The sequence below is a fragment of the Podarcis vaucheri genome (genome assembly GCF_965113315.1).
Source record: "Podarcis vaucheri genome assembly, chromosome: 3".
Classification (NCBI taxonomy): Eukaryota; Metazoa; Chordata; class Lepidosauria; order Squamata; family Lacertidae; genus Podarcis; species Podarcis vaucheri.
In genome coordinates this window covers 106,761,688-106,833,776 of record NC_138761.1, presented here as the reverse complement: position 1 = coordinate 106,833,776, position 72,089 = coordinate 106,761,688, and the positions used below count along the sequence as shown (strand labels likewise).

Genomic DNA, 72,089 nt, shown 5'->3' with positions numbered 1-72,089 from the left:
AGAAGAGAAAATGATGGACTAGCACTTCTTGCAAACTGAGACCACCATCAAGGTTGCCCAACCCACCCAGGAGGAGGAGGAGGAGGAGGAGGAGGAGGAGGAAGAAGAAGAAGAAGAAGAAGAAAAAGAAGAACTGCCCTTCTGAGTGGGGTGCCCCAGCTACTCTTGGCAGCTTCCAACAAAAAATAGAAAAAACACAATACAACACCACACACTGAAAACCTCCCTGAACAGGGCTGCCTTCAGATGCCTTTTAAAAACCACTTTGCTAATATTGCTATGAAACATTTTCCATAGCATTTGTATTCTGATCTTCTCTCTGCCCAGATGTTCCCCCATAGCCCCAGATCTAAGAGGGAGAAGAAGCCTCAAAGCATCTTCAGGGAGGAGAAGTAGTAGCAATAATGACAAGGTAAGAAGAACTATCTTTTTCTCAAGCTCAACCTACAAATTATATAAGGGAACCTGTGTCCCTCCACAAATTGCTGGTCTACAACTCCCATCAGTCCCAGCCAGCATGGCCAAAGAGCAGGGATGGGATTCGTAGTCTGGAGGGCCACAGGCTCCCCATCTCTTACATGGAGCTCTCTGGGATTCTTTCCTCTACAGGGTGTTATCTGGAGCAGAGGACAGGCACTGCAAGATTGTATGCATGATTCTTTCCCCTCCAATCCTTTTCCATCTCAAGATCACTCTTCCTCAACCTGCTTTTCCACCTGGCAGATGGGGAAGGCAAGAGACTCTCATACGTCCCCCATATCTTTCCCCTTGTGGGTGAAAAAACTGGTTGGCAAGGAAGGGAGACTGTGAGCTGCAAAACAACTGGAGGCGAAAGTGTTTAGCAACCACTTCCTGACCGCCTGCTAATACACAGCCTCCTCAGGGAGGTTTGCTGTGGGTTAAAAAGAGAGAAAAAGTGAATAGTTTAAACATCCATGCAAATGTAAGACCTATGATGTCAAGGTGTCATCAGGTTAACTGTTTCTAAAAATATTTTTTCCCCACTTAGTGAGATATTTTGAGTAAGAATCACCCAAATATGAATTCAAACTTTGGGGGAAATTGAATTGAGTGAATTATGCCACTTATAAAATGCTGTCCAGAACAATTGAAAGCCAGAAGTGAGTGTTTCGGTTTTCGAACGATTTTCAGAAGCCAAATGTCCAGCACGGCTTCTGCGGCTTCCGATTGGCTGCAGGATACTCCTGCAGCCAATCGGAAGCCACGCCTTGGCATTCTGTTTAAGAACCAAGGTACAACTCTATTATTATAAATGTGATTTCTTACCTGCCCTTTGCCATAAGATTCCAGGGTGGGTTTCAGCAATTTTAAAAAATGCAACATTGAGCACTTGGAGGCAGGGGAGAGATTGCGACCCGAAATCACATGAGAACATAGCACCCAAAACGGCCACTTGTGCTGTTGCAGGATAAAACAGGATGTCCCGGTTTTTCCAGGACAGTTGTGGGGTATGGAACTGTTCTTACAAGAGAGTTGTATGTTACATATAGACACCGCCAAAAGACAACACACAAGGCCTTGTTCGGGTGTGGGTGTGTATCTGTGTGTGAAGATTTAACTTTCTCTCTTTTTGCCTTCTACAGCATGCATTCTGATGATACTTTCTGCGTCAAATGTCCTGTGTCTGGGCAGGCATCTGGGAAATTGCAGGGCATAGAACTTTGGACTTTGGGAGACAGTCGGAAAGACACACAAGAGGAAGAGAAATTATGCACAAACACACTGAAAGGTAAGTATGGGTGAGACAAGATAGTCAGTCTTATTTTCAGCGGATTTTTGTGGGAAGGGCTTGCGGGGTGGGGGGAAAGAAGGACCCTCAGATGTTTGTTTTCTCAAGAGATTTCATACCTGGTCAGATAGAGTCATTTCTGCTTGAAATTTGCAAACAAAAACCAGCTTTCATTGCGTTCTGCTTTAGGAGTGCCCAACAAAAACCAGTGCAGATTATCTTAATTTGGAAGATAAACAGCGTGCAGAGGTGAGAGTGGAGGATGACCCATTCTCAGAGCTTTCTTTTTCCAGCCGGAGCTCAGTTCCAGCACCTCTCAGGTGGGGACCATTGCCATTCTAAGAGAACAAGGGAGAAGTGCATGGTGAGCTATTTCTAGAAAAATAGCACTGCGCATTCCCACTCCCCATATTCCACACATTGATTATCTCTAGAATGAATGCCCTATTCAAAGGGCTAAAGAGGATCTATTATCTACCACCTTACCTGTGCAAAATATGCTCCTGTGAACCAATGACTGACACACAAAAAAATCTTATAGATGTCAACTCTGAAGTAAGTCCCACTGAGCTCAGGGTGGGTTTCTACCAGGTAAGTTGGGAAAGGGCTACAGCTTTCGGCATTTATAATTAGTAAAGTATATCAATTAATTCTCCATTTAAAAAAATTACCCAAAGCAGCCTGCAGCAAAACTTTGCAGACTATGACGTTCATAACTAATCCGGGCTAAGAACTGCTGCTTTATTAATGTATTATTATCATGTGCTGCAAGAGTAGAATATATGTTCTATTTGTTTTCTCTTTTTTAAATGGGAGAAAAGTTCCACTGATGCCTGGGGAAAGGTGATTCATTCACCTATTTTGCTCCAGATACTTTTATGGTGGCTCTCTTAATAGCCTTCTTCTTTGCGTCCATTAATTATTTTTCTACAGGTGTTCTCTGTTATAAACACAAGGTATTTAGGGTGTTGTTGTTTTTTAAAACCAGACAGAATATCTCTCCTCCTCAGCCTTGAAAGTGTTTTGTCAGCAATCATCCACCCCTACAAATAATTTGTGGGCCATTCCAGAATCAGCTATCCATGCCAAATAAAGGAGCAAAATTCTGGACAGTACCACTGTACAGGTGGGCCATTGCATTTCTGAATGCTTCCTCAAGATAAAACTCACAAACTACTCCATCAAGGAAATGATTATACTATACATTTATCCCTGACATGCTAGATCACTACATGCTGGGAGGTTTTTTTTAAAGTAGGGGTCGCATTAACACACACCATGACCTCCCTCTCTCTTTTGCTATCTGAAGTGACACAGCCTAGAATGCTCCCAATTTCATCTGTGAAATGCAAGGATGACGAGCTCATGGACTTTCAGATGTTGCCAGACTGCAGTCTCCCTAATTCATGACCTTTTGAGGAAAGCTTCCCTAGCCATGAAGAATGAAGCAGAGAATGAGAACCCTTTCTTCTCTCTCTTTCACTTTCTTTGCAAAGAGGTATCACTGAAGCAAAGCTCTTGACAAAGTCACAGTGAAAGTGAAGAACTTCCCCAGGGCTAAGCAGATGCGCCACCACTGAACTACAGAAATGATCCTCCCCGTATCTATAGCAGAAATCTTCAATAAAATTCAATCAAAAAGACTTCCATGGTCATTCCTACCATTTATTTAACACCTTCTCTCCTAAACCTGCCAGAGCAGCTCTCGAGGTGAAAGCAATTCCCATCCTGTGAAGCAGCTATATTTTTAGAAAAGCAGCTATGTTTTCAGAAAAAGTCAGAGCTACAATTTCAGTCATGAAAGCTTCGTCAAACCCAACATTAAAATACGAAGCCCAGACAAAGACAGGGTTAAATTTTGTTTAATCAACGTGAACACGCAAGACAAAATCAAAACAAAAAGTCCTCCATTTCTTCTGCCTTACTCATGGCATCCACCAAATCACAGTCCAAAGAGTTCCAGGAGTTGCTCGCTGCTGTTATGATGCTACCAAAGTCCAGAGCACTACAATGATGGAAAGGAAGGACTTGTTTTGAGGAGGAAAGCAGAGCCCAACTACTGCTAACTAAATTCTGTAAGGGTAGGAGAAGGCCAAGTGATTTGGGATGCCTCCAGACTGGTAGCTTCCCAATCATTGGCCAAGCATCGTTCTTCCACTGTACACTATGTGTCAGATTTATTTATTTTATTCTACTGCAAAACAGTAGAAGAAGGATAGCTCAGTTGATAAGATCATGCGGCCGATGATGCCAAGGTTGCAAGTTTTATCCCCATATGAGACACTTGCATATTCCTGCCTTGCAAGGGCTACATGATCCTTGGAGGGACATGGGTGGCACTGTGGTCTAAACCACCATGCCTCTTGGACTTTCCAATCAGAAGGTCGGCAGTTCAAATCCCCGCAACGGGATGAGTTCCCATTGCTCTGTCCCAGCTCCTACCAACCTAGCAGTTCGAAAGCACGCCAGTGCAAGTAGATAAATAGGTACCGCTGCGGCGGGAAGGTAAACTACATTTTTGTGTGCTCGGTGTCCCATTTCACCAGAAGCGGTGTAGTCATGCTGGCCACATGACCCGAAAAGCTATCTGTGGACAAATGCCAGCTCCCTCGGCCTGAAAGCAAGATGAGCGCCGCAACCCTATAGTCGCCTTTGACTGGACTTAACCATTCAGGGGTCCTTTACCTGTTTTTTACCTTTACCTTCCTACTCTACAATTCTATGACTGCAACTTACTCAAAGTAGACCCATTAAAATAAATGAGCAAGTGACTAACATGTCCAATGATTTCAGTGGGTTAACTCAGAATGTGGCTCATTTGGCTACAATCCCCACTCCCCCAAAATTTCAAAGCAGGGGGGAAATGTAGATTAAAACAAAAATCAAATTTTAATTTGCACTAAAGTATTTTTTGTTCACTTCAGCACTTAAATGGCACCAGTAGGAAAGGTAACTGAATATAGGATGTGCTAGATGTGTGGCCGAAGAATTGATGCTTTTGAATTATGGTGCTGGAGGAGACTCTTGAGAGTCCAATGGACTTCAAGAAGATCAAACCTATCCATTCTTAAGGAAATCAGCCCTGAGTGCTCACTGGAAGGACAGATCCTAAAGCTGAGGCTCCAATACTTTGGCCACCTCATGAGAAGAGAAGACTCCCTGGAAAAGACCCTAATGTTGGTAAAGGTGGAGGGCACAAGAAGGGGATGACAGAGGACGAGATGGTTGGATAGTGTTCTTGAAGCTACCAGCATGAGTTTGACCAAACTGCGGGAGGCAGTGGAAGACAGGAGTGCCTGGCGTGCTCTGGTCCATGTGGTCACGAAGAGTCGGACACGACTAAACGACTAAACAACAACAGATGTGTGGCAATAGGCTCTCTCACGGCACATGTCAGAGCCACATTTATTTTTAAAAGATGGAAGAGTAACACGAAGGCAGTGAGGGCAAATAATTAACAGATGATGGCAGTTGTAGTCTAGCAACATCTGGAGGGCCACAGATTACAAATTTTGCATTAAGGTGATCTGCAGCTGCAGAGGCTGCTTTACTCTTCTTTGTTTAAAAAAAGATCAGATTTTCTGTAGTCTGAAATAAAGATCAGAAAAGAACAACAATTTGGTGAATGTATCTTATAGATGCCCTCTAAAAAAAATAAATGAGCAAAGCATGACTATTACACCATAAACACCTAGTATGGAATCATTCTTGGTTAGTACTGTGGTATTATAGAGGTTAGTTTATAGTTTTCTCTTGGTACTTTAAGCAGATTACTTCATCCTGGTGAATTTAGGGCTGGCCTAATCAATTTGATCCGCCAGGAAATGCCAGCTCTTATTTTTTTGTCGTAGGGTCTTTTCTTATTCCGAGTGCCTCGTCATTTTTAGCAGAAACACTTAAACTCTATAATCTGCTTCCATATTCATAAAATGATTTACAGGACAGGATTGAAAGAAATGGTTTCACAAAGTATCTTGTCAATTGAAATATGTTACTTTGGCTGAATGGGAAATGTTTTCTGGTTGACAATGAAGAACTGGTCTGAAAAGGCAACAGTGATAGGGACAATAAAAGCTATGAAGTGGTTTGGATCACCTCACACTCCCTTGGTAGATCATTCTCCTCTGAATATGAGATACTTAAAGAAGTTGCTCATAAAACTGCAATGGCTCTGGGGCATGAATGATCTGGGGTTCATTTCTTTCCTTACTGACCATGATGTAAATCTGAGCATACATAAGTTAGTTTCAGCACAGACCTCAAAGCTGTTCCTATTAAGTGTTGGTGGGGGCAGCAAGGAAGCAGAGCAAGCCAGGATTGAGAGAGAAAATGCTGGTGGAGTAAAATTCACCCAGAATTTTTAGCTGCCAAGCTGCATAAAGCATGCAATTTCAGTGTGCAAGGCCCTAGGTTCAAGCATATTGAAAGTACAGTCGTACCTTGGAAGTTGAATGGAATCCGTTCCGGAAGTCCGTTCAACTTCTAAAACATTTGGAAACCAAACTACAGCTTCTGATTGGCTGCAGGAACCTCCTGCAGCCAATCGGAAGCCCCATCAGACGTTCAGGTTCGAAAGAATGTTTGCAAACCAGAACACTCACATCCGGGCTTGCAGTGTTTGGGAGCCAAAATGTCCGAGTACCAAGGCGTTTGGGAGCCAAGGTATGACTGTATACCAGGAATATATGGTGGAGAACCTCCTTGTGCATTGGGTTACGCTCACCTTTTCCACCTCAACTTTGCAACTCACTTTGAAAACCATAAAAGAAAAGCCCACCTCATGTGTTGCCACCTCTGGTTGCACATATGCTAACAGAGGTCTTCCCTGGTACCTGCAAGCTCCCATCCCATCCACTATGAAATTTGCATACCGCTCTACACCTGAAGATTTCTGGGTGGGTTCATGGCATAAAAATGCAGAAGAAAACCACAAAGTGCATATAATAAAAGCAAGAGCAAAGCAAAACATTACCCCCCTCCCCTCCGCTCCTACAATACATTTTAAAAGACATAGACTGTTGAAGAGTCTGAATGTTTTTGCCTGGTGCCTAAAGATAAGTAATGAAGGTGTTAGGCAAGCCTTCCTGGGGAAAGCACTCTATGAGTGGGGAGCCACTTGCTCTTGTGTTGCCACCAGTAGGACCTCTTGTGGAGGAGGCACATGAAGAAGGGCCTCAAATGATGGTTGCAGGGTCCAGGTTGGCTCATATGGGGGGAACCAGGTCAGGTATTAGGAAGTTAACATGGCTATACCTCTAATAGCCATGCTGACAAGGGTTTTTCATATGGTGTAGGCCTTTTTTTGTTCTTCCGTGAGCAAAATTTAGCTCACTCAGCTTGGACTAGTATTCCTTAGTTCAGCAGTTCTCCAACCTGTGGGTCCCCAGATGTTGTTGGACTACAACTCCCATCATCCCTGAGCTCTGGCCTTGCTAGCTAGGGGTGATGGGAGTTGTAGTCCAACATCTGGGGACCCACAGGTTGAGAAAGGCTGCCTTAGTTTAACATGGCACCTGGCTCCAACTGAAGATAAAGGCTGCTCCTAAAGACCCCGCCTTCTTCAAGATGTTGCCAATTCATATTGAAATACTCCAGCCCAACTGACAGACAGGGCACACCTGGAGCACTTGTGAGCATCATCAAGTTAAGAGAGGCAGAAGGAGAGAGGGAGCAGCCACAGAGCCCAGATGCATTGGGGTTGAGGTTAGCAATTAGTGCCCTGCTAAATTGCAGGATGCTTTAAGGTATGCTCACTTGAGGGCAATGCCCTAGACTTTGCACTGTGTGGTCCTGGCGGAGAGAATTAAACAGTCATTTTCCCTGTGTACCTTGGCTCCAGTCACATAATTATCTTGGCGCAGCAACTGCTGTAGCAACGGCCCGAAACACCCACCCACTTGACTAATCATTGCAGCAAGGAAGAGTCACGGCTGCTTACCTTCCTCGGCTGAATTACAAAAATCGAGACCATCCTCTTAACCTTACGTGTGACGATCTAATGCCAAATCAACAAATCTGCCTGCCAGCCCTCTAACCACCTTCCTGGTAAGCCATAGGGTGGACCGATCTATGGGAAGTAGGAGGCGCATTTGATAAATCTCGGTGCTCCTTTCTAATTCAGGTGAACTTCACCTGGGGCCAAGATCAGATCAATTGAATTCACCGAGGCTTCCACCTTCCACCTGATTTACCAGGAAAGCAGTAGGCGGCAGGTATATCACAGCACAGAAGGTCCTATGTGTAGATTACTTGAGTTGCATCCTTTACAAAAAGCAGAATGCTGCAGTCATTAGCCAGCCTGTGCTAGATAGGAAGAGCGTCTTTCCATGATCAAATGGGCTATCTGCTCATCAGTGTTTCTGCTCCCTCTGGTGTATGTCAGCCCCGCAGTGCTGAGCTAATTTGCCTTCCACATGGGAACATGCCAAGCATAACAACTCCCCTCCCTCTCAGTAAATCACTGATAACAATCTTCCATTTATTCTCAAGGGAAATCCGCAGCTATCTGAAGCAATCAGATCCCACAATCGTAGCTTTCCCCTGAAGAACCCACACATAAAGCAAGCTGGAGTCCCCAGATGGCTTTTAAAATCGGGGAAAGAAAGAAAGAAAGAAAGAAAGAAAGAGCAGGCATTGAAGTGACACCTCGCCACCAGACTTTTCAAGAGAAGACGCCGGCTGCCGACTTCCACAATTCATCGCGAGAGTCTTGGGATTCGGAGGGGAAATGGTGGAATTTCATTGCAAGAAGAAGAAGTGGCACTTCTAACCGGAATGCACACGGGAGATGAGATTTCCGTTCCAGGTTGGGGGCTGGGGTGGATTCCGTGCTCCCTGGCATGCTGGGAAATATGCACTGAAAGCCCGAACTGTCCATTAAGGGTGGTAGACCCAGATTTCCAAATACAGTGGTATCTTGGGTTACAGACACTTCAGGTTACAGACTCTGCTTAACCCAGAAATAGTACCTCGGGTTAAGAACTTTGCTTCAGGATGAGAACAGAAATTGCGCGGCGGCAGCAGCAGGAGGCTCCATTAGCTAAAGTGGTGCTTCAGGTTAAGAACAGTTTCAGGTTAAGAACGGACCTCCAGAACGAATTAAGTACTTAACCCGAGGTACCACTGTACAGGTCTGCCCCACAGATGTAGGAAGCAAGGGGTGGGGCGCGAATGTCATGTTTTTTAAAAGGGGAGTTTCAGCAGGTGCAACTGGTCGTGCAAGGTGAAGGGAAGCTGCAGCTACTGAAATGTCCTGCTCGGCACGATTCTCCAAAAGTGCAGGATCCCTGCGTCCTCCTTAGCCTCCAGCCAACCTCATGCTGTGTGAAGATGCAACCAGAATGAGTAGGCAGGTGGTGAGATTTGCTTTGGCAGAAGTAGGAGTGAACTCTGCCACCTGTCCACCCCTCCCCCTTATAACTGTAGCTCACCACTTTTACAAGCCCTGACACACACACACACACACACATATATATATATATATAACTTTTTTTTTTTTTTTGCAAAAGAAACAAACCAGGAAGAAAGTAGGGCAAGGATAATTCCCAGTCAACTGTCAAAGGAAAGTAGATGCTAAAAGGCCCTGAAGATCTGGAACAGCGCTATACCAGCCATCACCAGATGTTTTGGACTACATTTCCCATCAATCCCAGCCAGCATGGCAAATAGGGATCAAGAGAATTGTAGTCCTCAACTATTAGAGGATGCCATGTTGTTGACTACCCCTGCGCTATACTAAGGCTTCACTAGAGTAATAGTAATAGGGTAATAGTCAGCCAGTCAGAACATGAACCACCCAAGCAAGCCATTGGTGAAAACTGGTCCTGGCCATTTTTAACCATGCCTATGAAGCCAATTTCCGCAGGAGAGTTTTGTGGGTGTGGTTCTTATATCCACCTCCAAGATGCACATAACACAAACAGCTTCCCATCTCTCCAGGGAGTCTGTATAGGGAGTCCTTCTCTGCTCAAATGACCCAGGAGATTGTAAACACACCCAAAAAACTGCTTACACCACTCTAAACCATCAACAATTGTTTTATGTCCAACTGCCTTCATCATACAATGATTTCTCAAAAGACTTAAACCTCATCATTTTGGATAGGTTATACATATGAATGAGGACGGCTTTTTATGTCATTTAGGTCTTTTTAGATCAGATTTGTTGCACTGTGGGTGAATTCTGCAACATGCTCTTGACATGACAAATGTACAGGGGATGCGGGTGGCACTGTGGTCTAAACCACTGAGCCTCTTGGGCTTGCCAATCGGAAGATCGGCAGTTCAAATCTCCGAGACAGAGTGAGCTCCCATTGCTCTGTCCCAGCTTCTGCCAACCTAGCAGTTCGAAAGCACGCCAGTGTAAGTAGATAAATAGGTACTGCTGTGGCAGGAAGGTAAACAGCGTTTCCATGCACTCTGGTTTCCGTCACAGTGTTCTGTTCCGCCAGAAGCAGTTTAGTCATGCTGGCCACATGACCCAGAAAGTTGTCTGTGGACAAATGCTGCCTCCCACGGACCGAAAGCAAGATGATCCCCACGACCCCATAGTCACTTTTGACTGGACTTAACCATCCAGGAGTCCTTTACTATTTTACCTTTTATATTACATTATTCTGCTCTGTGATGCTTCTGAAATACAGTGGTACCTCGGGTTACATACACGTCAGGTTACATACGCTTCAGGTTACAGACTCCACTAACCCAGAAATAGTGCTTCAGGTTAAGAATTTTGTTTCAGGATAAGAACAGAAATCTTGCTCCGGCGGCACGGCAGCAGCAGGAGGCCCCATTAGCTAAAGTGGTGCTTCAGGTTAAGAACAGTTTCAGGTTAAGAACAGACCTCCGGAACGAATTAAGTACTTAACCTGAGGTACCACTGTACTGCTGTCTGGAGGAGCTGTAGTGCAACAAAAGTGGGAAAAGGAAAAACAAAACAAAACAAATCCCAAAACCGGAATATTTGTGGTATGAAAAGCTGCGGGATTTCAGCAGAAGTTACAGGAGATGGACTGATAAGAAATGAAGCAGTATGGCTATCCCAAAGCCTTTGCAGTCACAAACTGTATTGAAAGTGAGATCACTTATGACCACCCTGATAACATCAGGAGCACAAATCACTACGAATGGGCAATAAAAAGGACATCTGGACAGACACTAAAGATTAAAACCAGCATTCTGAACCCAAGAGAGAATGAAATTGGCAGCCGGTGGAGATGGAATAATATTGGAGTAATAGGCTCTGTAAATCTTGCTCCGGCTAATACTCAGGTGACCAGATCCCCCATGTTTCAGCCAAGAGCTGCTCCTTCTTTCTGCATCTGTTCTTTCTTTTTACCATTAAAAACCAATATCAGATTTATTTCATCTACAATTGGGAATGTGAGTTTGCTGGAAACCACGGGAGGGAAGAGTGCTCTTGCGCATGAATCCTGCTAGCAAGTTTCCTAAACATCATGTTGCTCGCTGTGAGAACAGGATACTTGAACTAGATAGCTTGATCCAGCTCTTCTTATGTTCATACATTCTTAGTTTTTTCTATTTTTAGCAGGAATAGCCCTCAGCGTAGTTGCGTCCCTTTGGTCGGAAACACCAGAAATTGTACTAACAAGCTGCACCCTTTCAAAACATGTTTTGGAAGCCTTTGTTTTGATGAAGAAGGTTCCGAAATAACCATTATGACATAAATTTTAACAGCCTGCCATCACTTTTTAAAGGATAGATAATTAGATATTTGGCAGAACCCTTATGACACCAGGAGGGACTTCCACATCAGGCATTTACAGTAGTAACTTGGTTTTTGAACAGCTTAGTTCTCGAATGTTTTGGCTCCTGAACATCAGAAACCCAGAAGTGACTGCTCTGGTTTGCGAACTAATTTTGGCAGCCGAACGTCTGACAGGGCTTCCACGGCTTCTGGTTGGCTGCAGGAGCTTCCTGAAGCCAATCAGAAGCCGCGCTTTGGTTTTCAAACATTTGGAAGTCGAACGGACTTTCGGAACGGATTCTGTTCAACTTCCAAGGCACTGTGGAATAGCCATGATTTGATCACTCACTTTTTATGGAGGGTCTGTATGGCATCCTCATCAACAAACCCTTGGCCTGCATTTTTTCCATGGTTCTTCCATCATTTTTTAGGCCCCTAAAAAAAAAAAAGAACATGACAGGAACATGATATCTGCAGGTATGGATCGTCTTAGCTCTAGTCTGTCATCTTCATTAAGAGATGTGGTTTTGACATGTGCCAAGATGTGCTCTATTTACCGTACTTTTCTGTGTATACGGCTATGTTTTTTTACTCTAATTTTTTTTAAAAATATGGGCTTGTCTTATACACGGATAGTATCTCCCCCCATTTTCTTAAATCGGAGTCCCCCAAAATAGGGGCATCTTATACATGGGGGAGTCTTATGGACAGAAAAATACGGTATCTATTTATGCTGAGGGTCTTCAACCACTTGGGCACACCTGAAAAGCAGAGAGACTGTTATGGGCACCACACATGTCCACAGCTCTTCAATCCCCCACTGTAAGAAGGGAATTTTTCAGCTTTCAAATTCCCAAATGGAGGGGTGCTTAAAAGTTCTAACATAACTTGGGAATGCAAAACATGTTTTGGCTAAATCAATGTGATTCACTTTTGCTTGGTAAGTAAAAATGTGTGTAGAATTGCATAAAATTTTTGTTTTTTTATTATGTATTTAGTTTTTAGTTTTATTATGTATTTTTATGTTTTTATATTTTGATTTTTTCTTGTGAACCACCCTGTGAGTATAGGACGGTATACAAATTTTCACAACAAGAATACGAATAAATCATTAAAAAAGATTGCCAAGTACTTGCAGTTTATGTGTTAACATTATTTATTTTTCATTTAGCATTATCTGACATTGTCGGAAGGTAAAACTGACATTCTTTGGCTTTCCAAAAGCAGTTCATCAAACATAGACTTGCCAAGCTAAATGTTGTCCATTCACAAAAATAATAGCAGATTTGAATTTCTCACACCCAAAAACATAACTCTATGATTCTGTGATTCTAAATACGGGGACAACTAATGAATATAGTAGACTGGGGGGCATGAGCAAAGCCAGGATTTATTTTAGTGGGGGGCAGGACACCCACCGACGAGCATCCTTTGTACGGCTCTATCACTCAGTCGGGTTGCCAGCTGATTATTTCTATTTTTAGTTGAGTATTTTTATTTATTTACTTGATTGGGGGGGGGAGGCAACTGCCCCCCTCCAGCTTCGCCCATGCTGTGGGAGGCAAAGAAGAGCCTCCCACATATGAGATGCAATATGCAGATCATTTGCACCGTCTCAAGTCCCAAGACTCCTTTCAAGACGCACAATTTCCGATGTAATCATTTAGCTGTACCTCGAAACACAACCAGTGGCAGCCAATTCTTCACATGCACGGCATGCAAAGGGCCTTTGGCTGCCAAGTTACACACACATCCCCGCAGAAGAAGTCGAGCAGAGTGATAACGTTTCCATGGCAGCCAAACTTCGAAGCTTTTTCCGCCCGGCTCTCAGGAGGTGCTTGAGACAGCAGAAACGGATTGCTTGTTGACTCACAATTGATTTGTTCACTCCCAGCCTTGCATGCCACTGACAAATCACCATTGTTTGCTAATTCATTAATAAGCGCTTGAGAGCATGCCCGCATTTCAACCCGGGCTGCGTTGGCACAGATTCATTACTTCAGATTGAGCACAAACGCCTTCCCTCTTCACCACGGCATGCGCAATTTCTCAAGATGGAATTCTGCTGTGGGAAATCCCTGTGTACCCAAGATATGTTCAAATCAGCTAGAAAGTAGTTTAACTGCCCAAGGATGCAGTGCGTTGTAATTTTCTGAGGGGGCTGATAGTCCTTTTTAGAGACTAGCAGCCTCTTTTTTATTTGTTTGTTTGTTTATTATTACAGTTCTTTCCCACCTTTCCTTCAAGGTGGCATACAGGATTATCCCCCCATCTCCATTTCATTCTCACAATGACCCAGTGAGTTAGATTTGCCTCAGGAAGGCCCAAAGGCATGCAGTGGCCTTCATGACTGAGTGGGGATTTGAACCAGCCAATGCTCAGTGATGATGGGAGTCCAACATATTGTTATATGCAATAGAGAAATTAATAAATGGTAGGCTTTTGGATTGAAGGGACGCGGGTGGTGCTGTGGGTTAAACCACAGAGCCTAGGACTTTCTGATCAGAAGGTTGGTGGTTCAAATCCCCGTGACGGGGTGAGCTCCCATTGATCGGTCCCTGCTCCTGCCAACCTAGCAGTTTGAAAACACGTCAAAGTGCAAGTAGATAAATAGGTACTGCTCTGGTGAGAAGGTAAACGGCGTTTCCATGCACTGCTTTGGTTCGCCAGAAGTGGCTCAGTCATTCTGGCCACATGACCTGGAAGCTGCACGCCAGCTCCCTTAGCCAATAAAGCGAGATGAGCACCGCAACCCCAGAGTCGGTCACAACTGGACCTAATGGTCAGGGGTCCCTTTACCCTTTACCTTTACCTGTATGTTTTTGATTAATTGGGATATGGATGAAAGTACAAGCTGAAGAAATGTGCCAGACAAGGAATCCCTGGTTTATGCAAACCAGCCTGACTGGCCTAGCGAAGAAGACATCTGTTAATATTACAAAAGGGGTTGATGGGCCATCTGAGGGGAATCCTTTGGCCTGGGGAGACAGATGTTGCCAAGGTGATGGGGTGTGTGTTTGAAGTGACAGGGAAAGAGAGTTTTTGAGCAAGGTGTTCTGGGAAGAAGAATGGAGAGAAAAGACTGGGATCCATCTTGGGCTGGTTGGCTGAAGGCTGGCTGGGAGAGATGTCTTGGACTCCAGGGCTGCACTGCTGTGAGGAACAAGCCCCTCTAGAAATGACCATGGTGTAAGATCTGAATTCCCTCCATGCAGACCCAAGGGTCAAGGCTTTCTGGGAAATGATCTACAATGAGTTAAAAAAGGTATTTAAGTATACCTTCCTTAAGAAACCAGAGGCCTTCCTTTTGGGCATTGTCGGCCAAGGGGTGTTAAAGAAGGATAGAACTTTCTTTATGTATGCAACAACAGCAGCAAGAATACTCATCGCAAAGCACTGGAAGACACAGGATCTGCCCACCTTGGAAGAATGGCAGGCGCAACTGATAGATTACATGGAATTGGCTGAAATGACTGGCAGAATTCGAGACCTGGGAGAAGAGACGGTGGAAGAGGATTGGAAGAAATTTAAGGACTACTTACAGAAACATTATAAGTTGTATGAATGCTAAGAGAATGCACGATTGAAAATAACATGGCATCAGTAATTTAGTTGTAAGATATTTGAGAATAAGTGGTGTTCAAGAAATTGATGAATTTTGAATTAATATTATGTTTAAGCTGAGCAGTTTATTTCATGATAAAATTATTCAAAATTGTGACATAACATTTGAGATTTACAAGATAAGAATTGAAATAAGGTAACAAATTACTGTCTATAATTAGATGACTGAGAACGCAGGGAAGGGCGATGTGAGGAAGTCCAAAGATTATGAAATGAATATGATTTATGAATAACTGTGGTTTACTTGTACTTTTTCTTATTCTTTGCTTATTTCTTAATCTTGCTTTGATTCTTTCTGTTTGCTGTATGGTGATGGTATTTTATATGTTTGGTGGTTTGTTTGTTGTTTAAAATTTGCAATAAATATCTTATAAAAAAAAACACGAAAGTGTAAATAGGTGAATAAACTCTATTTCTTAAAGCTACGACAGTCTCCACCATGTCTCCAAAGGAACATAGATCCTGGGTGAGTGCTTGAAACCTCCCTGGAGTCTTGCTATCATTCGGCAGGGAGTGGCACCCAAGTTTTGTAGCAATATGGATGGTGCCCATCTGTCAGAGAACAGGCTGAGGAGTACAACTCTGGTGATGAGCCTATCCCTCCCCCTGCTCATGGCCAGGAACCTGGAACTCCATAGGAGCGGTGTAGTAGTATTGATTTGGAATAGTGGTTCGCTGAGGGACATAGCTCGGAAGACAATAGTTGGGCAGAACTGGGAGGTGAACAGCAAGAAGAACAACAACAACAACAACAACTGGAAGAGAGTGAACTAGCCTCTCAGTCCCAAGGCTAGGAGATTAGATAAGGTGGCTTCGCAAAAGGCTCAGTGGTAGAGAGATCAGGTGGCCAGGAGACGAGAGGACGGAAGTGACCAGAGGGAAGTGGGCAGAACCTTAATTGGGAGCACCTGTGCTCTGAGAATGGTGGCTTGTTCTTTTGCCGCGTTCATTAAACATTTCTGTTTCTGGTAAGAGACTGCTTTCTCTTTGTACTGCTTATCTATAGCCAAGGGGGGAGGAAGCCGAGCCCCCAAAGCCTGACACCATCCTGTTTGGGGGGGGGTCTTTCCCAGTCCTACCTAGAAATGTCACATAATAAACATTGCACCTTCTGCATGAACTGAGCTACAGCAAGGTGGGAAGACACATTCCACCCGACTGGCTGGGCCACATGAAGAGATTCGGCGTCTGCCTGGCCCTGAGGCAGGACAATTGAAGAGGCACCTGCCACACCAGAACCCACGTGCAGGTGGAGCCTCTCACGTCATTTCTGGCAGGGATGGCTCCTTGAGCATCCAGAATCCTCTGTCGCATTACAGAGAATTGGGTGTGGTGCTCAAAACGGGTAAGAAACCAGCCCATGTGTTTCTCGTTGCTTTTCATGCAGGAATGCCTCAACTTGGGCAGCTGAAATTCCTGAGCTAATTCTGCCATTCCCAGATTTCCCACCAGGGTGGAAAGGCCCATGGGGGGGAGGGGGACAGATGGGAAGATACATGCCCAAGCTAATGATGCAATAAATAAGGGAAGGTTTAATCTGTTTTCAGCAACTATTTCTATGTAACACAAATGGGTCCAATGTCTATAGCAGAAGCAGAAGTCAAAGGAGGGAGCTGCAGCTGGGCTGTGGTTTGGAAGTTTCTCCACTTCTGTATCAAATAAATGTTGGAAATGCAAACAGTCCATAAGGTCATTTTCCTCCATATGTGGTGGACTTGTAAAAAAAAAGCAACAGGCTTTTGGGAAATGATACGCGATGTATTGAAGATGTTTAAAATAGGTAAAGGTAAAGGTACCCCTGCCCGTACGGGCCAGTCTTGCCAGACTCTAGGGCTGTGCGCTCATCTCACTCTATAGGCCGGGAGCCAGCGCTGTCCGCAGACACTTCTGGATCACGTGGCCAGCGTGACAAGCTGCATCTGGCGAGCCAGCACAGCACACGGAACGCCGTTTACCTTCCCACCAGAGCGGTACCTATTTATCTACTTGCACTTAAGGGTGCTTTTGAACTGCTAGGTGGGCAGGCGCTGGGAACGAACGACGGGAGCGCACCCCGCCGCAGGGATTCGAACCACCGACCTTCTGATCGGCAAGTCCTAGGCGCTGAGGTTTTCCCCACGGTGCCACCCGCGTCCCCTATGTTTAAAATAGTCATCTCCAAAAAAAGTCTGAAGCATTTCTTTTGGGATTAATAGGGGCAAGGGTCCCAAAAAAGTTGGTTAAATTGTTTGTGTATGCTACCACTGCAGCCAGAATATTGTATGCGCAGAAATGGAAATAAGAAGTTCCAACAAAAGAGGAGTGGACTTTAAAATTATATGGAGAAGGCAAATTTGGAGGCAAAAATAAGAGACCAAAAATATGAAATGTTTGTGGAAGGTTGGAGACCCTTTTTAGATTATCTGAGAAATTATTATAGCCAAATATATGGAAATGGAAATATAAGCAAAGGAATGAGAATGATAAAGGAATGCACTATAGGATATATGTGATAAAAATAAGTATTTAAGGCAGTAGATAAATGGATTTGAACAGAAACATCATGGAACTAAGGGTGGGAAGCCAAATTGTTAAGGGAAGATAATATGGGAACTGAATGGAATTTGTTCATTTGTATGAAAATCAGTTTTAAAACTATGATAAAAAAGGAAGTTTCCCTGCTCCTTTGGACCCAGAAAAGCCTTCTGAATTAGCATGGAAGAATGAGAAGGGTAAAAGATGTCCAGGTTGAGTATAATCACATATTCATCATGTTCCCCAAAGCGGAGGAGAAGGGAGGCACTGCTCAGTTTCCCCCTTATGCCCTTGATATACAAATATGTGCATGGCTTAGGCTCCTCATTCACAGCACTCTACGACTAGACAGAAATCCCCACTAAGTGATGCGTCTGCTGCTGTTACAGACACCGAATGCTGCTGTTAGCACCTCTGTGGTTGCATCAGACTTATTTTGGCTTTTACCGCAAGTAAGCAAGCACAGGCTCTTCTCTCTCCCTAGATATGAAGCACAGCAAAAGACTGCATGAGGTGCCTTTGAATATTCACCATAAAGCAACTAGGAAAGTGCTTTCAAACATGAAAGGTCAAAATCTTGCTCCAATGCAGAGACAGATAGACAGAGACCAGAGAGAGAGATTAACTCCTAGGTCAGAGGTTTTCAACCTTTTTGAGTCCACAGCTTCCTTGACCAACTACATTCTTTCTGCAGACCCCTGTGGGGCTCAGTTATGTCACCCCTTGCCTGAGGAGCTGGCAGTCTCTCACCCTTTTTTGAACACCCTCCCTTTGGGGGCCCCAAGAGAGTGGGGCCCTATGCTATAGCTTGTTTAGCTTATATGTAAATCCGGCACTGAGAGGAGGGCAGACCCACCCTCTGAGAGTCTGTGCTGTAATCTTCAACCAGCTCCTGATGGACTGAAGCTTGCAAGCTACATGCACCGTCTTCTTAATAAATGAATGAATGATGGTGCCATCACCCAACTGGAGAGTCAAGTTCTCCACAAGCCTCCTGGAGGTCCAGGCAGGGAAACTTGTGTCCTCCAGGTCAGCCCTGGAGGTCTGGCAACCCTAGCTATGTGCCATCCCTCTCCATGGAAAACACCACTATGGGAATCAATAGGTCAAGCAGGATATCAGCATCACTTCATTTTGGATGCCACCTTGCAATGAAAAAAAATATGCTCAAAGTGGTCTTACAAGGAGAATACATTGCAAAAATCATCATCAACAACAATTTCTTATTTATACCCCGCCCATCTGGCTGAGTTTCCCCAGCCACTCTGGGTGGCTTCCAATCGAGTGTTAAATACAGCATTAAATATTAAAAGCTTCCCTAAACAGGGCTGCCTTCAGATGTCTTTTAAAGATAAGATAGCTACTTATTTCCTTCACATTTGAAGGGTGGGCGTTCCACAGGGCGGGCGCCACTACCGAGAAGGCCCTCTGCCTGGTTCCCTGTAGCTTTGCTTCTCGCAATGAGGGAACCGCCAGAAGGCCCTCGGCGCTGGACCTCAGCGTCCAGGCAGAACGATGGGGGTGGAGACGCTCTTTCAGGTATACTGGGCCAAGGCTGTTTAGGGCTTTAAAGGTCAACACCAACACTTTGAATTGTGCTCGGAAACGTACTGGGAGCCAATGCAGATCTCTCATTATGTGGTCCTGGCAGCCACTCCCAGTCACCAGTCTAGCTGCTGCATTCTGGATTAATTGCAGTTTCCGGGTCACCTTCAAAGGTAGCCCCACGTAGACCACATTGCAGTAGTCCAAGCGGGAGATAACTAGAGCATGGACCACTTTGACGAGACAGTCTGCAGGCAGGTAGGGTCTTATCCTGTGTACCAGGTGGAGCTGGTAGACAGCCACTCTGGACACAGAATTAACCTGCACCTCCATGGACAGCCCGCCCCCACTGCAGCCCCCTTCCTCCGCCCCTGCAAAGAACAAAGGTTTGCTGTATTCTGGCCCACGTATTAAGCCTGGAAAGAGTGAGTCAGGTTGCTTAAAAATGCAGACCAGTTGCAAGCTTCAAGCTGTTGCTGTGCCTCCCAGCTCATTCCTTCCTTCTATTCCATCGTTCATCCTTCTTCCCCTTCTCCTCTAAGAGCAGTTCATTCACTTGTGGCACAGAATATCCTCTAAGAGGAAGAGGAGGAAGAAGAAGAGTTTGGATTTGATATCCCACCTTTCACTCCCTTTAAGGAGTCTCAAAGCGGCTAACATTCTCCTTTCCCTTCCTCCCCCACAACAAACACTCTGTGAGGTGAGTGGGGCTGAGAGACTTCAGAGAAGTGTGACTAGCCCAAGGTCACCCAGCAGCTGCATGTGGAGGAGCAGGGAATCGAACCCGGTTCACCAGATTACGAGACTACCGCTCTTAACCACTACACCACACTGGCACAATGGGGGTGGGGAGGTGTGCATCAGTGACCCCTCCCACTTCCTGTGATCTCTGAGCTGCAACCTGGCAAGGCAAAACTTTTGGATTAGTGCCGGGGATTCTCTGTTAATGCGGATGTCTCTCCCTCCGCCTTGGAATCCTGGTCACTTTCTGCCTATGAGAACATTCAGTGAAAAGACTATTATGAAAATGAAATACAAACCAACTGCCTAAGGGTACTTGAGCACATTTCTGAATTACTGATTAATAATATTTTCTTTTATCTCCCCCCCCTGCTTCAGATCAACTCCAGACTTGGCTTTCTTGAATAATCAGAGATTTCCCTACCTGATGCCTAAAAATAATTACTCCCCTAAGGCATCAGTCCTCTGACAGTGTCTCTTGAGTTTCTCTGTTAAAGCCAGTGGATTACTTGAGAATAAATGCAATGAGAGCTGAACTTGAAAGTGTTTCTTTCTGCTAGGGCCTCTGGAAAATAGAGAGGATCCCTTCGCTGCAGCTCTCTTTTTCAACGTGGATCCTTTAGAACAACGTATTTCAGTTGAACTGTGGGTGAGCAGGGGCCCTCCAGCCAGTGGCGTAGTGGGGGGGGCACAGGGGTGCTTGCCTTGGCTCAGAATTGTTAGAGGCGCAAAATTTCAACACCCAGTGCTGGCTTAATGCAGCTGTGCGCTTCCATTGCTGAAAAGGACTTCTCCATGCAAACCAGGAAGTGACCTCTCCAGACAATGGAACAGCTCTTCTTTTCTTATCTCTACAGCTGCAATCTCCTGGCTGACATGGATGCCGGTTAGGCAGTTGAATGCGCATGCGTACTCCGTCCGTTTCCCTCCTTCCCATCCCTTCTCCACATGGCCCCGGATGCTGGCAACACACGCTACGCCACTGCCTCCATCTAAAGTAGGGTTGGGGAAACCTGTGTCTCTGCAGACATTGTTGAAAGCTGCTCACATGGGAGTGTGGCCTTTGGGCTAAAAGAATAGGTTCTCCATCTCTGCACTAAACTGAACTGGGGAAGCTGGGAATATTGACACAACACCTGCAACCTCTACTGTTAATATGTTGTTGTCTTCTTCTCCTTGCTTCTATTTAAAGTTGTGCCCAAGTAGTATAAGAGTGCCTCAAAATGTATGGTGCTAACTGCCCTGAGATCTATGGGTATACTACTACTACTAACAGTAATAATGGTGGTTTGGATGGGACCACGGTTTTTCTCATTACAGTGGCAGTAGGCTAGCCTCAGATGATCCCTGGTGTCAACATCACCATGTGATCATGGAAATGACATCACATCAAGGGGAATGCAGTGACAGAGGAAAGGGAAGATCTTTGAGAGCAAGCGAGGCATGTGATGAATTGTCTGTACTTGGGAAATTGTCTTAAAATAGCTAATATTTTCCCCCACAAAAACCTCAGTGTGTCATGCAAGCACAGAACCTATTTATCTTCTTCTGCTTCATCTCAGAGGCAGCTGGCGCTGGACCATGGATCACTTGCTTTCTAAACACGGATTGGCTGAAAGCCACTGGGAATTCATTTAATTACTATTAGGTTTTTTTTATAAAAAAAATCTCCCCCAAGCCCCTCTACGCATTAAGTTAGGGAGTCTATTTCCCCCTTGAAGGCTTAGGGCAGTGGATGAAAAGCAAACATCATCAAACAATTAGGAGCATAGGAATTTGCCTTCTGCTGAGTTGCAACATAGTTCTGTCTGCTTTGGAATTGTCTACACTGACGTGCAATAGATCTCAATGATATCAGATAATAGCATATCCTCCAACATTTCTCTGATGAAAATAGGGACATCCTATTCAATTATTATTATTATTATTATTATTATTATTATTATTATTATTATTATTCCCTGCCCATCTGGCTGGGTTACCCTGGCCACATATAAAAACATAATAAAACATCAAACATTAATACTAACGATTTGATTCAATATAAAAAGTCACAATAACTTTGAAATAAACAACTTATACCAAACAAAGCAACATTCAACCATCCTTCAGAATCTAATAGAAAACAGTAAAATTAAACATCAGCAAATAATAATTAAACAGTTGGTGTTTGACTGTTAACCAGGGAAGAGCCATAGCTTATTAGAACAGCTAAAAATGTGACAAAACATTTGTTCAATAAAAACAATCCAAAATGGAAAAATGAATTTACACCAAAACAGAGAGCAGGCCCCAATGACTTCATTGCAGAAGATGGAACAGATGTTGTACCAATCAAGGATGGTTTTTGAATTTGATGCTGAGTACCAGTTCACTGGGTCCAGCGAATGGTTTGTGAGCATGCAGCACTACAGCACTGGTGTTGTGGCTTGCTAGACCAGCAAGGGTCTGATCCGTAAACGCTTCTGAGTTTTCAAAAAGAAAAGCCGTGTGCAAGTGTACATTGCCTCTGTGATTGCTTCTTCTCCATAGCTAAGTGGATCCTATGATAACATCTTAGAATGCAATTCTTCTTTGGCGATCACTCGTAGCCAAGTAAGATTGTCTTCCATGAATACGGTCTTAACAGTGTGTCCGTAGGTGACTGTGGAGGCCAATTCTGGATCCACACGTCCTTCCACAGTGGGGACATAGGTTTCTGGGCAGGAGTTGATTGCTGTGAGGGTTTGCCAAGCGTGCCTCCTCGTAGCACATTTCTCCATTTCCTGAGTTCGAGCATCTTCAAAGCCCATGACACTTTTGGTAAAGGCTGTTTTCCAACTGGAGTGCTCGCAGGCCAGTATTTCCCAGTTGTCAGTGTTTACCCTACATTTTTAAAGATTTGCCTTGAGAGAGTCTTTAAACCTCTTTTGTTGACCACCAGCATTACACTTTCCATTTTTAAGTTTGGAATAGAATAGTTGCTTTGGAAGAAGATAATCAGGCATCTGAACAACATGACCCGTCCAACGAAGTTGCTGTTGAAGAATCATTGCTTCGACACTGGTGATCTTTGCTTCTTCCAGTACAGTAGTGCCCCACAAGACGAATGCCTCGCAAGATGAAAAACCCGCTAGATGAAAGGGTTTTCCGTTTTTCGATGCGCTTCGCAAGACGAATTTCCCTATGGGCTTGCTTCACAAGACAAAAACGTCTTGCTAGTCTTGCGTTTTTTTTCGCTCCCCGCCCTTTTTCTAAGCTGCTAAGCTGCTAATAGCCTTTTAGCCGCTAAGCCACTAAGCCTTTAATAGCCGCTAAACCGCTAATAGCCACTAAACCGCTAATAGCGCTAATCCGCTAAGCAAAAATAGGGTTGCTTCGCAAGACGAAAAAACCGCTACATGAATAGACTCGCGGAATGGATTATTTTCATCTTGCAAGGCACCACTGTACACTGGAGTTAGTTTGCCTGTCTTCCCAAGTGATTTGTAAACATTTTCAGAGACACCGTAAACCCTTCTGAGTTTTCAGAAAGGAAAGCCGCATGCAAGTGTACATTGCCTCTGTGATGTGGTCGCTTCCTCCATAGCTATGTGGATCCTATGATAACATCTTAGAATGCAATTCTTCTTTGGCGATCACTTGTAGCCAAGTAAGATTGTCTTCCATGAACAAGGTCTTAACAGTGTGTCTGTAGGTGACTGTGGAGGCCAATCCTGGATCCACACGTCCTTCCACAGTGGGGACATAGGTTTCCGGGTGGGAGTTGGTAACAGTGAACCTATGCTAAGTGGATCCTATGATGCTGCTATAACATCTAAAAACCATGGGATTTTTAGAATGCAATACACAATACTGGCCAATTCTCACCAACACCTTCATTAACTATCATGGCTTGATGGTGCCCCCAAATACATTCAAAGTGTGAAGGGGTCAGATGTGCCTGATCGCTGAACATGGAGCCGTAAGACTAGGCTCCATAGGGCAACCTAAGTCTGTTAGTTCTGCTCTGTGCAATGTGTGAGCAGCAGCAGACTTTGGGCTTTAAAATTTCAGCAGCATCCTGTGCAGCGTCAAAGCTTGGCGCCCCCACCTCTCGCTTTCCGTTGCTCATCATTGTTGCGGTGGCCCCTGGGGTGCTCTCTCGGTTTGGCACCCGGTGTGGGCAAACCAGTCATGCTCCCCGAAATCCGCCTCTGGTGTGAGGCTGTGGCGGAGCCAACCATACATGTAAATTCTGCCTTTCCATGAGCTCATTCATTGCCCTGAACCATCCTCTGCCACACTGGATACATAATCTTCAATTACTCGAGATGGGAGACTGATAACTGCGCAAAGAGGGAAATAAAGGCATCCAGACTCCACACCCTTGCAAGGCAGACATGCTTCCCTGATCTACAGATTTTAACTTGGGGGCTCTAGAGCCTCAAGGCTTTCTCCGCGAGGGAGGTGGGGAGCCAGCAAAATGGTGCCAGGTGACTGTCGTTTATATGAGATTTAAACTTTACATCTCAACCTCTGAACTTCAAATCTCAAAAGTGTACACTTTGGTTTTCTGGCCCCAAGTCTAGCTCTTGAAAGAGTTGGATGGATCATTGATTCGCAAGTCCAAAAAGGGAATGAGGGGGAAAGAAAGCCTTGCTAATAAACATCCTGACAAGTGAAACAAAGCCCTCTTTTCATGGAGGAATCCAGCTGAGACATGCTACTATTTCCTCTTGAAAGGAGTATCAAAGAAAATATACACGGTAGATTAAAGGCAAGTACCTGCCTGCTTATGACAAACAGAGACTGAATGCTAATAAGCAGTTTCAGGAAAGGCAAAATTGAAGAACGTTTAGGGAGCGCACACACAAACACCTTTTTTCTCCAGGCCTCATGTGCAATTCTGTCTCTCTGCACCCAGATGCTGAGCACCTACTCCTGCCTTTCACAGGCATCCAGAAAAGATCTTTGGAAATCTCGCTCGAGTCCAAGCCTCACTTGGCAAATAGTTTAGCATGCTTGGTGGGGGGGTGGGGGAGAACCTCTCTAGTGACATGATAATGCTTTAGCATTGATAGCTTTGGATTTCATCTGGCAACCTTGTTATGTCTGCTTGCTTTGGTTGTGATATCTGGTGGGTTAGGGAAAGCTGTACAAAGGTGACATGTCGTTTAATTGAATTTTACATGTGTTGGCTTTCTTTCCAAAGTCGTTATTGGAAATCTGGCTTTTCTCTCCATCTCTGAGGTATGACATTTCTCCCCACACACTCCATTCTTCGGAGGGTTGCCATATGTCCTCTTTTTCATGATGGGAGTCGTCACAGAGATCCATAGTTAAAAGTAGAAGTCGGCAAATGTGTTCTCTTTTTACCTCTTCAAAATATGGCAACCCTACCAGGGGGACAAACAACAAAACAGAAAAAGCAGGACATTTTTTTGGTTAATGTTTTGTTTTCCTCACATAAGAGCAAAACTCAACAAATGAAAACCTTACCAACAGGGTGCTTTGATGTCTTCCCGAAATTAAAGATTCCCAAAAATCGTTTGCTAAGGATAGATTTGTTGCACATATAGGTCTGAGATGAAATTTTAAAAATTTACAATAATATAAAACTATTTAACTTCAAAACATACATCATAGACTCTGGGGAGATAATACCATGTTTGCAGTTCTTCTCCTTATTCCAATCTCCAGATGACCTTGGGCTAGTGCTGGGTTTCCCAGACTTGGGTCTCCAGCTGTTTTGGGACTACAACTCCCATCATCCTTAGCTAGCAGGACTAGTGGGCAGGGATGATGGGCATTGTAGTCCAAAAACAGCTGGTGAGCCAAGTCTGGGAAACACTGGCTCTCTCTCAGCTTTGTAACTAACCTCACTTGGCTGTTGTGAAGATAAAAGGGGAGGAGATGCAAGCATGCTGATTACAGTAATTTGGAAAAAGTACTGGCTGAAAAAGTGCTATCAAACTCCCTTTCATAGAAGGCTTTTCGTGGATCATCTTCTAACCTGAAGCAAAGGAGTTTCAGATTTCCTGATGGCTCTGGTCTTTCTCCAAAAGCATGATTCTAGCACAAGTTCAACTTTCTCCTCATGTGGGTTGAAGTTCCTGTTGCTTAAAATATGATTTGTCTAATCCCCAATCCATCACAATGATCGTCAGTGATAAACGATAAACATGCGTGTGAGCCTTACCTTGTTGACCTTCGTAAATCTCCTCTGAGAAAAGCCGTTCCTTTGTTAAGAAGTCAACAGATGCTAAGCCTTTTCAGCTGGATGTTGCCTAACCTCCCTTGCAACTTTCGCTAGTGCCTTGGTGCAAAAGATTGCTCCTTTCACTACCCAAACTTGGACATTTCTCTTCCAGTTGGTGGAGGGATAAGACCACTGGTCACCCCTGCAAACAGCGGACCATCTGCTTGCTAACACTGTGAAGGAAGGAACCCTGGTAGATGTAGAAAACTTTCACTGCCTTTTCAGTTATCCCGTAAATCAGTGGGTTGTATTCTTCACTCTTTATGGGTATGTTTAGCCTGGAAAAGAGGAGACTGAGAGGTGATGAGATAGCCATCTTCAAATATCTCAAGCGCTGTCACATGGAAGAGGGAACAGGCTTGTTTTCTCCTGCTCTAGAGGGCAGGACTTGAACCAATGGCTTCAAGTTACAAGAAAGAAAATGCCGACTAAACATCAGGAAGAACTTTCTGACAGTAAGAGATGTTTGGCAGTAGAAGAGTCTCCCTTGGGAGGTTCTCCTTCCTTGGAGGTTTTAAGCAGATGTTGGGTGGCCATCTGTCATGGATGCATTAGCTGAGATTCCTGGATTGCAAGGGGTTGGACTAGACTTGTAATACATAGCGGAGGCAGAAAGTGGGGTGCCCTCCCTAGGTTGTTGGACTACACTCCCCTTACCTTGGTGGTCAATGGGCAGGGATGATGGAAGTCGTAGCTCAACATCTGAATGGCACCACACTGGCTACCCTCCCAGGTGAGAAACGCAGCCCTTCTTAAAGCAGTGGATTCCTAACAAACACCATCCAGTTCCCAGCTGTTTACTTCTGCATGCCACCAAATATATCCTCTTAAAATAATAAGGTTGTCTCTAATTGGGTAGGGTGGCCTCATAAAGTCTGCTGGGTTTGTGAAGAAGAAGAAGAAGAAGAAGAAGAAGAAGAAGAAGAAGAAGAAGAAGAAGAAGAAGAAGAGTAGTTTGGATTTGATATCCCGCTTTATCACTACCCGAAGGAGTCTCAAAGCGGCTAACAATCTCCTTTCCCTTCCTCCCACACAACAAATACTCTGTGAGGTGAGTGGGACTGAGAGACTTCAGAGAAGTGTGACTGGCCCAAGGTCACCCAGCAGCTGCATGTGGAGGAGCGGGGAAGCGAACCCAGTTCCCCAGATTACGAGTCCACCGTTTTCAACCACTACACCACACTGGAATTTGCTTACATGAAGTTGTGAAGTCTTTAAGATGCCGCAAGACTCTTTGTTGCACAAATTTCCTACGTTTGTTTGCTATGTCTCTGATATTTGTCAGTTAATATTTTTAAGCACAAGACTCATAAATCTCAGGGTTGTGGGTGCAAGCCCCATGTTGGGCAAAAGATTTCTGCATTGCAGGGGGTTAGACCATATGCCCTTGTGGTCCCTTATAACTCTTCTACTTTATTTATTAAATTTGTATATGGCTCTTCATCCGAAGATCACAGTGCGGTCAGAGTTCCAATGTCATTAAAAGGCAAGGGAGTTCTGATGATCTACTCCAAAATAAATAAAATAAATCGCCATTTAATTTGAAAGGGCCAGCAATCCTCTCCGCACAGGTCGTGTGGAGCTGGGATGACTTGGGGTTCTTGTGTGACTCATCTCTATGAAAGTACAGTCATAGTCAAGACCTCACTGAGGATCAGACACAATACTGGCTGGGAACAGAGTCTGGGCTGGTGATCACTTCCCACAGCAAAACAGGCCACGGCAGAAAAAAAGTTGCACAATTTTTCAAGAGACTAATCCAGAAAGCTGCATCTTAGGGTAATGAGCTTCAGCATTACAGCTTGGGTGCAATTTTCCCATAGACGTGTTTTTACAGCTGTGGTTAATGTGTGACTAATCCTTACTGTGGAGTAAACCACATTACCACTCCTTAAAAAACTGGGAAACTTCGTTAGTATGTTGCGGGGGCGGGGGCAGGGGGGGATGGGAATAAACCGAAAGGGCAACTGCTGAAAATGTAAGATGATTCTCAATTATTTTTTACTGGTTTGAGCTGTGCATGTTTTATGATGAACTATTAGGTCTGGCTACAGTTACTTTATGACTATATATATATATATATCTCATGGAAGTAAAAGCAAGGAGAAGCCTTTGACTTACATATAAGCAAATGCCGACAAATATTAATGGCAGTAATAAAGTCAGCTTGCTTCTTGAGCTGACATTCCTTCAAATAATTACTAAATATTCAAGCTCTCTGGCCCTGCAAGCAGACCACCCAAAATTACTTTCCAAAATTATATTCCAAAATTACTACAGTGGAACCTCGGGTTAAGAACTTAAAATTCGTTCTGGAGGTCCATTCTTAACCTAAAACTGTTCTTAACCGGAGGTACCACTTTAGCTAAATGGGGCCTCCCACTGCCGCCATGTGATTTCTGTTCTCATCCTGAAGCAAAGTTCTTAACCTGAGGTACTATTTCTGGGTTAGCGGAGTCTGTAACCTGAAGCGTCTGTAACCCGAGGTACCACTGTGCTTTCTTTAGTGAAGTAAGGGGGCAGGGAGAGGGTTGGGGAACCCAACCTAGAACACATTCAATATCATCACTTTAGCATATAGGCATATAAAGCAAAAAAATCATTGAATTTGGATGGGACCACCAGGGTCATCTAGTCCAAGCCCCTGCAATGCAGGAATCTTTTTACCCTATGTGGACTTCAAAACCATGACCCTGAGATTAAGGGTCCTGTGCTCTACCCACTGAAGAAAAGTTTCAGTTCACATAAAAATCCAGCACCAGAAGGACTACCAAAATTAAAAAGAAACATACCACAGGACATTTCATCAATCTGGTGTCCTCCAGAAATTTTTGGCTATGACTCTCATCAACCCCAACCAGTATGCTGGAAGGGACTGGTGAGAATTGTCGCCCAAAACTTCTGAAAGGCACCAGGTTGGGAAAGGCTGTAACCAAAATGTTAACGGGGAACAAAGAAAGAAGCACCGAAACATCAACTACCAACAGTTATATATAAGGCCTGGAAACACATTTGCATATGCATATGCAAATGTATATTTGAGCTCCCGTTGCTCGGTCCCTGATCCTGCCAACCTAGCAGTTCGAAAGCATGTCAAAGTGCAAGTAGATAAATAGGTACCACTCCAGCGGGAAGGTAAAAGGCATTTCCGTGCACTGCTCTGGTTCGCCAGAAGCGGCTTAGTCATGCAGGCCACATGACCCGGAAGCTGTACGCTGGCTCCCTCGGCCAATAAAGCGAGATGAGCGCCACAACCCCAGAGTCATCCGCGACTGGACCTAATGGTCAAGGGTCCTTTTACCTTTACCTTTATACATTTGCATAAGTGTGGGCCCAGAATGCATGAGGGTGGAGGAGAACCAGACAGCTATGCTCTGACTGGTACCACCACATATTCATGACCTAAGATGTTTCACCACTCAGTTTGAGAATAAACAGACCATAACCAGGGGCAATTTACACAGCAAAGCGACACACAAGGTGTAGACAATGGTTTTAAGCAGATACACAACTCCAGCTTGGACATTTGTGCAGCCCTGCAGTGTAGACTCAATCAGGAACATTTGTTCCACAGTACAGAGTTGCCTGGGAAAGTTAAGTCAGGGATGCATAACCTGCCGGATTCCATCGTCCCTGACTCAAGACTTCTCAATCTAATCATATGTATGCTTCCTTTATTCCATTGAACTTATCCCTTCCAAGATATCTTGTAGACCCAGCAAACATTAAAATGAGGGTAGCCTTTACACAGGCAAGATTAAATGTCTCTCCACTAGCAGATTGGATGGGATGGCACAAAGGAATTTCTAAAAAGGACAGAGTCCGTGGTTGCAACTCTGTCAATAGAAGATACAATTCATGTGCTCCTTGAATGCCCTTTTTATAATCATCTTAGAAACGACTATATTTACACATTGTTAAGATCACAGAAGGAAAGGTAATCCTTCACAAAGACTTGTTTTTTGATGTCTGGTGTAGAGAAGTATATATCCTTCAGAATATCTAAATTTCTTGCTAAGGCTCTACAAATCTGGATGTATGGGAAATGATTTACCCTTTAAGGGTTAAGGAGCAGAAATGTACAGTGGTATCTTGGGTTACAGATGCTTCAGGTTACAGACTCCGCTAACCCAGATATAGTATCTCGGGTTAAGAACTTTGCTTCAGGATGAGAACAGAAATTGCGTGGCGGCAGCAGGAGGCCCCATTAGCTAAAGTGGTACCTCAGGTTAAGAACAGTTTCAGGTTAAGAACGGACCTCCAGAACGAATTAAGTTCTTAACCCGAGGTACCACTGTAAATCTCTATTATTACTTAGCATTTTCATGCGTATAACAGCTGTCTGCTAAAGCACAATAAACTGACTTGACTTGCTGTCTTGGACTGGTGGGTGCTGGAAGTCCAACAATGTCCGGAGGTCCCCAAGTCACCTACACCTGCAATGGGACAAGTGCATTTTGGGCAGGTGTTCTTCAAGAGAGCGGTTATGTTGATAAAGTAATTGCAGGACTCTTTTTCTAGCTAGTGGCTCAATAAAGCCTTCTACAGCACACCCAACTAACACCATCACACAGAGAGATATTTAAGAGCTCACACTGCTGATCTTTGTTACCCTAAATTTTGCCATAATTTTTTTTGCCATAAATTGAAAGTCACAATTAACCAATACTATGGACTCATAGTTTATTATCAAAGAGAAACGGGCAATGAGTGGTATAAATGCAGTTACTCTTCAACTACTAGAGATCACTCTGGACCAGAAGGGAACCACCAGACAATCTTAATTAAGGAATGCAACCCAGCTAGCCTTGTTGCAGCAAAGAATTTTGTTTACTACCCAAGAACACACGTACCAATGAAGAAGTGGTGCTTAGCAAGTAGTGCAAAGTTTTCCATGTGCAGAGGGAAAGTTGTTTTTCTGCAAGAAATGCTTCCAAGTTCAACCCCATGTGTTGCAAGCTCACTTAAAGCTTTAAGTCAGCAACTATCTACCACACAGTAGAAGGAAAAAACGTTTCATTGCAACTGTAGTGCTGTTAGGCTTGAAACACTGGAGGAGCATGGTTTTTTTCTCGTTACCTGCCCTGAACATACTTCCAGGTGGTAAATATATGCTCCTTTTGGTTGCTGTGCACTATTATACTGTTTTTATTTCATTTTTAACTAATTATTTATTTTAATGCTTTTATTTTTATTTTACTGTTGTAAGCCAACCCAAGGTCTGGGAGGCCTAAGGACAGCAAAGTGAATAATTTAAAATCTTGCTTATCTAAGATGCAACATGAAGCAATTTTACCCTCATTCCACATATACACATTTCCACTCCCCAAATCAAAGATGCAGAAAGCAGCCAAAATGGCCAATACAGCGAGTGGTACATTTTGTGTTTCCCCAACAGCACCACCACATACTCTGCTTTTGTAAATCCCTTTCATTTTTATTAGAAAGAAAATGTAGCGGAATACTTTGTAATTCAAGGCAGCAATTATCGTAAAACTGTAAAGTTGGAAGGGATCCTGAGGATCATCTAGTCCAAACCCCCCTGCAATGCCGCTGTCCAATATGGGGATTGGACCTGCAACCTTGGCATTATCAGAACAAGAGGAGTTTGGATTTGATCTCCCCTTTATCACTACCCTAAGGAGTCTCAAAGTGGCTAACAATCTCCTTTCCTTTCCTCCCCCACAACAAACACTCTGTGAGGTGAGTGGGGCTGAGAAACTTTGAAGGCTTTGAAGTCTCTGAACAGAGAAGTATGACTAGCCCAAGGTCACCCAGCAGCTGCATGTGGAGGAGCAGGGAAGCAAACCCAGTTCACCAGATTACGAGTCTACCGCTCTTAACCACTACACCACACTGGCTTACCAGCACCACACTCTAACCAGCTGAGCTACCCAGCAGATTCTAGGCATACTTACTGGTCTTATTGAACAGGTCAGCAGGTCTGTCTGTGCAGCAAATATAGCCAGGTCCAGGCTCCATGTGTTTCAGACCAGTTCTTCCATCTTCATAGCAGAGCAGTTGTCTGGATATAGACTGGTCGGGCAGTGTTTTGTGTGTCTCTCGGTCCCATTTTCCTGCCTTCATTGCCACTGACATTCTGCATGTTCAGTAGCAGCCAAAGCATAGCATGGACAACCTCTGGGCCTCCAGAAATTGCTGGACTATGATTTGCACCAACCCTGACTATTGGCTGCGCTGGCTGGGTTTGAGGGGAGTTGGTGTCCAAACACAACATCTGTAGGGCCAGACATTCCCAGCTCCAAATACTTTGCCAACACACTCTGAGGTTCAGGTGCCCAGGAGAATTAATAAGCCTTTGGTGAAGGGCAATAGAGACATCTTAAAGATAACAGTAAATGAAGTGGGCAAAACAAGACTGAATTCAGTACACAGAGCTGCAACTCTGTGTTCCCAGTGCATTTTTCTGAGGAAACAGCCTTGCAACTCAAAAGAAGAAGCTGAAAATAAAAATTTGGGTATGGACAGGTGGATCAGGTAATGACACGAAACAGCTTATTTTGGCAGACTGCCTTTTTATTGCATGTGTTCTGTTTGAGAAGTACAAAAAGAACCAACTGAAGGACTTGCATTTCAAAATTAGCAGTTTGCAAGTTACAGAATTCCAGTTTTTGCTCGACCGTTAAAAACGCACACGCCAATTTTATCACTCAAGTCTTGCCCAAACGAAGTGTGTATTCTAGATCCGAGAAAGGCAGTGATATCTTTTTTGTACATAAAAAAGGGACACACAGTCACTTAAAACCTCATTGTAAAAAGGTAGTTATGGGTAGCTGAGTTGTATTGAATGCAAGTCAGGAGTTGACAGCCTGGTTTCACATGCTGGGGGGAAAAAAGTATTTAGCCTATCAAAGATAAAGAGCTTTGTGGCAGTGATATACGGAAGGCACCAATTGTTTGGTTGAAAACTCACGATTATGCTTTATTTGAAAGGTTCTTACTTTACTGTATGTATTTACAGTGCCCTAGTGTCAACTCATTCTTCTGCCTACACTTTTTGCTAGAAACAGAAGCATCTTGCAAGCTAACAAGTGTAAATGGTGAAATAAAGAAGAGCCTAAACAGTGATGTATGTGGTTTTCCCCCCACCGCTAAAAAAAACCCCCAAAGCCTTTACCAAAAAAACACACAAAAAACTGTTCAGCAGAGAGATAATTCACATCCATGTCATCCTGTACATTACAGAAATCATATACCTAAACTTATTCTACACCATCTAGCTGTTTTTCAAGAGAGCTCCGCCTCCCTCCACACACAGTGTAACTTAACACACATTTAAATACTGCTTTGGAAGTGCTGACATTCACCGGTTTTGGTCCTATCGACACACATTCCCAACAGGACCCCCAACTTCACACTTTGGGCATGCAAGGGAGTTGAAGGCACCCTATCCATCTTTGACCTCCTCTTCTACACAGAACAGCTTCTGAAGACATTTGCTCTCCAAACTCTCTTAACGCTCTGACACAAGTTGGACCGAGATAAAAGCCAGCCACGCACATTAATAGATGCTAACTCCCTCAGGCTCTGCATGTTGAGCCTGCGCTCCCAGAACCTCGACTACAAAACGCCAGTCTAATATGATTCTAGTCCCTGGGACTTGGCAGCAACAGAAGCTCTCATCACCCCTTAACAGGCTCCGTCCTGTACGCTGAATGCCACACCCTGCATTTTAGGTACCGGGTGGCAGAGGGAGTTTGGAAATCCAGTGGAGAAGTAGCCACTATCCCAAAAATGCAATGCAGAAGAGGTAGATAACAAACGGTGGCTCCAGGACTACTATGTGGACCTGGAACACAGGGAATAAGGACAACACTACAGCCAGTAGGACCAGAAGTAACTGGAAAAGTGTGCACACCTCAATGCTTCCACCTCTATGTTCCCTCATATTACAAAGCACAGTGTATAAAATTTCTCCCACTAGAATTCCAGAGGAGTCATACGCCTAACTTTTAAGAACTCCATCTCTTTGGACAGACCTTTTAATTTGAGGGGGGTCTTCGTTCACACACCATTCAGCTGCAATAGAGTGACCGAGTGTTACCGTTGAAAAGGGGGTGGGAACATTGAAAGCCACATAATAACCAGTTTTATTATTATTATTTTTAAAAAAGAAAAGAACATTCTCTAATGCACACAGGGATGGCTACTAAGTGTTGGGGCGCCGAAATGTCTTTAGCATACAGACACGCACATTATACCTTACTAATTTCTTGGTGCATGTTCCTAGGACGTCAAGACTATATACAATCGGTTCCTTATCTTTTCCCCAGGAGTCCTTAGACTAAGGCTAAGGTTCCACTTTAAAGGTAATCTTTGTGCAAGAAAGCAGGTATGGTTTTAATTAATCCAGATTGACTTTGGAAAAATAGAGGCGTTCCCAATGGCAAGGAGGCAGAGGCTTAAGCTCAGTCCTATGGCTTTTAGTTCCCCCCACCCCTTTTTAAAACGCAGTGAGAACTCATGATGTCCAGGAGACATCCAAATGTCTTTTAAACTTTTTTTGTTCATGCGTAGAATTCTTCTTGTTTCTGTGGTTTCTGATAGCCTCCATTTGACTGTTTTGGCTCATCCAGTGAGTAGCTTCCTTCATCTTTTTTCTTCATTCTGTACAGCATGAACCCAACTAGGAATCCAGCAAACAGCAGACCTACTAGTCCGCCAGCGATGACCCCTGTGGAAAAAGCAAGTGCTGAGTTAGATGTATTCAGATTAGGAATAAACGAAGTGATAAAGTATTTTTTCCACACAAAAAACCCAGAAGCATTCCTGCTCGGAATCATGTCCTCAGAAATCAAGAAAACGTATAGACCACTCTTTACGTATGCCACCACAGCGGCAAGAATTCTCATAGCGAAGAATTGGAAAAGCAACATAATCCCCACCAAATCTGACTGGTTAGCTAAAACGATTGAATATTTACACTGTTCAAAAAGTTAATAAAGAATGGTTAATTCCTAAAGAATATCTTAAAAACTATATGGACAATGCAAATCTCCTAGCAGATTCAGACTAAATCTTGTAAATAGAGGGAAGATATGGTAAAATATGTATAAACAAGAGGAAACTGTGATATGCGTGTTGAGTTAAGATTGATAACAAAGCATTAAGAGGAAAGTGGAAAGTCAAATGTGTGTGGTGTGGTGTCCAATGTAAAGGTATGAGGGTAGGTATTGTATGAAATGTATGTACTGTGTATTGTGTAATATCTGTTGAGTTTTATGTCATTGATGTGTGATAACAATAAAGATTGTGTTTTTAAAAAAGATAAAGTATTTCCCCCCCCCCAGCAAACGTGGCCACCTCACTAAAAGGTAAAGGTAAAGGTACCCCTGCCCGTACGGGCCAGTCTTGCCAGACTCTAGGGTTGTGCGCCCATCTCACTCAAGAGGCCGTGGGCCAGCGCTGTCCGAAGACACTTCCGGGTCACGTGGCCAGCGTGACATCGCTGCTCTGGCGAACCAGAGCCGCACACGGAAACGCCGTTTACCTTCCCGCTGGTAAGCGGTCCCTATTTATCTACTTGCACCCGGAGGTGCTTTCGAACTGCTAGGTTGGCAGGCGCTGGGACCGAACGACGGGAGCGCACCCCGCCGGAGGGATTCGAACCGCCGACCTTTCGATCGGCAAGCCCTAGGCGCTGAGGCTTTTACCCACAGCGCCACCTGCGTCCCGGCCACCTCACTGCTCACCCCTAATTCTAGATCATTCATGAACAAGTTAAAAGAAACACAGGCCCCAATACCAATCCTTGAGGAACTCTACTTTCTACATCTCTCCATTTGGAGAACTATCCATGGCTACAAGCCATGATGGCTATGGTCTGCAACTGGAGGTGCAAACACTTCCAAATACTAGTTGCTGGAGACCACAGGAGGGGAGCATGTCCATGTATTCAGACCCTGCTTGAGTTTCCCACAGCCATCTGGTTGGCCCCACTGATGCTTCTTATGTTTCTCCAAGGGTGACCAACGCTTTGTAAAAAGAACAGCCAGCCAGAGGCATGCTACAAAGAGAGTTGTTTCTGTGGAATCTACAGTCTGGATCAGGGCTAGACAACATGATGCCCTCCAGATATGGTTTTGTCTATAAATTCCCATCACCTGCCATGCTGGTTGGGAACTGAGAACCCAACAAGGTCTGAGAGCCTACAGATTTCTGGTCCAGATGAAACAATCCAAGTGTCCAGCTTTGGGGGCTAATCTTTTTCCTCCAAGCTGCTAAGAATGGGGCATACGACAGTATTCTCCTTGAGCACAGCCTTCATGTTTAAGGTCCCGATCATGTGCCTTCTACACAAAGGCCCTGCTCACCCTCCACATGCTGGGGAAGCAAGAGTGGGAATGCACTAGTTGTGCTTAGGCTTTGCTATCTGTTGTCACAAAGCCGTATGGTAACTTCAACCCGTAAGATGCTTGCTGTAGTACTGGGTTGCCCTGGGCATAATTAGCCATACAGTGATGCCAATGTGAGCAGCTACTCTGCAGCAGCTGTTGAGGTTGTGACAAGTGTAGAGCTCCTCAAGTTCATACTGCGGCTTTGCTGTGCAGAAAACAGTATGGCAGCTCAGCAACAGTTGTCAACTGAGATAGTGCTAGAGGTTGCACAGTAAGTAGTTTAAACTAAGCAGGGGAAGAGAGAGAGGGAGAGAGAGATCATCTAGTTTCACGTACCTCCTAGAACTTCTTTCCTGTCCATTATTCCTTGGGCGGTTCCTGCAGATTTTGCATTCTTTGTTTCTGTATCTACTGATTTATCACCGGGCTGAGATCCCACTCCTAGTATTGAATTTTCTCCATGCAGATCAATTGAAAAGTCATCCTGCATAGAAGAACAATCACACCATTTTAAATTTCCCTTCCACAGACTCAGTGCATATATGTTGTTCACACAGCTACAAGAGTTTATGAGGCAGCGTTGCTACTCAAAGTTCTATCATGTGCTCAAAGTCTGCATTTAAACAGTCTGCAAGCTATAGCACAGGTCAATGGCAAAGCTGAAGGTCAATTAATTGCATTTCAGCGTAAGAGTTTAATTTATGTAGCAGCATGGTAAACAGCGTCTCGTTCTTACCTTACTTCCAGAACCATCCTCAATTAGGATGCCTCCATCATCGGGCAGAGAAGGGATTTCATTCTGGTCACCAGAGGATATTGTAGTGGGACTTGCAGTATCCAGACTTCTCTCACTAGTCGGCACAAAGTCCAAAGCAGGTGTTGCATCATCAGTGCTTGATGCTTGATGGACATCTTGGTAGACTTCTGCCTCAATGAAGTGTGTGCTAGAAATTTGCGACGTTGTGGTTCTGACTGTGGAAATGTGGTGAGTCGCTGGGATTCTAGTCGTTATGACTGGAGACCTTGTCGTTCCTTGTTCAGTAAATGAGTCCAGCTCATATTCTGTAGCTACTGCTGTGTTGTCGGTCACCATATCCATCAGTGGGACTAAAGGTATGCTTGTTTGGGATACAGTTCCTCCTGGATAGTCTTCTGTAGCGCTGTCTGTTTCCTGTACCTCAGGCTGCTTATATTCCGAGTCAGTTGAGGATTCGGGCAACGACGACATATTTGTTCTTCCTTGTAGTGGAACTTTTACGAAGGTTGCAGGATGGCCTGACAAAGAAACCGAAGCATCAGTATTCGTTTTAGTCAGTACACAGGAGGCCTCTAAAAACACATTACATTCTGTAAGAGGAAGCTCACCCAAGTGGTTCAGGAAGTCTGAGGAATCCCTATTTCTTCAATAGCCAATTCCCACCCCGTGGCCAGCTAATTATGATAGTGGTACCTCGGGTTAAGTACTTAATTCGTTCCAGATGTCCGTTCTTAACCTGAAACTGTTCTTAACCTGAAGCACCACTTTAGCTAATGGGGCCTCCCACTGCTGCCGCGCCACTGCTGTGCGATTTCTGTTCTCGTCCTGAAGCAAAGTTCTTAACCCGAGGTAATATTTCTGGGTTAGCGGAGTCTGTAACCTGAAGCATATGTAACCTGAAGCATTTGTAACCCGAGGTACCACTGTATAAGCTTAAAGAGTTAGAGCTGTTCAGAACCCAAGAGTTCAGGAAGCGCTTTGTTCACAGCTAAGCAAACACAGAAACAAGCTTACCTGCTCCAGAACCAGAAAAAGAGTCGTAATCATCACCAGATGAGTCCATGTCTTCAGGTGGGAAACTGATGTCTGCTGGTTGCTACAGAACAGAAAACAAAGTACATTTAGAATATTCTCCGTTGATTGTTTCCTGCACACATTACAAATCCTAGCAAAATGCCCATCGCTATGCTAGGTGGGATGCCATATAGAGGAATACTTTTTATTCTGCAAGGACTAAGGGTAGGGCGAGAGGATGTATGTATGTTTGTATCTGCAATACCCTTACAAACAAAGACAAACACCTACTGTACACATATAAACCCTGATAGATCCTTCTTGGCAAAGCCGGACCATTCAGTATTGAAAACAAAGGGCAGTTAGTTGCACTGTAAAGAACACTGCTTTATTCCACCTCCCTACTCCTTTCTGAATACAGTGGTGCCCCGCAAGACGAAATTAATTCGTTCCGCAAGTTTTGTCGTCTAGCGAATTTTTCGTCTTGCGAATCACGAAATCCCATAGGAATGCATTGAAAATCAATTAATGCGTTCCTATGGTCAAAAAAAGTCCAAACAAAGCCAAATTTGGTACAACAACAGTTTATTAACTGCTCTTTAAAGTCACACATACTGTAAAGAGCAGTTCAAAAATTGAAGGGAAAATAAATTAACTTTATAAACAAAACATGTCTTTGTTTTTAGACAAAGGAAACAAAGTCGCGAGACGTTTTCGTCTTGCGAAGCAAGCCCATAGGTGAAATTCGTCTTGCGAGGCAAATCGAAAATGGAAAAACCTTTCGTCTAGTGAGTTTTTTGTCTTGCGAGGCATTCGTCTTGCGAGGTACCACTGTATACCCATACTGTAAGCTACAAAAATGAAGCTTGCTTCACAGCCATAGTGAATAATAATTACATGCTGAACAGAGATTAGAAGAGCCACAGAGGAACTTATTATTATGATGATTCATTTTTGCATAGCAATAAGACATAAAGATTCAGAATTATGCAAGGCACACATGGAAGTTTTGTTTCCAATTTACACTCCTTTCTGCAATGTGTCTTTTAGACACTTACACAAGCAATACTGGAATCATTTCATTCCACTATTTGTTTAGCAAAGTACTGGCACTAGAGAAGAGATGCAATTAGTATAATTAAACAGATACACATGGTCATATAAGAAAGTAAGTAAGAGCAGGGGAAGGGACGCGGGTGGCGCTGTGGGTAAAAGCCTCAGCGCCTAGGGCTTGCCAATCGAAAGGTCGGCGGTTCGAATCCCCGCGGCGGGGTGCGCTCCCGTTGTTAGGTCCCAGCGCCTGCCAACCTAGCAGTTCGAAAGCACCCCCGGGTGCAAGTAGATAAATAGGTACCGCTTACCAGCGGGAAGGTAAACGGCGTTCCGTGTGCTGCGCTGGCTCGCCAGATGCAGCTTTGTCACGCTGGCCACGTGACCCGGAAGTGTCTCCGGACAGCGCTGGCCCCCGGCCTATAGATGTGAGATGGGCGCACAAACCCCAGAGTCTGTCAAGACTGGCCCGTACGGGCAGGGGTACCTTTACCTTTACCTTTAAGAGCAGGGGAAAAGTAAGAATTGGAAAATTTTAAGACCAACTTTCATTAGAAAAAAAATTGGTTTGCTAAGTAAAATGTTCTGATGCCCTAGAGAGTGATCTAATTTAGCAGGTTTACTTTCTTTGAAACAGAGAAGCTTGGCCAATATCATACTTGCAACTGACATCTTTTCATGTTTATGAAATGCGGGAGGGGGGTTGGATGTGGAAAAATAAAAGAACTGGAAACTTTTCTGCTCCGCATCACTGCCTGTGGGCCATGAAAAAGGCACACAGAAACTCTACTCTGATACTAGAGCTTGTGGTGAACGTGTTCAGAATACCCCTGAAGCCATTAAATTCTTTGGCTGCATTATATCAAATGTAGAAATTTGATTCTACATTCTTTTCAAGCCATTCGGCCAACTGAGAGCTCTCAACACAAACTTCCTTATCCAAAAAGAAGCCTACAATCTTTGATAAATGATGGTCTGTTTATTGGTGATGAGATCGAACAAGGGTTTTACTTGGGAGCATCAGATGAAATCCTTCCCCAAGTCCCTTTTCACAAAACACTGGACACTACAGAAGCACAACATGCCCTCGTTTGGGCAGACAGGTAAGGTAGGTAATGACAGCTTTTCGCATGTATTTTGGGCTCATCCTCTATCTAGAGTGCTTCAAGGCTGTTTTCTGCAAACCTTTAAGTTATATTCCCCTTTGTATGTGTGCCTATCTGCACTCTTTGCTACATCAAGATAAACACTCACAGAGAAAGAGACTTTCCCTGCAGGGCTATCTTATCTATATGGTTTGATTCCATTTCTCCATTGTGTTCCAGCTATGTCAGCATGCCTCTTAAGCATCCGTTCTACTGCTAAAGGAACAGCAGTTTTCCTGCCTTCAAGAGGATATCAAACTAGATTTAGAGCAGAGCTGGGGAACCTTTTCACTCTTGAGGGATGCATATCCTTCAGGCTATCCTGCCAGGGACTGCTGGAGCAAAAAGTGGGCAGAATTTGCAGCCCTGTGCTACTCTGTGCCATCGCTACTTCCCTCCTTCCCTCCGGCGCACAGTGAGAAAGAGGGTTCCCAGAGGGAAGTCAAAGTGGGCTTGCAGCATCTGGAGGGTCACATGAAATTAGGCTGGTTGGCAGTAGTGGAAAAAGGTTGCCCACTGGAGGGAAGAATCAGTTGGGATAAATGGTCACCAGCACCAAGACAGATGATCCTATCTGCATGAAGTTGCTTCCATACAAACACAGTTAACAGTCTTGGCGGTTCTGGATGTCACGCTTGGCTCTCCTCAAATAGGATTTTTGCATCACATCCCACATAGTTGTTCCACATCACAGACCCTGCGTGTCAATGCACAGCCTCTGAAATAGCATTTTGTCTCTTTCACATACCTCCACTGCCACATCACAATGCTGACATCTGAGGCAAGGATTAGGAGGCAACCGATTTTGTGCATTTTTATGTCCTTAATCCTACAGGATTTACAAGGCAACCTTTCACATTTGGGCTAGCAGCACCAAATGCTTAAGGCATACACAAACCATTCTGCTGGCATGGAAGAAAGCTAGTTACGGATCATTGCTTTGGAGGTCTAAAACTGCCCAGAAGATCAAGAGAAAGTTCCTCCAAGGATGAGAAACCAAACACAGCCCTGGGATGTTTGGCAGCTTTCATTCCCAACGAGAGGTATTGGAAGCTGTCTTAGAACTTATCTCATGGATAAGTTCCCTCATCTCATAGATATCAAGTGAAAGGTTTCAAATACTAGACACTTTTCAGTGAGACTAAAGCATGCAATGTGGATTCTGTTCTGAACACTTTCTTGTAGAAGCTTGTCCTATGCAGGTGTTCAGTTTGTTAAAATAAAAAAGCATCTCTATACTGGAGGTAGATAGCTACAGGGGAGGCTTCTGGTAGCCCTACACTCTTCTCATGAACTTGTGAGAAGCGCTTGTTACTTTTCACCTCCAGGCAATTTGACTGCACATGCATACCTTTAAAAGTAAAATATATATATAGTGTTACAGGTTCTACGATTTTGGCTCTCAAGATATCGAACAGTGTTAGAAACTGGGATAGAAAACTAGGAGGTCCAATGGCCAAGTTGTGGGCACCAAAACAGAATATCTAATCACCTCTTATTTTGGTGGGGGGACAACACTTTTTATTATTTTGATAAGCATGAACTAATATGCAATTCACATAAGAGATACATTGTTAATATCACATTTTTATCAGAAACTTTTAATACATTTTAATTCCCAAGTACGAATTCCAAAGGATCAGCGCATCCCAACCCACGCATTATTGTAGGAGTTGAGGATCCAGCCTCTTTGAATTGAAATCTCCAGAAAGTTATTTGAATGCTGTGGTCTAAACCACCGAGCCTCTTGGGCTTGCTGATCGGAAGGTCAGCGGTTCAAATCCCTGCAGCGGGGTGAGCTCCTGTTGCTCGGTCCCTGCTGCTGCCAACCTAGCAGTTCGAAAGCACGTCAAAGTGCAAGTAGATAAATAGGTACCACTCCAGCGGGAAGGTAAACAGCGTTTCCGTGTGCTGCTCTGGTTCTCCAGAAGCGGCTTAGTCATGCTGGCCACATGACCTGGAAGCTGTCTGCGGACAAACGCCAGCTCCCTCAGCCACTAAAGCGAGATGAGCTCCACAACCCCAGAGTCATCCGCGACTGGACTTAACGGTCAGGAGTCCCTTTACCTTTACCCTCTGGTTGGGTTTCTTTGATAACAAGAGATTGACACAACTATTTCCTATTAAGAGTCTCTGAATGCTGTCCTTGGTATAGCAAATGTTTTTGTTGGGTTTTCCCTATACTTCCAGCAGCATTTATGAAGACACTCTGAATACATGTATTTCAAGGATGTCTCAGCTGGAAGGCTGTGGATGGGAAGGATGTATATTCTCCAGGTGGAGACAAAGTAATAGTCTCTTCTCCCCCCCCCCCATTTCAAATGAGACATGTGTGGGAAGGATTTTAAGACACATATGCTTTTTATTGATGCTTTCCTAAAACAGCTGGATTATCAGCTTGAGTTATGCCCATAGTATTTACATTGAAACAGGGAGAAAACTCCAATATTTTACAAGCTACATACTAAATATCTTGGGTAGGTCATTATGCCATGGACTATCGTCATTATGCCATGGATTATGCCTTCAGATAGACCACAAGAAGCCTATTTCAAGCATCACTATGAAGTGGCGAGCTGGCTGAAGGAAAAAACTGGTGTCCAAAAAAGTACAGCAAGATGAGTGCTGGCCCTAGGAAGGTGTGTGTCACTAAGGCTCTGCTTCAGGCACCAAAATATATTGGATTGGTGCCAACTCCATCACCGGAGTTCCAAGAATATGTATCCAAGAATATATATATTGAGTTCAAGCCAGACCCCTTGTGGCATTCAGACTAATGCAACCAAAATTCTCTTCTCAATTTAGTCTTTTTTTAAAACAGAAAACCCAGCAAATTATCTTGTAGGAATTAAGATTGAGATCAGCTATCTCTGAGCTTCAATAAAGGACAGCTGTATGTGTGGTGATGTTGGTCACCATCCGCTAATTTTAGCTGCTCCAAGTTTTCAAAAGATTCTGAAGTTCAAGAACAAGGAAGGCGATAAGAAAGCTTTGTAAGCTTCACCACTTTAACTCACCACTTTGCAAACTGTGCAGCTGCTCATTTTACTCAGTGTGCAAGTTCTTAATGAGCTATAGTGCCATGCACTTTGCTCAGCTACAGCCTGTTGGGCTTCAAGCAGAGCAGGTCCAACTGCTTAGACAAATCGATGGCTCTTAATGTGGGTTGCTTATTAAGCAGCAGCTGGCCTTCAAGGGGGGAAAACAACAAGCTCTATTGTCATTTGGGGTTCTAACAAGATTCTCTCTAAATTCTAACCCTCCCTTAGCTGCCCGCTGATAATTCCACTCTGCAAAAAAACAAGTTCTAGAAAGTTATTTGACTGAAGCAACAGCTGCCTTTGGGTGAAAGCAGCTGACACAGCGTTGATTGGACTGTACCACTTCAAACTGCCTGAGGAAGACTGCATAGTTGGAAGCCATCCCATGGGGTAGGTGGAATTCTGTACTTGCACATCAGGAGGTAGAAACTAGATGAAAACTCTTCACAGTATCTAATTTTCCAGCCTCAGCTGCTTTAATACAGAGGAGCCTTCAACCATGAGATCTGGCAGCTGTAGTCTGATGTGGCATTATCCAGAAACCAATCTTATCATCCCATCAACTTTTACTGTAAGCTAGACCAAAGACATATTGTATTGTGTACAAACCATTCAGATCTTGTATGGAGACTAAACATGCTTGAGTGGCTTCTGTCAACTCAATCTTGAGTTGGTAGATGAAGGAATACCAGAAACTCCATTAGCTGGGCTTGGAAGAGTGTGGAGAACACCACACCTTTTTCATTTCACTGTATCTAAAAGTGTTCAAATTTGCTTGAACTTTTTTTTTTAAGGTAAAGGGACCCCTGACCATTAGGTCCAGTTGTGGACGACTCTGGGGTTGTGGTGCTCATCTTGCTTTATTGGCCGAGGGAGACGACGTACAGCTTCCGTGTCATGTGGCGAACCAGAGCAGCGCACATTCTGGTGAACCAGAGCAGCGCACGGAAACGCCGTTTACCTTCCCGCCGGAGCAGTACCTATTTATCTACTTGCACTTTGACATGCTTTCGAACTGCTAGGTTGGCAGGAGCAGGGACGGAACAATGGGAGCTCACCCCGTCGCGGGGATTCGAACCACCGACCACCTGACTGGCAAGCCCTAGGCTCTGTGGTTTAACCCACAGCGCCACCCAGGTCTTTTTTATTATTATTTTTTTACTGCAGCCCAATTTATGTTTCAGATTGCTACAGTGGTACATTGGTTCTCAAACACCTTGGTACTCAAACAACTTGCAACCCAAACACTGCAAACCTGGAAGGAAGTGTTCCAGTCTGCGAACTCTTTTCGGAAGCCGAACATGCTCCGTTTTGAGTGTTACACTTCCGTTTTGAGTGCCACACTTCTGTTTGTTTTTGCTATTTATTTTGCAGCTCTTTTTTGTTTTGTTTTTGTGACTGCTTAGAACCCAGTTCAGCTCCTGATTGATTGTGTGACTGCAGTACATTGTTTATTGCTTTCATTTTATGGCTCAGTGGTCTCATTAGAAAGTAAAAAAATCCATGTTAAATTGCTGTTTTAGGAATTGTTTTTAAAAGTCTGGAACGGATTAATCCATCTTGCATTACTTTCTATGGGAAAGCGAGCCTTGGTTTTGGAACAGACTTCTGGAACGGATTAAGTTTGAGAACCAAGGTACCACCTGTACTGTGCTGTCCTTGCTTGCTTTGCTGTGACGCTGCTAGACTTGCCTCCCACGTGAATAACATTTTAGCAGGTGTCTTACCCAGACAGTAGGCTGTCATTGAGAGGGAGACACCAGGCAGTTTCCATGCTGACTCACTGCTATCTCTCTCAGACATAGCAAGGTAAGCCTGGACACTTGATATCAGGAGATCTATTGGCAGATATGGCCTCTTGTGAGCAAAGCCCATCAAGGCGATGGATGAGGATGTTCAGACAACACCCACACCCTCCTAGTCAAGCTTTGGCCATGACTTTAAATCTCTAGATTATTTCCCACCTGAAGGATTTACCTCACCACTTACTGCAAAAAAACAGGAACCATGACCCAGGAGTAAGCAAAGCTGATGCAATGAGGTTTTCCATTCATGGAATCATAAAATTATAGAGTTGGAAGGGACCACGAGCGTCATCGAGTCTTACAACACAGGAATCTTTTGCCGAACATGGGGCTTGAACCCACAGCCCTGAGATTAAGAGCGTCGTGTTCTACCTACAGAGCTATCTCCATTCCTTTCATTCAAAGGTGAGAGGGAAGCACTTTCAAAAGCAATTTACTGTGATAATTCACCATTTCTCCCAACAGTACATTAAAGCCATAGCTTTTATGTACACCATTACGATACTATATAGGTCAAGATGGCACAGCGCATATATGACAAAAAGTATGTCGGAAGAGGCAGGTTAGCCAAAACTTTGTCCACAAGTACAGTGGTGCCCCGCAAGACAAATGCCTCGCAAGATGGAAAACTCACTAGACAAAAGAGTTTTCCGTTTTGGAGGTGCTTCGCAAAACGAATTTCCTATGGGCTTGCTTCGCAAGACGACAATGTCTTGCAAGTTCCTGCTGGTTTTTTTTTCCTCCCCCCCCTTTTCTAAGCCACTAAGCCGCTTATCAGCTGATCCGATCAGCAGATAAGCCGCTAAAAGCCACTAATAGTGCTAATCCGCCAATGGGCTTGCTTCGCAAGACGAAGAGAATCACAGAACGGATTCTTTTCGTCTTGCGAGGCACCACTGTAACAAGAGAGCAGCCACCCTTTTCCTTGGGACATTTCCACATACTATAATTCTGGTGGTTGCACAGTCCACATGGCTGGTGGCAAGATGGACTGTTGAGATCACAAGTGCCAAGAGTGTGCCAGGTCATCCAAAGTTAAAAGCCAAGTGGGAGCACTCCAACTATTTGCAAACATGGGGTTGTTCACCAAGACATTGGTGTAGTTCATACTTGGAAGCTCACCATTTCTCAGGCACTGCACTCTTCCCTTTGAAAAATTAAAAAATGTTTTCACTTATTTGAGCGCCCAGTTTGGTCCAACCAGGACCTATCCATATGCTTATGCTAGTTGCACGTCAACAATATTTTATCCTGGGAACCTGAGAATAGTTACCAGTGTTTGAAATTAGCCAGGCACCAGATCTGGACAGTTTTTACACACTAATACCCCACTCTGTAGAATTCTATCAGTGATATTTTATCTGAACTAGCCAAATATTTAATTGAGAGTCAATCACAGTCAGTCCATCATTTGAAAAACAAGACTTTAGAGCCATCTTGCCCCAAAATGGCAACTAGACATTCTGTTTTGGTGACTACCCTCGGTTTAAGGAGCCATTTGGCACCTAGGTTATATACAGTGGTACCTCGGGTTACATACGCTTCAGGTTACATACACTTCAGGTTACAGACTCTGCTAACCCAGAAATAGTACCTCGGGTTAAGAACTTTGTTTCAGGATGAGAACAGAAATCATGCTCCGGCGGCACGGCGGCAGCAGGAAGCCTCATTAGTTAAAGTGGTGCTTCAGGTTAAGAACAGTTTCAGTTTAAGAACAGACCTCCGGAACGAATTAAGTACTTAACCCGAGGTACCACTGTATCTTAAGTTTCCAACACTGAGAGTTACAGTTCAGATCAGGTTATAGATAGGTGTCATGGTGGACACATTATGACAGCTTTGTTAAGAAGTTTCAAGCTACTAGCTCCCAAGAATCTCAACTAGCCCACATGGCCACAGATACCAGCTTCAGTTGTATCTGATTCCAAGGACTTGGGGAGAGTGAAGACATGCATTCCTCACAAAGCTTCCCTGTCTGGTCACCTGGACACAATTCTTACTCACCACAGGTGACCAGGAGTGTGACTATTTTACAACTCTCTGTTCTAAGTCTGCCAGCCAACCCTACAGTGCCAGTGCTCTACAGTGGGCATACAGTATTTCCCCCTTTTACTGACATCTGTTCCTACTTACAGTTAAGGAAGCACCATATACTAGTCCTTGGCTTCAGCAGGATGGAGCTGTACATTTAAAAAGACAGTTTTAAAAGGTGCCATTTCCTTATGCAGACCTCCATCTGGGGTGTTCGAAATGCTCAAAGAAAGGACTTGGCATATTATAACTCGTTCCTCTGAAAGCTGTGGCATTTAAGGACCTCCCTGCCCCCCCCCCAACCCTCGCTAATGATCTTCTAAAATGAAGCAAAAGTCATTAATAGTTTTGCCTGTTTAAAAAGTTCTGCTCTTTGAGAAACATATACCAAGACATTGACAGACCTCCCAGTTTCTCCTGAACACAAGCCAAGAATGAATGGAATAATAGGTAGCATAGCCTATTCCACATAATGTGCAAAGTGATGGTAGAAATTGAATTTGACCCAATATAGTCATCAATAAAATATATTAGGGTTTTCTTTGTAACTTCACAGCAAGTACTGCTCTCTCCCACTGAGCTTGTATGACCAGAAGGGGAAAAGACAGTTAAGCATTTCAAACAAGAGTTGAGTCATGATTTACAAAGGCTACAAAATGGCACAAGAGAAGGTAGCATATCACTTCAGACTGCAGGTGGGACGGTCGTGGTTTTCAAATGCTCCCTTGCATAAAAGATTCCATGCAAGTAGAAAACTGGCACAGCAAGAAGTGGGCTGGGAGAGTCCTCCTCTTCTTGCTATGCTTGGTTTTGGGCAGGGTTGTGTTTACCGTGTTTAACCATGTTTTAATTGCTGCAACCCACTCCGGGACCTTAGGCTGAAGGATGGGTGATAATTGTAATATTAGAATAATAATGGGGTACCATAATACACACAGGATTCCTGCCTGCAATCTGAAGCCCTTGTCTTCTACCACCTGCTTCTTGTGTAGGCCAGGCTTCAAAAGTATTACACGCCCAAGAAATGAAGTCTTGCCGTTGTTTGGAGTTTTTCCATCACCTGAATCAGAGACATCTATTTACTCTTTATCATTGCCTATTCGACCCAGAGGTAGGGGCAGATCTACTGATGGATCTCTGCATGATTTCCAGTAGGTCAGCAAGGGGTTTTAACAGCAGCAACAAAAGTACTTTTCCCTAAAGTAGGCTTCCGATATGAAGGAAGCTAAGGAGGAGGGGACTTCCATGTGAAATAGCTGGGAGCTCAACTCAGTGCTTTAAATGCATGTTGTGAGTGTGACCTAACAGTCATCTCTTCTTCCCAGAGAATCCAGGGAACTGCACTTTGTTGAGGCTGTTGACTTCGCAGAGCTATACAGTGGTACCTCGGGTTACATACGCTTCAGGTTAAATACGCTTCAGGTTACAGACTCCGCTATCCCAGGAATATTACCTCGGGTTAAGAACTTTGCTTCAGGATGAGAACAGAAATCGTGCTCCGGCAGTGTGGCGGCAGCGGGAGGCCCCATTAGCTAAAGTAGTGCTTCAGGTTAAGAACGGTTTCAGGTTAAGAACAGACCTCTGGAACGAATTAAGTACTTAACCTGAGGTACCACTGTGATTCAGCATCCTTGCACTACAGTCCCCTGGATTCTCAATGACTGCTGAAGCGGTACAATAATGTTCTAAATGCATGATTTGGACGTTGACCTCAGTTAAGTTCTGGTACTGAAAGCAAAACTCTGGACTCAAGAGTGTGTTCAGAGGCACCCCGATCTTTAAAGCCTAACTTTGCACTTGGCTCTCGTGGTTCTATTATAAGTGCATCTGACAAGCCTGAGGTCTGCCCATGCACGATTTAGCCTAGCATTTCCCCAGTTGTTGTTGGACCACAATTCCCATTATCCGTAGCTAGGCAGGACCAGTGGTCAGGGATGGTGAGAGTTGTGGTCCAACAACAGCTGGGGACCCAGCTTTGAGAAACACTGAGCCTACTTGTCCCCTTATTCCTTCAACCATCCAGATCCTTTTGCCTCCTGGACCCGTGTCAGGCCCAAATATTTAATTCTGCTACCTCCCTCCCCTTTTTGTGCTTGGCACGCAAGTCCCATTATGCCAAGACTCTTTGGCTCACAGGAAGTGCATTAGTAATCGCCACAAAATTACCCCTCAGTGACCTGAGGATCAAGGCCGATAGTTAACACAAACTCAATTAGAGTAAAAGGATGACAGAGACATCACTAGGGGCATAATCTTACAAAAAGTAGTATGTGAACACTCAGCCATCTCCACTTATTACATAAGTAATCCCTTTCACCACCTCAGAGGTGATTAGGCTAGCATTAATTCAACTTTTAGAAAGCAAGGGCTGAAGCAAAAAGACACCGAAACTGGCTAAGGGTTTGCAGCAAATTTTATGACAGAGCTGAAAGGGTGATCACAAGCTGCACTTATCCCCTGTGGTTGGAAAAGCACATTAAGCCCATCAAGCTAACCTATTATTTTTTTACTTAAGACTCCTCCCAGCAGAGGTGACGGCTGATTCCTTTCTACTTAACAAAGCATATACAGACGTCTTTCCCATCAGACCTCACAGATGAAGACACAAACACACCCACATGCTCTTATCTTTCAGCTCTGTGAGGCCTGCTGAGCTGTGAAGGTTATCTCTGATCTGAGCACAACAAAGCCAGCTGCATGGCACTGAGCAGTCTAGGGACCTGTTTACGTAGGCAAAGGACCTTCTGCTGCTGTATTCCACAAGCAACCTCCAAGGCTTACAACTAAGGCTCCGGAACTAACAATTTCACAAGGAGCCACCTTCTGCAAGCTTGATGTGGCACCATCATGCTTATGGTAGAAACAGATCTGACCGGCAAAACAATGGATAAGCTGAGCACATCTATATGTGGCCTGGATACTAAAAACCCTCCTCCTCTTGCACAATTCTACCTGTGCATTAAGATTATATTCTGAAGAACCTCCAAGTCCCCTGCCATCAGAAGTAATGCGGGTGGCAACCAGAACAACCTTTTCCAGTTGTGGTACCTTGTCTATGGAATTCCCTTACTAGGAGCTTTGTCCTGCACCATTCCAGGTTTTGGGGCACGAAGAGAACATTTGGCCAGGCATTAGACAACTCTCACACTGGAATTCCCAATTCTTCTGCTGCCTTTTTGCTTGAATTTGATTTCTGATTTTATTTCGTTTGTGTACTTGAATTTTCAACAAGCTTCTGACAAAGTCTTCATCAGAGACTCCTTAGTGAGCTTAGCAGTTATGGGAAGATAGGGCAGGTGATCTTATGGACCAGGTTAAGAAACAGGAAAAAGCTGACAGTTCTCAAAATGGAGGGATGGAGAAATTGGAGCCCCCCAAGGATCTGGATTTGGGATCCCTTTTAATTACCCCTGGGCCTCAATTAAGCCCTCCGGGCCTCTGTCTGACCCTTGAGTCTCTTTCCAGGCCAGATTCCTCACTTGCCTTGCTTCACACACATAAGCACTTTGTTTTTTTGGCTTGAATGTGTCCATAACTTTTATACATTATTTTTGATTGCCTAGATAGAGGATAGCAAGGGAGCATGTGAGTTTATGTAGAATCTGGCCAACTGCACAGAAGTAAAGCAGTTGCAAAAGGAACTCTCCAAACTGGATGAATTGGGAAATAAAAACAGCAAACACTGTTCAGTGTAAGCAAGTGTGAAGCAATGTACATTGGGAGGCAAAAATAAAAATCCTAACTTCACATATATGCTAATGGCATCTGAACTGGTTATAAGAGAACCAGAGAGAAGAGGTTTGGGTCATATTTGGTAGCACAGGGAGGAACATAAGAGTCTTGCCAAAGACCCATCAAGTCCAGCATCCTATTCTCACAGTGGCCAAACAGGTACCTGAATAGGAAGACCCCAACCTAGGTCCTATGTCTATACGCAGCACCATTTTTCCTCACTTGTTATTCCCAGGAACTGGTATTCAGAGGCATGCTGCCTCTGACACTGGAGGCAGAAAGAACATAACCTCATCCTCCATGAACATGTTTAACCCCCTTTTACAGTCAAAGGGACGCAGATGGCGCTGTGGGTTAAACCACTAAGCCTACGACTTGCCGATCAGAAGGCCGGCGGTTCAAATCCCCGTGACGGGGTGAGCTCCCGTTGCTCGCTCCCTGCTCCTGTCAACCTAGCAGTTCAAAAGCACGTCAAAGTGCAAGTAGATAAATTGGTACCGCTCTGGCAGGAAGGTAAATGGCATTTCTGTGCGCTGCTCTGGTTCGCCAGAAGCAGCTTAGTCATGCTGGCCACATGCCTCGGAAGCTGTACTCCCTCGGCCAATAAAGTGAGATGAGTGCCGCAACCCCAGATTCGGTCACGACTGGACCTAATGGTCTCTTTACCTTTACCTTACAGTCATACAATTATGGCAGTAAATTCCAGTTTTAACCATGCACAGTGCATAGGACTGGGGTACAAAGCCTTGCAATACAAGGGTCCTAGGGAAGCTCATCAAAATAAGAAGCTACTCCTTAGGCCCACCCTCAGTAAGATACCATCTTGCTTTTATCCAGTCTACAAACATGTCTGGAGCTTCTGGCTGGTTTAGATTTCAGTGTCTAGCATGCAACTTAGCTTTCAAACTGCAATGTTACTCAAATGCTAGAGGAGTGATTCAGATGATATACAAGACATTGCCTTGTATCACTGATAGTGCCTTCAGCATGCTGCATGCATAGGTTTCATGCTTGGCATCAATGCTTGTTCTGAGAGCTCGGGTAATTTTCCCCCCTTGTGGTATTCTAATCAGTTAGTCCCAGCAAGAAGCAGGTAGTATACAAAATGTTGCCAAGGTAAACTTTTATTACTTTTTGGACACTTGCAGACTGGCTGTCTGAAACAGATTCTCATCTACTCACTCACACGCCCCTCCTGAATTTAATTAAACAGGGTGCTGATTGAGTATGTAGGCCAATTTTCTCTCGAATTAGTTTTAACCTTGAGTCAAAAGACATTTTGATAGACTTAAGGTATATAAAAAATGAGTTCCATTGTGAAGGACTATTGTGTATTTAGTCATGCCTCAGCATGCCATTTTAAGCCACAGTTCATTGAGTAAAGCCCTCAATTTAGTGCAGAGAAGAGTACAACATTCATTGTGCCTCTAAGCTTCTCAATTGAAGGGTGGGGTTGAGAATTGGGAATTTCAGATGCAACCAAAACATAAGAGGCCAAACTTGGCATTGAGGCAGCTACAATTGCAGGAACTGACAAAATACTAAAGGAGACAAACTTGAAATAACATTCAATACTCTCTGCTGTTGGTCAATAGGGACTTGAATCTAAATCTCTCCTCACAGTTCCAGTTTGGGGGGAGGGTATCTGCAGCTGTTAAAAAATCATGACAGATGATAAGAACTCTTATATCATCACTAGTTTGGCCCAGTGTTTGGTATGAAATTGCAAACTAGGTTCTTTTCTCTGTGATATTACTGAAATTTCTGCCATCACATGGGGAATCTATTCAGATAGCGGTTTTTAAAGGGGGGGGGAATAACCACAGACCAAGTAAATCTAAAATACTACAAAAGTCGGGAACGAATGTGCATGTGAAGTTTCACTCCCCATCATTTCCATTCCCTTAACAGGGCAACCCTATGCATGCTTGTTTATTCGTAAGAAAATACCATGGAGTTCAATGGAATTTACTTCTGGAGCATGCATGGAGTTTTGAGCAGGAATATGTGTCAGCCTACAAATCACTTGAGGCAATCTACAAAAGGCAAGTTTTCAGTGCTGTTTCCACCACCACGCTTTTGTTATAATGCAACCTCCATGTATTACAGATATCTATGGTCAATATCTGTATTTTCAGGCAAACAATAGGTCATGCACTCTCACCTGTGGAAACCAGTTAGGAGACTCTTCTATCCTGTTAGCCACCATATATCCCATTACCCTTATGGAGCCAACAGTCTTTGAAGCTGTGTTGCAAAACTTAATAGCTCACCTCCCTCTAGAACACTATTGCTGCCCTTTTCAGCAAAGCTTACTCCTGCCTTTCAACAGTATATATTGTTGCATTCACACTTCACAAGGTGCGATATTAGCAGAATACCCAGACATTAAATAATAACAAAAACCATGTTAAGCTTGAGGTGGCAAGAGCTGTAGGGTAAGAAAGGAATTTTTTTTGGAGGGGGGATTGGTCTGCAAATCTGTGCATAACTTACCTGGGAGCAAGTTCCATGGAATTCAGGGACACTTACTTCCAAGAGGACATGTACAGGATGGCACTGTCATCCATCTTTGAGCAATGAGTCCTCCCCACTTTGCTGGAAATCCCAACCACCTTTGTACAAAAGTGTTTCCTCCAGGGAAGAAAACCAATGAAAAACGCTGGCTGCAAGGCTCTTCATAGAAAAACTATAAGGACCCTTCAAGTCCAACTTGGTAAATGTGCAAGGTCCTCTTGAGAGCTCCCTTATCATTTCACAACAGTTAAGATGGCATGGGAGAGCTGCACTTTTTGATATCTAATCCAGTAGCTTCCCCATTCTCATACCGTACATGTCCAGAACTTGTGATGGCATCAAGAGTTTTATACTGTGCAGGAGAACTTTCCAATAACAAGGAGTTGATGTGTGTCACCTTAGACAGGAGTCTCTTGCAGCTACAACGCTCATAGATTAGTCTGCTTTGTCAGATGAATTTGTAGACTGCAGGGCCTCTTATCAATCATTTTCCATCAAATGTGTTGAAAGCCTCTATGCCAAGTTAGCCAAAAGGTTCCTAGAAGCCAGAAGGTGCTTCACCATCGAGTCTAAACAGGCCTTAGATCAGAAAAGAACAAGCACTGCCTGCTAGACAATGTTTAGATCATCCAATAGCACCTTAGGCGTAATATCATGCCAAACTAGATCAGCTGAACTCCCACAATGCCTGGCAGTTCCAACTGTGGGAGTGTTGCAGCCTGGAGCTGATTTTCGGTTATTGGTAGAAACTGGTATTATCAGTTTGCTCAGTACAGTAGCCTAAACTTTGGACTAAAATGGTGCTTTCATAACCAATGTTTCGTTTGCAAGGCTTGAACCCTGACAAATTCTCAGATACCCCATATCAAATTTTAAAGACAACTACTAATTTATTTTTTGCTCCTGTAAGCACTTCATATTACTAAGGAAGAATGATAAAGGATGCTCCGTGAAGCTTTATTGATTGCATTTGAGTGCCCTCCCCCAATTTTATGTCTCAGTCTATATGCTTTGGCTGTGCAATATTCTAAAGAGTCACACTACCTCATCACACAAAGGCAAATACCAATGGAAGTGTCTAGACTAGGGTAATCAGAAGTATATGCTTTACTTCTCGACTGTTCACACAATATCCCCAAGTATTTTCCCTCCTTATAAGAAAATAAGAACTGCATTGGCATTGTGCTCAGTCACAACAAGCAAAAAAGAGGTGGTTTCAGAAGTCTCCGCTCTTGTGCTTTCTATAGTTTTCACTAATCAGACTCCATCCATTAGAAGCTATCAAACATTGTTTCCCGAAAAAAGGTGTGGGGGGGGAGAGAAACCATGCCCCTAATCCTTTTTCTTTTTGCTTTCCTGTTTTGACGAAGAACAGATGGAGATCACACTTTTTAATGGGAGACTATGTAGGTGCAAGTCCACGTAGGAGTTCACTCCATCAAAACAGGATGGGGCAAACCCTTATAATGAGAGCCAGTGTGGTGTAGTGGTTAAGAGCGGTAGTCTCGTAATCTGGTGAACCGGGTTCGATTCCCCGCTCCTCCACATGCAGCTGCTGGGCGACCTTGGGCTAGTCACACTTCTCTGAAGTCTCTCAGCCCCACTCACCCCACAGAGTGTTTGTTGTGGGGGAGGAAGGGAAAGGAGAATGTTAGCCGCTTTGAGACTCCTTAGGGTAGTGATAAAGCGGGATATCAAATCCAAACTCTTCTTCTTCTTCTTCTTCTAAGCAAAATGCATTGGTGTTAGCTGCACACAGTATTTTGGACAGACTCTTCATCTATATGGGACTATAAAGGCAGCTAAAAGATTCATAAGCATTCAGGCAGAGTCGCTTTCTTCTCCTCCCTATGTATTAAAAATGGACAGGGAGCAGGATTAGCTAAGCCATGATTCATATAGCCACCACGTTTGAACCAGGAAGTTAGTTAGCTTCGACTGTAATTGACAGCGGCCTTTCTCTTCCCATGTTACCAAACCATCAGACTGTTTTAATAAAAGGCTTCGGGGCAAGTCAGCATCCCCAGGGTGGCTTGTAAGATGGAAAAACAAAATGCAAACAAATGCATAAACATGGAACAACATCCAGGCTGAAATAAATCCCAGGAGATAAGAAGTTTAGATACACTGCTGGATTTCCAAAATTTTGAGCATTTGAGAAAATAAAGTTTGGGTGATCAAAGTTTTGCAACCGGTTCACCCTAGGTGCAAATCTGAGCTAAACTTCATTCCTAGCCAACAGCATGCAAAATTTGCTTTCAACTATGAGGTATGTTTGGAGAACATGGAGCACAGGGACTCCAACTACTTAAGTCAGGCTCCTTGTGATACTACTAAAAACATTTTGTACCTTAAGACAGGCCTGCATTGAAGGTCATCTACACAGCACAGGAAACTCCCATTCCTGGAGCTCAAGAAGCTGTGGCAATTCTGCTTACCATACTGAGTTTTAGTCTTGCACAGTCTCAAGGTAACAGAAAGGCTAATCCAATCCACAAATTACACAACTTTACAGGGGAACACAAAAGCTAGCACCATCTCTTCCTTTGTTAGATTGGTACGTTTCTACCACACTGTCATATGAAGAGATGTAATTATTTTAGGATGCCATTTTGTTGGCTTGAAGACACCAAGTACATGCTGGTGTTTGTGTTTCAAGCTCCAAGTAACCCTTTACCTATTGTTCTGAGGCACTTGGGTTACGCTATGCAAGACCACACACACTTCAGAAAATTTGGGCCTGCTTGCCAGGCAGACAGTGAGATTATTAAGAGAATCATTAAATTAAAAGTGTGCATTCATCAATTGAACTGTTCCTTTCACCAACTCTTGACAGCTTCTGTTTAGGTTATAGTGTCCTTGTGTGTTCTACACAGGACAACAGGATAGTCTCTATACAAAAGAATCCATGAACACAAATCTGACATCAGAAATAATGTATCATAGACTAGGAAAGAATTTCTGCTACTGATCTTAAGGGGGACCATAGCTGAACAAAGCAACTTATTTCAAAGGGAGATACCAGCACAAAATTGCAAAGTTGAATTGTATTTATTTGAGTCTGTATAAAGGCAACTGTTTCACCTCCCACCACAGACAATCCCAAGCTGACTGATTTGCTAGTTAGCCACTGCTGTCGCAAAAGGACACTGACCTTATTTTCCAGGAACACATTCTAGTTCTGATTGAATTATCATTATCTGTACTTCATGCCTTCCAGCTCCCTCTGGTCCTACTGCTTACAACTTAAATCTCCCCTCATCCCTTACGGTTGTATGCCTGCAACTGAAGACGACACTTCACACATGCACATCTGATGAAGCAGACTCTAGTTCACAAAGCTTTTATGCCGTAATACAATCAGCTAGTCTTTAAGATGCCAGGGTTTCGCAAACTGGGGTCTCCAGCTGTTTTGGGACTACAGTTCCCATCATCCCTGACCACTGGTCCTGCTAGCTCAGGATGGTAGGAGTTGTAGTCCAAAAATTATGTAAGTTTGAGAAACCCTGCGCTACACAACAGCATGAGTATGCTACCATTTAATCAGCCAGGCATGCTGCTAACCACACAAATACAATATAATACACTGACAGGTGCAAATATGAAGGCTCAGAATTATGTCAAGTGTGCAGAACTCCCTAAACTACTATTTTCCCAATTAAGTTAAGCAGCTTCGATCTCTTCTCTAATTAACTGTTGACCGAGTTAGGCTCAGTCTGTAACCCTTGGGAAATTAACCTTTAAACGAGCATGAAAGTTGCAGAAGTGCAAACCCACTGCCATTTCTACAACCACTAAAAAGGTTTTATGCTGTTATAAGTTTGCAATTGCACTGTGGCAAAATAAGGAGGAAGGTTGGAAGAATTTGGAGTTGTAAGGTTGGAAGAATTATGGAAGAGTTCATTTCTTGAGAGTGTAGAGAATTGGGGTAATTTTGAGGGGGCATGAAGACAGGGGAATAGCTAATATGGTCATTTATCGAACCCACATTCCACACAGGAACCTTTAAAAAGAAAAAAGAAACAGAAGTTGCTGGGGTGTCTTAAGTTCTCCCCCTGCTGCTTCTGAAATACTGTGGACTGGAGTACTGTTTAACAGAGATACCTTTAATATCCTACTGAAGCTGGTGGACAAGCCTTGGAGTATGTTCTCCAATGCACTATTACATTCATGCAGATTTTCAGAAGTCCTGTTTATTATGCAGTGATCTCCCTTAAATCAAAGGTAACTCATACTGGCTTCAATCAAACGGCCTCAGTCCTGTATACATGAAGGAGCGTCTCCACCCCCATCGTTCAGCCCGGACACTGAGATCCAGCGCTGAGGGCCTTCTGGCGGTTCCCAAATGAGGTTACAGGGAACCAGACAGAGGGCCTTGTTGGTAGTGGCACCTGCCCTGTGGAACGCCCTCCCATCAAATGTCATGGAAATAAGCAGCTATCCTATCTTTAAAAGACATCTGAAGGCAGCCCTGTTTAGGGAAGTTTTTAATATTTAATGCTGTATTGTTTTTAACACTCAATTGGGAGCTGCCCAGAGTGGCTGGGGAAACTCAGCCAGATGGGTGGGATATATAGAATAAATCATTATTATATTATTATTATTCAACTCAATTTCACATGTGCACCCACAGATTATACGTACTTTGATGCAATATTTAAAAGAAAATAAGTTGAGTAAGGCCAGCAAGCAAGTTATCAGTTACAGATACAGAACTGTGCAGCCAGGGTCAAGGGTTCTAGCGTTCAGTTTTCTCCCCCCCCCCCCAATATGGATTTGACACATCCTTCCAAGGAGAGGCCGTTGATTCATAATTTATACGCACTGCAATCAGAGTTGTGGTGGCCAATGGTGACAAGAGGCAACCTCTGAACATAAACAATGAGTTAAATGTCAGAATGAAAAGTCTCAGAAATGAAAAGGTGCCTATAAAATATTCACCCACAGTCATTTCTCAGCACCAGTCCTCAGACTGGAGAGGTGGCAGCAGAGCAATGCTATGCAAAATCTTCTCAGTTGCCTTTCTGTTCGTTCGTATCCATCTTCCAAACAAAGCAGCAAACTGAGCAACCACAGCTTTGTCCTCTAGATGCAACATTTGTCCTCCGGGTACAAATGTTACTGGCAACAATTATAAGTGGACAAAGAGTTTCATGTTGGATGAAAGCTATTCAGACAGGAGTCATTACTGAGTGCTTGGATGCCAGAGATCTCTCTCTACCCTCAGAGCTCCTAAGAACTTCCCAAGTAAGACGCAACTCATAGTCAGCAGCTGTACATGATGCAGCTGACACTGGGCTGAACCATTTCAGTGAGTGGATGGAGGGGAGACTGAATGTCTCTCCATAAATTCTCTGCCCATTCAGAGCTAGCATTTCCCAGAAAAATGCCGACCCCCTGAAATCTCAAGAGGCTAAGGTAAAGTCTTGAGAGTTTCTGGCTATGATTGCTTGCTGAAATTTTCTACAGTGGTGCCTCGCAAGACGAAATTAATCTGTTCCGCGAGCCTCTTCGTCTAGCGGTTTTTTCGTCTTGTGAAGCAACCCTATTAGCGGCTTAGCGGCTACTAAAGGCTTAGCAGATTAGCGGCTAAAAGGCTATTAGCGGCTTAGCAGCTTAGAAAAAGGGGGGAAGCGAAAAAAAATCGGAACACTTGCAAGACGTTTTCGTCTTGCAAAGCAAGCCCATAGGGAAAATCGTCTTGCGAAGCAGCTCAAAAATGGAAAACCCTTTCGTCTAGCGGGTTTTCCGTCTTGCGAGGCATTCGTCTTGCGGTGCACCACTGTACTGGATTTCTTGGTTGACCTCCAGGTAAAACAGATCTAACCATTTCAGATGAGAAGAATCATTAAGGTTGCAGCAGTAAGGAGTCTTTCAGTTTCAAACAACAGTAAACTACTCAGTCTGTATATACAGTCATACCTCGGGTTACAGACGCTTCAAGGTTACGTTTTTTTGGGTTATGGACTGCCGAAACCCAGAAGTACCAGAACGGGTTACTTCTGGGTTTCAGAAGTCCTGCATGTGCAGAAGCGCAAAATCGCGCTTTGCGCATAAGTGCCGAATCGCAACCCACGTGTGCAAAGACGCGCTGCTGCGGGTTGTGAACGTGCATCCCACACGTATCACATTCGCAACCTGAGCGGCCACTGTAGTTGGGTAGCTATAAAATGTCGCGTCACCACTACAGTTGAAATTATGTTTTAAAGTGAAATAGGAGGAAAGGCTATATAGGCCTACGTAAGGGTAGAAGAGATGGATCAAAGTCTATAGAAGCCTCCTCCACACCCAATACCCAGGTAATGGTGCCACTAGAAAAATATCACCTTTCCTTACTAAGGTCCTCGGCTGATTAAATTCACCTTTACTCAAACCACCACAAAGCTCAGAATGCAGGCAAAATTGGGGGGGAAAGAATCACAGCCAATTCCCATTTTATTTTTTTAACAACCCAACTCTTAACAAGGTCACTCTACAGGAAAGGAACTTCACTGGAGAAATCAATAGACTTGCTTGGCAGCAAGTAAGGATTTTAGTGTGGGAATGTTTAAATGCAAATATAAAAGAGAGAGAGAGAGATTGATTGATCCCAGGAAAGATCATTCAGAGCCCAAAATCCTGGCATACTTACTGTATTTTAAAGATATGCCATTTTACATATAAACAATATACAAGGAAGAACAGACCGGTGGATTATCTCCCTCAGTAAATAAATGAGGTAAGTTTGTTGCCCAACACTGAGTGAGTCTGAAGTGTCTGCAGCAACTAAACCTCCAGTACTTTTATCAAGACCTTTTGCCAGGTATCTCTCCACTTGTAGAGGCAGGAGAAAGTCAACTTTCTGTGGGCGTGACTCTTCCTGTGAGAAGTAGGATCAGATTCAAGGAGCCTCCATAAGTTTTCAGAAAATCATACCCGGCTCTTTGATAAAGCATGTATAAAGCCTAACCAGAGTTGAAACTAGACGACTTACAGTGGGGATGATTTGTAAGTGAGTCAAGTCTAGCTAAAAGGTTGCTAAGTAATTATTCACTTGCCATGTGCAGCACACATAAGCAGAGCTCCGACAGATGAACTTGTTCCAGATGTGCATTCTACAATCCAAGAGTTTAACCCTTGAAGCAGTTTGGGGACACCGTCCCCAAATATGCACAGCAAGACTCCAGATTTATTACCTCTAACTTGAAGTAAATAGTACTGGCACCAATGGGCCTTAGAGATAGTTAACATATGTGTCTTCTTATCACGATGGCCTGCTCCGCTGAGTCATGAGTTGCATGCGTGAATGAACCCTGCTCTGCCAGATCAGCAGAGAGAAATTTCATGCAAGCTGCCAAGATGGCAAACAGAGGGATCAATTAACACAACCAGCCCTGTTGCCTTCCAGGTGGTGTTATTATAATTATAATTATTTATTAAATTTGTATACTGCCCATCACCCCAAGATCCCAGGGTTATTCACAACAGAAAGATGCAAAATGAGAATGCAAAATACGTAACAAAAATAAACCAATAACCTCCCTCCCACAACACATTTTAAAAGCCATAGAATGTTAATCAGCTGAACGCCTGGATAAGAAACATTTTTGCCTGGTGTCTAAAGAAGGTGCCAGATGGGCCTCCCTGGGGACAGCATGGCACAAACAAGGAGCAACTTGTTTGCAGAAAAGGCACTTTCTCGTGTTGCCACCTTCTGGACCTCTCATGGAGGAAGCACACAAAGAAGGGCCTCAGATGGTGATTGCTAAGTCTGCGTAGTTTGCATGGGGAGAGGTGGTCTTTGGGCTACTGCGGTTCCTGAGATTTACAGGTCAAAAGCAGCACTGTGAATTGGGCCCAGAAACTAATTGGCAGCCAGTGCAGTTGGGCCAGGATCAATGTACAGTAATATGCTCAAACCATCTTTCCCTGGCTGCTGAATTTCCCACCAGCTGAAGTTTCTGCCACGTTTTCAGAGGTAGCCCTATGTATAATGCATTGCAAGATGATATTTGATTCCAACTCCCTTCAGCCCCAGCCAGCATAGCAAACAGTCAGGGATGACCGGACTTGCAGTTCAACAACATCTGGCTAATGGGATACAACACATCATCATCGTCATCATTGCAAACTGTTTTAACTGATTTCAACAGAATGCATCTTATATATATTTATCTCAGGTGTCAAAACATCAAGGTAGGAAGGTGATTTTTCAGATACTTGGGACACAAGTCATTTAAGGCTCTAAATGTCAACATATTGAATTTATGCTCTCAACAATGTAAACCACTTGAATTAGGCCCAGAAACAAAGTAGCAACCAACCAGTGCAGCTGGTTATAGGAGCTGTAAATGGGATTTTGGCCAGTTAACTGGCTACCGTGTTTGGAAACAATTGAAGTTTCTGCATCGTCCTCAAGGGCCGACGAATGTAGAGCATTATTGCAATAATCTCGCAGGAAGTTCAAAAGATGTCGAAGCTGATGAACCAGCTATAGATTGACATGACAAATCTGATGCCAGCTCCCATTGGGAACATGTGGGCATGTTATGTAGCAGAGAGGGTAACATGGAGCCCTGCAGTATGTCACAAGACAATCCCGATTGCCCTGAACAACAGGCCTCCCCATAACTAAGAGCCCTGAAGGAAGGAGCTAAACCACTTTAATGCAGCTTCACCCACCTCTCAGTACCATTCAAGAAGGTCAAGAACAAGGAGGGAGGTCACACTCCTCCATCTCTGTTCCAAGAAATATTATCAACCAAGGCAGTTTCAGTGCCATGACCAGGTCAGAAACTAAATTGAAATGGGCCAAGATAATCAGTTTCCTCAAAGCATACCCAAAGGTGGACTGCCACCACAAAGGGGATAGTCGCCAGTGTGTGACACGTGTGGTAGCTGATAAGAGAACCTCACGGGGTAAGGAACAGCTCAAGGAAAAGACCCACTATCCCTACCCACTCTACCCTACCATTCCTGCAATGATGCATTAATCACCCTCTAGACCCAAATGCAGGTGGCGCTGTGGGTTAAACCACTGAGCCTAGGACTTGCTGATCAGAAGGTCAGCGGTTCGAATCCCTGTGATGGGGTGAGCTCCCGTTGCTCAGTCCCTGCTCCTGCCAACCTAGCAGTTCGAAAGCATGTCAAAGTGCAAGTAGATAAATAGGTACCGCTCCAGCGGGAAGGCAAATGGCGTTTCTGTGCGCTGCTCTGACTCGCCAGAAGTGGCTTAGTCATGCTGGCCACATGACACGGAAGCTCCCTCGGCCAATAAAGTGAGATGAGCGCCACAACCCCAGAGTCGGTCATGACTGGACCTAATGGTCAGGGGTCCCTTTACCTTTACCTAGACCCAAACAGTCACTCTCCATCAGCTAGCTCTAAGATGACAAGAACGCAGGGTCAAGGGTGCTTGACCACACTTCTCCAAGCAGCTTGCTCACATCCTCAGTCAAAAGTGACACAGCACAGATGGAAAAGACAGTGCTCCAGATTCCTCATTACGATGCCTAATTCTGCCTGAACCCCGCAAAACTGATGCAGCAGACTTCCAAGACTGTCGAAGCAACACTTTCTTAGCTAGGTAATTAAAAGCCCATTCACCACATCAAAAAAGGCCTGCTAGACAGGCACTTTCCTTGCCACTGCCACCACCCATGGCAGAAGCAGAAATGTGCTCTCACCTACACTGAGTCATGTTCAGAAGGAAATTTGCACCACCAGTGCTCAACCGTTGGCTCTGTTTTATTGCATGTAGGTCAGTAGAGTACACACACCAAACTCTCTCTCCTTCTCTCTCTCTCTTTTTACAGTACACACTGCCTTGGTTGAGAAATGGTACAGATCAATTTTAAGATTGTACAAGTGAAACAAATTAAATTTTGCACGGGACACAGACATGCTGTAAAAGTACGAACATGTGAATTCCCAGATTTGTTAAGGTAGACGCTATGGGAGTGGCAGGTAGAAAAAGGGCATTGTTTATTCAGTGGCGACATCTGCTGGTGCAGTGCTCAGAGGGGAGAAAAAGATAGGATTGAGATTTATTATAGGTTCTAGAGTTTGAATACGGTCTGTTTTCACTTACAGACTAATGTTCTGTGGTTGTAATTTTCAAAGCAGACAACTCATTATTTTGCTTCAAATGTATAACAGCAAAAAAATTCTGTCTTTAGTTTTGCTGCAACTGTACAAGTATCCAGAATGATTGCCTGGAACTTGAATTCAAAGTACATACTGCCGTTTTAAAACTTTTTAATGATGCAATTCTCTGTGCAATGTAAATAGGCAAGTGGCACATGACAGGGAACATCAATCAACAGGTATTATGAAGATAGGGATGTCTGTTTAAGCTTTTAAACCCAGGTTTCAGGCTTTAACTGCACAAGCCATAGAAATAGATTTTTAAAGTCACATGAGGCAAAGAAAGAAGCTAACAGATTCTAAAGTCATAAAGTATTACATGTGCTGAGAGGCGCCAGTGCAGAAAGTTGCAGGTACCCAACAAACTACCTATGCCCTCTTTTGATTATAACTAGTGGGACCAAGTTAATTATTAAGTTTAATCCTGTCCAACGCTAGGAAAAAGAAGTGTTCTTGAGAACTATCCTGTCTGCAATTTAGATTTAAGTGTCATTTTATCAGCTGTTACCTGAACTATTTGATTAAACCATCTTAGAAAGGAGGGGGAAGAGGAAAATTACTTCATTTAAGCATAAAAGAGAAGATTCTTGCTTGTGCAAGCAAAAGGTGGGGGGAGAGAGAAAGAGTCTCTTTGAAGACCTATTAGTGTTCTGCCTTCAAGCCTGGGTGTTGAGCAGTTCCGCTGTTTCAGGCGTTTTGAAAGCCAGAGCCCTGCCCCTTGTTATTTGGACCCTTGAAACAAAATTCAAGATCCGTCTTAAGGATCCAGGCATCTCAATAAGAATGTGAGCAGCTCTTCCTTTACCCCACCATCAGTCACGGGGACAAACGTAAAATTGTACAGTTGGAAGGGACCCCTGAGGAACCTCTAGTCCAACCCCCTCCCATACTGGGATCAATCCTGCAACCTTGGCATCTACACCTCTTGGGAACAAAACCACTGGTAGCTCAGGTCAAATGGCTAGGGAAATGCAGGAAAGTTGGTCAGCAAAGCATCTCCCAAGATCTACTTGGCAAGACTAAGTAATTGTGGTGGCTCTGTCAGCGCTCTTTTCCCCAGGCCGTCACAAGTTTGTAGGAAGAAGTCTGCCTACTCCAGAAGCAGCCTCATCTTTTCAGTTCTCACAGGGGCATGAATTAGCAAAAGTCCATTTGCACCCATCTGCCTTAGTTCCAGAAATCCTTGCTCTCCCCCCCTCCCATGTGAAAAAAGTCAAGTCCTTCACACATCGTCTGTAGGATTACCATATGTCGCAACTTCCCCACCCATGATGGCACATCAGCGCCTCCAGAGTCACCTCCCACAGAGAAGCTTTGTAACGTGTGAACCGGCACAGCCCGCCGTGCCTGTTTGCTACTTCTCCAGCTGGAAGCCCCTGTATGAGAACCCGGCACTTCTGCACGCCCAAAAAAGAAAAGTATGATTGAACAACTATTTTGGGGAGGGGGAGGGGGAGAGCGGGAGAGCCGCCCTTAAGGGGGACAAGGCGTGCCAACTCCTGGCTTAGGTAGCCGAGTTGCAACCTGCCCTTCGGAGTTAAAAAAACACCACGACAAAAAAACCAGGGAGCAAAGCGGGCAGGCCGCTTCCCAGAGCAAGGCAAATATCCGGCTAAGAACAGGGAGGTGGAGGAGGGGGAAAGAAGGAGCAGGGCGGCACAGAGAGAGAGAGAGAGGCGCTTTGAGGTGGAGGGGAGAAAAATTCCAATCAGGTTATGAGCCTCCATGGTCTGGTTTGAATTAAAGCCTTCAGGCTCTGGAATCCCCCTGCCGACACAATAGGCTGTTCTTGAAAAGGGCTTTTCGAGAGGGCTCTGCGCCCCAGAACCTGTTGAAAGGGGAGGGCGCACCGGGAAGCGGGGGGGGGGGTGTAAGGAAGGAGGGAAAAGGCGCTTGGGGGTTTCCACCATTCCCAAGACACCAACTGGAACCGCTTTCCAGGCGCGGGAGCGCAGCGGGGCAGAGGAAGGAAAAGGTCCCGCGTTTCCCTCCAGTTCAAGCCAAGAGAGGAGGACGGGGCAGCCGCGAAAAAAGAAAGTGCCCCCGAGTCTCCCCGGAGCTCTGGGCTTTCTCTCCGCCGACCACGTGGAGCCAACCATCCCTGCCTCCCTGCCGGGGAGCCCAGGCGGCGCTCCAGCTCGCCTCCCGCGCTGCCTACTCACCGCCGAGAGCGCCTGCGAGCAAAAGACCAACGCGCACAGCAGCCGCGCCACGCTGACCGCCTTTGCCATCGCCAAGGTAGGTAGGTAGGTAGGTAGGTAGGTAGGTAGGTAGGTAAGGCAGGTAAACCCTCGGCGGCGGCTGCTGCTGCTTCCTCGCTGCCTTCTCGTCACCGGCGGCTGCGGAACCAAAGCGCACCGAGACGGAGCAAGACCAGCTCCTTCTGCCTTCTGATATAAATCTAACCTTCACCTAGAGCCCAGGCGCCGCCCCCGGGCCGGCTGAGGCGCCGCCCCTCGGCCCGCCCGCCACGCCCCCCCTCCTGCCTGCCGCTCGGACCATAAGGAGAGCTTCCTTCGCCCCGCCGAGGTTCCCCCCCCCCTCCGCCCTTGTGTCTCTCTCTCTCTCTCCCGCGTGGCTGACGAAATCCTCCCGCCTCGCGCTCGCCTTCAGCCGGGTCACGTGGGTCGCCGGACCTTGGCTTCGAACCCCGACGGCTCCGCGCATTTTGGGGGAAGAAGAGCTTGGAAGCGTGTGTGGAAAGTCTTCCTCTCCCCCGCCTCCCTAGTTCCCTGTGCGCGTTCAATTAATCGCAAAAAAAGAAGCGTTAAAGATAAAAGAGCGGGTCTCCAGCACCTGGGAACGAGAAGGCGAAGCGAACAAAAGAGCAGGGAGTTACTTGAGGGCGGGAGGGAGGGAAAGCCAGGGAGACTCGACGCCTCAGAGGCTGCAGCAGCCGCCGCCTCAGGTTTCCGGCGCGCGACTCGGGCTGCCCCTCGTCTGCTCCCTGCGCTAAGGAGGACTTGGAAGTGAGTCCAAGCTGGGAGGCTTTGTTGCCATGCGCGACTTGAGAGTTCGGGTTCCTTAATGGCCCCACAAGACGGGCCGGGTTCTGAGGGCTTGGAAAGCTGGCGAAGTCAGGTCTGGCTGAAGAGGCGGCTCCTTCCTCAGCTCCTGCTCCCAGTAGCGTAGCGTGGGGGGGTGCAGGGGGGGCCGGGCGCAACATCTGGGGGTTAGGGGGCGCAAATCCACGGGTTAGGAGGTGCAAATTACTTGCCTTGCCCCGGGTGCTGACAACCCACGCTACGCCACTGCCTGCTCCTGCGTCCTTTGCTTGTGGATTTTGCAAACATTCCCCTTTGTTTGGGTCCTGGATGACTTGCAGGATTTTCTGTTTTTTTTTAAAAAAAAATAAATAATAATAATTAAATTTTTCCATTTTAACAATCCAATAAAAACCGCATCAAAACATTCCAAATTATGATACAATAAAAAAAAGCCAAATTATATATCTTTGGGTGCCTTTCCATGCTCTCCAGAGCTGATTTTCTAGAGGTGCAGAAGCTCCAGACCTGCCCGGAGGAGAAGAAATCTCCTGGTAACACAATCTCTCTCACTAGGTTGCCATGTTGTGGTGGCTGTTGCCTGCCAAGCTTGGAAAAGCTGCCTCTTTGGATAGGAGGTTAAATTGTGAGGAAAGCTGTGCCAGCTGTCTGGTAGCTGTTAAATGCGCAAGAGAGAAATAACTGGAGCTAAGAGATGGATGTAAGGTTATTGGCAGGAACAGTGCATATTCAGTGCTCCCAAATAGTCGGTGTGTCTCACGTGAGCTGCTTGTTTACGAAAGTCAGGGATCTGATGCTGTACGATTCTATGATTCTTCAATAGTGTTCGAAATTGGCACATTTTGCACCTGGGTTTCGACCGCTTACGCCCAAGTGAAGATGCCTGGGTGCCGGGATCTGGAGGTGCATGCCTGGGGAACATTGGATCTGGGCTGTTTTCACACACTAATGCCCCATCCTGTAGAATTCTATCAGTTGTTATTTTATATTCACAGTCAGTATGAATTTCTGGAACCGAATTGCTGCTTCTGTGCAGTCCGAGTAGGAGCAGTCACCGTTAAGAAGAGGTCGAAATCGGCCAATATATATGTGGACTGTCCCTGGATCAAGTGACTTTTCTTCTTTAAATTCGCAAAGCTCTTAACCTAGCTCAGTTTTGTCATCTGAGCTAGCCAGTTGTTTAACTGAGAATCAATCGCAGGCGGTCCATCATTTGGAAAATAAGGCTAGAGATATCTTGCCCCAAAATGGCAACTAGTCATTCCATTTTGGTGACTGCAACCTTGGTTTAAGGAGCCATTTGGCGCCTTACTTATATACCTGAGTTTCTTTCAAGGAGCACTGCATCTTCTTCAGGGGAAAAACACAAGGAATGTTGATATTATCGGTGCTATGTATTGTTCACTGAACTCTTGGCATGTTTTGTGATTAAACTTCTGAAATGCAAATTAACTTTTTAATATTGTTGTATCTGTTAGTTGCCTTTTTATACAAAACTAAATAAAAACACAGTTAAACGAAAAGACAGGACTACAAGTTATTACTGGGATGGGGGATTCTGTGGCCCTCCATTTGTTGCCGGACTACAACTCCCATCATTCCTTGCCGTTTGGCCATGCTGGGTGTGGGCCGGTGAGAGTTGCAAATAAACAATCCCTGCTCACTTTAATGCCTTGTTGAATTCCTAATATTTATATTGAAATTCTTTAGAGCTTTCATTGTGTATTTATGGTTATTGCGCTGTCAAAAGCACTTAAATTGCCGCCTCTTTTCCGTGCAGGCTTTGAACGCAGTATATTTGTGTAAAATGTAGCATAAAAATAAACTGACAATGGCAAAGGGGTGTGTGTGTGTGGAGATATTTGCTCAGAAACTGAGCTGAAAACCTCTGGGAGTTTCACTTACACCAAATTTATTAGGCAGAAATTCCAGGTGCAGTTTTACTGCTTTCAGATAAGAACATAAGACATGGCCCATCTAGTCCAGCGTTCTGTTCTCACAGGGGCTGACCAGATCCCTGTGGGAAACCAGTAAGCAGACCATAAGTACAAAAGCACTCTGCCCCTCCTGTGGAATCCAGCAACTGGTATCCAGAGGCATTACTGCCCACAAGCCCTCTCCTCCATTAATTTGTCTAATGATCCTCTTTTAAAGTTGCTGGCCATCACTGCCTCCTGGTGGATCAGTTTCCATAGTTTGGTGATGCTCTGCACGAAGATGGGTGGTGAGACATCCTGCGTAGGCTTAGAGAATCTGTTGCTTTCTTCCCAAGTTGACTATGGATAGCTACCCCCCTTTTACCAAGTTAGAGAATAAGAGAGATTGGGAATGTTGCACAGCTGTGCATCATGAATGTATTGGTTGGGAACCCATGGACTTCCAGATGTTAATGATGGGCTCCAACTCCCATCAGCCCCAACCTGTATGGCCAGTAGTTGAGGATGATGGGAGTTGTAGTCCAGCAACATCAAAAGGACCACAGGTTCCCCATCCCAGGGAATCCTGGTTTCAGTAGAACCTACTCCCTAAAAATTGTAAGATAGGTTTACAGCATTAGGTTCACACATTTGAAGCTTGCGAACTGTATTGAAATAGTTCAGTATTAACAAGTGTAGCAAACAAGCTACAAAACCCAAGGCTTGGGCATTCCTAGGGAGATTTTTTTTTAAAAAAAATATTACTGTATTTTGATCAACAGGTTTTAATCCAAACTGTCCCCTGGTTGTTTATGGACCTGGCATGTTGCATGGCTATCTACTAGAGCTTATTTAGCTGTGGTTCCTGCACTGCAAGGAGTTGGACAAGAGGATCCCTTGGGATCCCTTTCAACTATACAGTTCTATGATTTATGATCTATGACTTGACATCTTTCCGCAGGGCCTGCAAGACAGAGCTGTTCTGCCTGGCCTTTGGTGTGGACTCAGTCTGACCCTTACGTTTCCCTCCCCTTATGGTTTTGATCTATGGGCTACTTTCAAAATGAGGCTGCATTTTAAATTGCATTTTAACCTGTATTCTAAATTGGTTTCCCCCCCCTATTATGTTTTTACAGTAATTTTACTGGTGTTAGCTGCCCTGAGCCCAACTCTGGCCGGGGAGGGTGGGGTATAAATAATTTTTATTTTATTATTATTATTATTATTATTATTATTATTATTATTATTACTCAGACGGCTGCAAATCTGAGGTTTTGTATTTTTGCCCAGCATACCTTTACTCAGCCCCATTGATCTCATTGTAAATTACTTCAAAGATATATGCTTAGGGAGAACTACCAGTTGCTCCAATCCTTTACCTGGAGCAATTAGTATGCAGATACAAGGCTCTTTGAGGAGATAATCACCCTTGTGGTTCAGGCTGCAGATGCGGTTGGTGGGGGTGGCAGGGAGGAAACCCAACAAATTTGACAGATTTGGGGAGATGGGAAAGTCACTGGAGATGCCCTCCAACAAGTGATCAAAATATCCATCAGTTTGCAGTGCCACATGCTCCTGTCTCTGAGGAAGGCTCTCCGGCTAAGTAGTGGCTTTGGTTTCTGCAAGACTTTTGTGCTAGTTGACATTTTAGGAATATGCCTAAATACAATCCAGTTAGCACTGGTGTGAAGATGTGAAAAAAGAAAGAAGAGAAAAGAAAGATAGGCAGCGGACTTTGACATTTTGAATGAAAAGTTTTGCGTTTGAAATCAAAATGCCAAATAAGACATTCCTTTGTGTACTGTTGGCATCCCATGAATATTTTAATTGTGGACAGGGGTGTATATGAAGCCTTATAAGTTGTCAAACCGAGTAAATGAATACTGATGCTGCCATCAAAAATCGTTCATTCACAGCATAAGAAGTCTGTTGGACTGAACCAAGGGCAGTCATCTGGTCCTGCAACAGCTAGCAAAATGCAGCTGATAAGCTGGGCATAAAAAGAAACAGCATTCCTCCACAATTTGTCACAGATAGCATGATAGTTAGTATTTTGACAATATTTTGGGTGCTAACATTCCACATTCCTTTCTTGTCGACGCTCATGATGACTAGCAAATCTAAAATATAAGGGATAGCCCAAGCCATGTAAGTGTATGGCCAACATTTTTCCCACAGTGCATTAAAAATGTGTCATTATCATTATGTTTTAAGGCCTGCTTCTTAGTTATAGCTACCCTTTTCCTTCCTTCAAATCCTTCTTTCCAGACTTTAACACCAGTGGAGGTTTCACTTCTTTGCAATTGGAAAGCAACTAGAGCAACCTATCTTTCTGCAATATTGAGCTACTGGGCTCTGTTTTTTGGCCAAACTAATAGGAAGTGTGATTGCTCTTCCTTCCTCATCCCAGGAACCCTGGCATGGGAATCCCACAAAAGATAAGCATGGTTTTGCATCTTAATAGTCAATTTTATGAGATGATCAAATTTACCTAGAAATACCTCTGTATCATGCAAACTGGGACCACAAACAGTATTTGTTTTGATTTATACATCTCACTCTGTTTCAAGGGCACATTGATGTGAAACAGTGATTCTACATAAATAAATGTGAGCCTCTCAGTTACTTATTTTGTATTAAAAAAAGTAAGCCCTAGAATCCTGATTCTGAATTACTAACAAACCTAAGAACTGCTTTTTACAGTTTGTACTTACAGTATCAACAACCAGCTACAAAAGGCAGAAGCTGTGCACTTGCCACTTTTCATTTAAAATACATGCAGATTTCTGACTCATTATTCAAACATACAGTGGTACCTCGGGTTAAGTACTTAATTCGTTCCGTAGGTCTATTCTTAACCTGAAACTGTTCTTAACCTGAAGCACCACTTTAGCTAATGGGGCCTCCTGCTGCTGCCGTGCCACTGGAGCACAATTTCTGTTCTCATCCTGAAGCAAAGTTCTTAACCTGAAGCACTGTTTCTGGGTTAGCAGAGTCTGTAACCTGAAGCGTATGTAATCTGAAGCATATGTAACCCGAGGTACCACTGTATTTGAAAGATCCACCTGTGCACTCTTCAGAAATGAGATACTGTATATCTTTTGTACTTGTGATATCGGAACCTGAGTACAAAATTATAAGCAGCAAGCAGTCGTAAGTTAGTCTGGGTCCAGCATGAAAGAGGAACTAGTTTCATTAGGTAAGCACTCCTTGACTCAAGCCATTCTGGTGGCAGAAGAGGAGAGTTTTGCATATTCCCCTCCTCTATCCCAAATGTTTCCCAAAAGTTTAGTGAACTTTCTGGAACAGCATGGGAGGTGTTGCTGGAGGCTGCAGTGAGAAGGGCAAATTGGTGAACATCATGTTCTCTCCCGCTGCCAGATCCACTGGACAGAATGCACCATGGAAGGCAAAGTCTGGATCAAACTCAGAAAGAAAGACATGTTTCAGATTACTACTCCATTCTTCCTTTTGCCCCAGTGTTCAATAGACAT

The 72,089-nt window shown here is 44.3% G+C and overlaps 1 protein-coding gene and 1 long non-coding RNA gene across 2 annotated transcripts; one reads left to right on the top strand and one right to left on the bottom strand.

The window, feature by feature from the left end:
* The first annotated feature begins 225 nt into the window (after positions 1-225).
* Positions 226-3,646, top strand: LOC309528286. The gene is made up of 3 exons (XR_014217600.1): positions 226-412; positions 1,605-1,750; positions 3,060-3,646. It is a non-coding gene; the product is annotated as an uncharacterized lncRNA (long non-coding RNA).
* Positions 3,647-32,615: 28,969 nt separating this feature from the next.
* On the bottom strand, positions 32,616-66,076 carry SDC1 (syndecan 1). Its single transcript, XM_082215636.1, has 5 exons — positions 65,837-66,076; positions 38,229-38,310; positions 37,194-37,732; positions 36,794-36,941; positions 32,616-34,794 (listed from the first exon to the last, which is right to left on the bottom strand). Exons 1-5 carry the CDS (start codon positions 65,903-65,905, stop codon positions 34,628-34,630), a joined length of 1,005 nt encoding a protein of 334 aa, XP_082071762.1. The 5' UTR covers positions 65,906-66,076; the 3' UTR covers positions 32,616-34,627.
* Between the last annotated feature and the right edge of the window lie 6,013 nt (positions 66,077-72,089).

Bases quoted from the DNA above. Each gene is read 5' to 3' on its own strand.
- SDC1 (XM_082215636.1), bottom strand. From the start codon at position 65,905: ATGGCAAAGGCGGTCAGCGTGGCGCGGCTGCTGTGCGCGTTGGTCTTT. The intron at 37,733-38,228 runs GTAAGCTTGTTT...TTTCTTTGTCAG, and splicing joins TTTTTCTGGTTCTGGAGCAG to GCCATCCTGCAACCTTCGTA. The intron at 34,795-36,793 runs GTACGTGAAACT...CTTTTTCCACAG, and splicing joins CAGGAAAGAAGTTCTAGGAG to GGGTCATCGCTGGCGGACTA.